A 52,652-nucleotide genomic window follows, 5' to 3' on the forward strand; every position below is an offset into this window, starting at 1 on the left:
GGAACTGCATCAGCATAGCTGTGATTCAGCATTGCTCAGATTACTATGACCTGTGAACATAAAATTAATAAAGTGTTACACAAAGAGCACAGTAAGGTAGACAAGTTAATTGTCTAGAACTAATGGGTTTAGATGATCACAGAAACATCCAGCTTGGAAAAGCCCCTCAGGAGCACCAAATCCAACCTATCACCCTACTCTTTAAGATTCACCTTAAACCATAGCCCTAAGGATCACATCTAAATGACCCTTAAATACATCCAGGGTTGGTGACTCAAGCACCTCCCTGGGCAATTCATTCCAGTGCCTGACCACTCTCTCCATGAAAACCTTTTTCCTAATACCCAATCTAAACCTACCCAAAGGATGAAAGCCAAAGGAAATAAAACATTGGTTATAATGTTTGGCAGATTGGCAGGTTCTGTGTGGAAAGTAAACTTAGCCCTGGAAAGGAGAGGGTTCAAGAGGAAAGATCTGTTTTAGAAGAAGACTGAAATCACAAAAATCACAGAGTCACAGAATGTTAGGGGTTGGAAGGGACCTCCACTGTGATAGCACATGCACAAGAAGACTCATGGTAGCAGAGCTTGTCTGGGATCTGTAAGAGAACATGTTTGGCCCAGCCTCTTTATTGGCACATCTTCAGGATAAGGCAATTTGCACAACTGCACAGGCAAAAGGAATGCTATGGTTATATGCATAGATGAACACTTAGATAGATATATTTAGATGCATATACACACATAATATGTGAAAAATAATTGAATATGGTGTTCCAAAAGCTTCTTGTGTGGAGTGGACCTTTTTTCAAGCTATCCAAGACAGTAAACAGTGGGTGAAGCCCAAGTGAGCACAAGGAAATAATGAGGCAATCCTGGTCAGTATGTGAAGTGGCAGACCTCTGCAAATCAAGCCTCCTAACCTTTCTGTAGGCTGCTCAAAAGGGAGCAATAATGAGAGCCCTAGCAGAGCATAATGAGGAACTTGGGCATGTTTACAGGAAGTTCTCCCCAAATGCAAAGAGCAACAGGCAAAAAAGGGCTTCCTGAGTATCTTTACCAACAACAGAAGAACACTGCTTTCAAGGGCTGATCAAAGGAAAGATGCAAATTCTCAGCTTGAAAGAGGAGAGGAGTTCATGTTGGATGTGTTCCAGTGTGATCGGCTCTAGGTGTTCCTGCTCTGGCAGGGGAGCTGGACCACAGGATCGTTTGAGGTCCCTTCCAGCCCCTGACATTCTATGATTCTATGGTTCTATGTTTGGTGGAAAAGGGAAAGGGGATACTAGTGCTGCCCCATCATTCCCTGGTGATTTCCTGCATTCAGGGGCCCTCTCTTCTCTCTCCTTTCACACCCATAGTGATGCTTTTCTCAGGTTTCATCTTTGCTTTTGCTACTTATCAGGGCTGTAATCCATGAGCAGGACTTCTTGCTGTTTTGATGATTTTAACTGTTGTTGACCATTTCCCTGGGTTAGAGTCTGTGTTTTAGTCCATGTGCACACAAGATGTCACGCAGGAGGAAAGAACAGAAAGAAAACAAACCCCAATGCATTCCCTCAAACCTGAAGCTGCTGGGGCAGGGCATGTCTCTCAGCATGCATAAGAATCTAATTCATGTCAGATAGCAAAGCAGTGAAGAAAAGAGTTTCTCAGCCCTATTCCCTTTTCCTTGCAAACCTGTTCAGACATTCCAGGCTGCTGCATCATTTCTTTTGCTGCCTACTGACCCACATAGTTTTGGTGGAAAGTCACCTGAATTTGGGTGTTTACTGAGCTTCACTTGGAGGTTTGGGGATCTTTTCACAGGAACTGACACCACAAGGATTCATTTAGCCTGAAGGCTCTATCCAAATAATCTAAACTGGCTCTTATTTACCATCAGACAGGAGTCTTCTTCAGATTCACTGTTCTTTGAATAGAGTCACTATTGGAAAATAAACATCCTCTCTAGATTTTCCAGTATATAATGGAGTAGAATTCAACATATGCCTTTTACTGATGTTTTATTACTCCCATTGTAACAAACTTGCTTAATATTTCCAACATAAACCAAACTAGCTTTAATTCCCCAGTCCCTGCCTGCTTTTTTGTTCTTGAGGACTAATACCTGACTGAAGGTGAACCAGACCACAGAGCCTGTATCTGAGTCACTGTGGTGGTTTGGGTGTTCCACACACACACACACACTTTGGAAATCACCCAGACTAGACTCAGCCAGCTCTGGAAATTGAATGAAGCTTATTATTTACAGCTAGCACAATATACAAGCAGATATTTACAGTATATACAGTTATAGACAGAAATAGACAAGGGAAAAGGGAATACAGAAACACAACAGCCCTCCCAGAAACCTGAGTCCCCAGGAGGGGCTCCCAACCTCCCTTCCACCTTCTCCCACTCCCCTACCTTACCCCAGACTTTGCCTTGTGCCCCAGGGAAGAATGGAGGTCAGCCAGGGGGGTTAGGAAGCAGGTGGATTAATCAGAGAGACAGAGGGTGAGGTTAGAGAGAAATGCAGCCCACAGCCCAGACTAAGAGTGACTCCCTTATCTATGTTTGGATTCTTGTTCTTATACATCTCAGCAAGTCTATGAGTGAAGTAGACATCACCACTGCTTGTCTTTCACAGCCTGTGATCTAATCTTTCTCACCAGAACATTCTAGCTAGCTTCAGACTGGCACTGTCACCTTTATGGTCAAGGTGAGAAAGAGGTTTGTCTTCACTGTGGTTCAGCTACCCTCAGACAGACACCTGTGTGGACATCAGAACTGCAGAGACTGAAAATTAAACGAATGTCATGAGCAGGTTGCTTGACCTAAACTTGAACCTTCTCTCTTGAAAATCAAAACAGCTTAATCTCCCAGAGGGACTGCTTTCTCTACTTGTCTCCTTGGCTCTTCTCAGAATACTGTCCCAACTTTTATCCCTGTGTTGTATGAATATCTTTCTTCCAAAACAGACTGACCACTGTATGCACCCTCTCCAGCTTTCTGCAGCCTCATTCCTTTCCTCCTAGGCAACATATGTAGCTTTTAGACTTAAAGCCAAACCAACATTAAAGAAATAATGATTTGTTGTAGCATAGGCAATTGTAGTAAAGAGGTCTTGCTATGACAGAAGGAACAACACAAAAGTGAGCAGAGAACCTGAGCCAGGCTCCGTGTGCTCAGGGTAACTTATTGTACATGATGCACCCTGCATCATCAGTATTTTATTCCATTACAAAAAGAAAAGGCAGTCACTGCTGTTATGTTTAGAAAGGCATGTGAGGGATCAAAATAAACCCCCCCTGGCTTTTTGCAACAAGGCAGTGTGCTGGTTTGAGGCTAACTGGAATATTTCAATGAGAGAAATTAGCTCACTGGCTGTGAAAAGGAAATAACAGTGATGTCTACATTACCCATTGGCTCTGCTGAGGGACACAAAGGCAAGAAATATAAGCAAAGTCAGTCTCTGGCTGCTGCTGGACCTGTGTAACTTGATCTAATCTTTCTCCTTCCAACCTCTTTGCATCTCACCCTGCATGTGAGGGGAATTCTGAGATAAGAAAGGGAGTGGAAAGAAGGTGGGAGGCTGGTCGGGAGCCCTTCTGGGTGGTTCTGCTGTTTGGGAGGGGATTTTGTATTTCTGTACAACTATTGCTGTATATAGTTGTAAACATCTGTTTATATTGTATATATATGCTTGTAAATTGTGCCAGGCTGCAAATGTTGTTTCACTCCTTAACTGTCAGAGAGCTGAGCTAGGCTGGTGTATTCGTGGCAGGGTGGGAAACTGCCAAACTGCCACATACAGCTAAGAAGATCACGTCTTCATAAGACATGTAGAATGGGAAAATCAGGGTTAGGATAGGGATTTGTTCAGGTTTCCTTCCAACCACTTCCACTCCTATGCTCATTTCAGCCTGGTGGTCTGCCTGCAAATGAAGAAAGACCGAAAAAAAGGCAAGGCAGTGCAGATCAAAGAGAAACAGAGAGCCTCCAAACAACTACTTCTGCAGCAATAACAGAATTATTTCTTTTACTTAAAAAAATCAAACTTCATTTCCAAGAAAACACCATGCTCATCCCCTGGGGCCTCCCCATCTGCTTTCTTGGGCAAGCACAGGATCACTTCCAGTATCAGTCGCAGCAGCAAGGGTGAAGGATGGAACACCAGCCATCTGGAGTGCTCCCCTGGGACCTAGCTTGTATCAGGTAATTATAAGATATAGCAGTTTCCTCATCAAAGCACTTTACAAATATCCATTAATTAGCTTACAGCACTTCCCATTTAGGGACAGAACTGGTGCAGTCTCCCTTTGTACAGAGAGGAGGAGGGGATGTGTAGATAGCATTCTCAAGACCTTCTGAGGAGTTAGTGACAAGGCACATGTTTGCTCTGGTCCTGTGCTCGCTCATGTTAAAAAAGGTCCTCCAACCCTACATGTTTTAGCCCCTGTTCTGCAGTAAAGGAGACAGGCAGATTTTGCTCTGCTGCATCAACACTGCAGAAGATGTTCCAGTAATCCTGAATCTGACTTTGCAGTACAAACAGCACCAAGCCTCCATGTGCTGTGATATATATACTTTTAGTTAATGGAGCAGAAATAATGCCACTTGCTTTGCAGGGAAGAGAAGAGTCTCATGTCCTGAAGGTAGCTATCAATATCAGGTCTAATGTTTCTGCATAAGCAGCACCACAGATTGCGGCTATCAATGGGTGCCATCATATGAGAGGGACAGTTCCCTGGGGCACCCTGGCTGACAAGATGAGTCTCCATTTTGTTTATATTCTACTCACTAGTAGCAGAGCAGCTTCATTTGCCCATGAGTGTATCTCTTGGGAGGGAGCAAGGCCTGCAGGAACACAGTAATTTTAATGAAGGGCTGAAAATGAAAGCCTGTTGGCCTGAAGTCTTTGGAGGTAATTTAATGGCTGGAGACCAGTGTCTCAAGGAAAGATAGGGTCATAGAGTGGTTTAGGTTGAAAGTGACCTCAAAGATCATCCAGTTCCAACCCCCTGATATAGGCAGGGACATCTCCCACTAGAACAGGTTGCTCGTGGCCTCATCCAACCTAGCTTTGAACACCTCCAGGGAGGGAGCATCCACAACCTTGCTAGGCAACCTGTTCCAGTATTTCACCATCCTCACTGTAAAGAACTAATACTTAGTTTAAATCTCCCCTCTGCCAGTTTAAACCTATTACTCTTCATCAGGAATGTGGTCAAGGCCCCACAGATCAGTGTGATCAAGGCGATGCCATATGGACTCCAGACAATTCAATGTGAATTATGCCAGAGACATTTATTGATCATTTTGCTCTCAATAAATACCCTCAGGGCATAAGGCACATTAGCATAATTAGTCAAGGACAACCCACTCCATCAGCATGAACCACGCCTTGCTTTCCTCATTAATGAGGTGTCCATTATCTATCCCTTCTGAGATAAGGTAGCCAGCAGCTGGTGGGAACCAAGGTCAGCATCCACCTGTTATTATTCTTCTTCACTCCATTCCCACATCCTTCTTCACTTTACATTCCCACACACATAGAACCTCCTATGCTTCAACTTCCACCCATTGCCCCTTGTCCTGTCACTGCGCATCATCAAGAAGAGGCAAAATTGTCCCACTTCATTCTGGGACACTGCTTCCTTTCGCTTCTCCTTTGCTCCACTTTAATATCTTCCACCAGCCTTGGCTAAGCAGAAAACAATTAAGCTTTGCTGGTTGTTTTGGTTCCTGTCTGGGAAGGAAGACAGAGAGAAAGAGGCTTTCAGCCACTTCTGGACAGTTTCTTTGTCTGGAAGGGAGTTTGGATTTCTGTATCATTTCTAACTTGTATGTTATTGTAAATACTTGTAAATATATTGTGCATATATGCTTGTAAATTTTGCTTTGCTGTAAATATAGCTTCATCTTACTTCCAAGCCACCTGAGTTGGCCCACTAAATTTCAACAGTTGTGGGGGGAGAAGGGCTAAGTTCCTAACCCACCACACCCCATTTTGTAGCACAGGTGCTATTAAGAAGGGAAAATCAGAATTTCTTTGCCTTGTTTATTCAGGCACAGTTGCAGTCCAGTCAATACCAAACTGTCTCAGATGTAAATAGTCTGTGTCTGTGCATGTGTTGATTTTTTTTTTTAATTATACTAAGTAGTATTTGAGTCCATGCAAAATCTCTCCACACATACCAGCTTTTTCTGAGACATCTGTAAATGCTGTCCCTCAAGAACTGCCCTGAAAGAAACGTCAGGCTCATCCAACTATTGCCTCTGCAAACAAAAATGGTAGTGTTTACCAGTCCAATAATGAAAAACTGAAATCATGCATAAAGAGTCTGAGGCTCTTCCTTCTGATGCTAAGAAGAAAAATCTTACACTCTCATATTTTTCCCTGGACCTTGAATGACCAGGTCAGATAGTAATATCCTACTCAGAAATATAAATATCACTGCAGAGGACTCCTGACTTGCCCCACAAACATGTCCATAGAACTATAGAATCAGACAGGTTGGAAGAGACCTCCAAGATCATCCACTCCAACCTATCACCCAGCCCTAGCCACTCAACTAGACCATGGCACTAAGTGCCTCATCCAGGCTTTGCTTGAACACCTCCAGGGACAGTGACTCCACCACCTCCCTGGGCAGCCCATTCCAATGCCAATCACTCTCTCTGCCAACAACTTCCTCCTAACATCCAGCCTAGACTTCCCCTGGCACAACTTTGGTTCAAAAATCCTTCTCCCAGTCATGTATATGGTCATGTTGCCTCCACAAATCACAGAATCATAAAACTCTTTGGGATGAAAGGGAGCTCTAAAAGTCATCTAGTCCAATCCTCCAAGGCACAGTTGCTTGAAGGGACATCATCAAATAAATACAAGCATGCTGGCACAGGTTTCAGTGCTAGCCACTAAGTGAAATGGTTTATTTCCAGCCATAAAGAGTCCTAGTAAGGCTTCTGCTAAAGCAGAGATGTCTTTAGGGAGCTGATTTTGTGCCATTTTAGCCTTGTGTAGTTCATGCCCTCAGTAAAATTACTCCTAGCTTATACCTATATAAGCTATAGTGGAATGAAGAGTAAGATGCTTGGACTGATGTTTATTAGGAAATATTTGAAGTGTAAACCGCTTGTACCTGTTTCTTTAGCCTTGGCACTACACTAGAGATCTCCTGCAATTAACTGCAAATGTTTGCACACCAAGCTGCCAGCATAACACAAGCTTTTGTGAGGCCAGACTCAGTGTTTAACCTTGGAGTGTGCCACTTTTGAAAATATATTGATGCTATTCCTAGGTAGAAAAGCCAGGTTTTTTTCCTCTGAAATACCAGCCTTAATAACCACTCCTTGTAATAGGATTTCTTTGTTTAGTGCAAGGGAGAAGAGCTGCACTGACTGCAGTATGCAGTAAGTTCCATGAGTGGTTTCTTGGCTGTCACAATCAAACTACCACTCCTGAGTTTGGTTTGGAGACGAGATAATTTGCACCAGAGGTGTCCTTCTTTGTGCTTTGGGGTTGGGGCTTTTTTTGTGGGGTTTTTTTTGGGGGGGGGGGGTTGGTTTGGTTTTTTTTGTTGTTGATGTTGTTTTGGGGTTTTTTGACCATCCTGAAGCTTCTAGATTACAAAGTATAAATGGGTACATATGAGATAATTTGCACCAGAGGTGTCCTTCTTGGTGCTTTGGGGTATTTTTGTGGGTTTTTCATAGAATCATAGAATCAACCAGGTTGGAAGAGACCTCCAAGATCATCCAGTCCAACCTAGCACCCAGCCCTAGCCAGTCATCTAGACCATGGCTCTAAGTGCCTCAGCCAGGCTTTGATTGAACACTTCCAAGGATGGTGACTCCACCACCTCCCTGGGCAGCCCATTCCAATGCCAATCACTCTCTCTGCCAACAACTTCCTCCTAACATCCAGCCTAGACCTACCCCTGGCACAACTTGAGACTGTGTCCCCTTGTTCTATTGCTGGGTGCCTGGGAGACGAGACCAACCCCCACCTGGCTACAACCTCCCTTCAGGTAGCTGCAGACAGCAATGATGTCCCCCCCTCAGCCTCCTCTTCTGCAGGCTGCACACCCCCAGCTCCCTCAGCCTCTCCTCATAGGGTTTGTGTTCCAGGCCCCTTACCAGCTTCATTGCCCTTCTCTGGACACCTTCCAGCACCTCAACATCTCTCTTGAATTGAGGGGCCCAGAACTGGACATAGTACTCATATGTGGCCTGACCACATAGGAGGTAATTTGCACCAGGGGTGTCCTTCTTGGTGCTTTAGGGTATTTTTGTTGGTTATTTTGGTGGTTTTTTGTTGTTGTTGTTGTTGTTTTGGTTTTTTGGGGCTTTTTTTACCATTCTGAAGCTCCTGGATTAAAAAATACAAATGAATACATTGTGATTAAGACTCGGACTGAGACTTCCTATTCCTTTTTGCTTTGCCTAATGTCCTTTTGCACAGGACATCAGCAGCCTAGCTTGAAAGAGCACCATGAGCAGAGTGCTGAATAAATCTTAAGGGGATAGGTTGGGAAATGCAAAAATCAGAACTCAAATACTCAAGAATGACCATTATAAAAACTATGAGACTTATGAATCAATGCCAGTTTCCTTGTCTCCAAGAATTAGCACATGGCTGTATCAGACTTTCAAGCTTCAGACCTTCATTTTTGGTTAATTCTATTTTGAAGGAGAGCAGAGTTTCTCATGTAATGGCTTGTCTCTGGGAGCTGTGGCTTGGAGAGGTACCCTGCTGATCACAAGACTCCCAATAAGCTCACCAGTGATTTAAAAATTAATCCATGGAGCAATCCAGTTCCTTGAAAATTGTCATTAATTAATTAGGCAGCAGGTGGTGAGTTCCAAGGGGTTTATTAGTATTCATTCAAACTGGAAATTAGAAATAAAAATGAAGGGTCAAAATAATTACAAATCCAGAAGAGCAGTTTTCATTAATCCTTTCAGTTCAGTGCCACAGAAGATTAATGATTTCTGCTCAAGCTGAGATAGCCATTCCATATAGAACCTTCCAAAATGTCTCTTTCAGAGCTAGGCTAGGGAGAAACAGCTAACAGAAAAGAGAAATCTGAAAGTAAAAATGAAAATGAGACCAATGCTGCTTCAAACATGCACCTGTATTTTCACATGCCTATCCAGTGGACATCCTTAAAATCACAGACAGGAATTTCTTCAGTGATTCAGCATCGCTGTGTGTGATGTATGCACAGTTTGCCCCAAACTTCTCCCTTAGCCCTCTCCCTTTACTCTGATTTCTTGTCCTCAGGCAGTTTTATCATGTCTTTCTTCCAAAGGTGCAAGCTGCCTGAAGGTAAGGGTTACCTGAGGATTTGTTACTAGTACAGCATTCTGTAGAAGTGAAAGTTGACTGAAATAGGTATATGAAGTAGGTATATGAGCATGAGCCAGCAGTGTGCCCAGGTGGCCAAGAGAGCCAGTGGCATCCTGGCCTGCATCAGGAATGGTGTAGTCAGAAGGAGCAAGGAGGTCATTCTGCCACTGTACTCTGCACTGCTTAGACCACACCTTGAGTACTGTGTTCAGTTCTGGGCCCCCCAGTTTAGGAAGGACATTGAGATGCTGGAGCGTGTCCAGAGAAGGGCAACGAGGCTGGTGAGAGGCCTTGAGCATAGCCCTACAAGGAGAGGCTGAGGGAGCTGGGATTGGTTAGCCTGGAGAAGAGGAGGCTCAGGGGAGACCTTATTGCTGTCTACAACTACCTGAGGGGTGGTTGTGGCCAGGAGGAGGTTGCTCTCTTCTCTCAGGTGGCCAGCACCAGAACGAGAGGACACAGCCTCAGGCTGTGCCAGGGGAGATTTAGGCTGGAGGTGAGGAGAAAGTTCTTCCCTGAGAGAGTCATTGGACACTGGAATGGGCTGCCCGGGGAGGTGGTGGAGTCGCCGTCCCTGGGGCACTTCAAGGCAGGATTGGACGTGGCACTTGGTGCCATGGTCTGGCCTTGGGCTCTGTGGTAAAGGGTTGGACTTGATGATCTGTGAGGTCTCTTCCAACCCTGATGATACTGTGATACTGTGTAAAAATATTTCAACAGGTGAAGGGGCTTCCTAGGATAGTTTTTTAAACTGAGGCTCAGCTTAAATTTTAATCACAGTACCGCATCACTTCCTCACCTGGTGTAAACTGAGGAATGTCTTTGCCTTAAAATCACAGAATCATAGAATCAACCAGGTTGGAAGAGACCTCCAAGATCATCCAGTCCAACCTAGCACCCAGCCCTAGCCAGACTAGACCATGGCACTAAATGCCTCAACCAGCCTTTTCTTGAACACCTCAAATTGTTCCTGGTATTAAATAATGAGCATCCAACACTAGCAACCCCTTCAAACTTTCTTGTTCTCTCTGCTCCCTGACTTCGAAGTGTGGAGATCAATTTACCACATCATCTGAAGACAAATTCAAGGGGGAAGCAGTAAGATGTATCAGTGGCAAGCACTGCAGAAAGAAAAACTCCCCACACTTGGAAATGATTCATACTGTCCTCAGAGCAGGGTTTGATTGGTTCCTAGTAATAGGGAAAGAGGATGCTTCTCCGTCAGTGATGGTACAGTAAACTCTTGAACAGCTGCTCATTAAATGGACGCTGTGTATCACCAGCCCTGAAAGGAGGCATAGAGCAGGAGATAATGTAATTAAAGACTGTCAGAGCACAGGTGCACAAACCATTAAAGGAAGTTTCCTGGGCAGTGTTAATTAGGGCACTACTTCCATTTGGAATGCCTGCTTTGGCGATCCTCTTCACATTCTCCAACCATAGGTATGGTTGTGTGCAGGCACACGTGTGCAGCAGCATCTTTGATCTACAAACGCAGCAGCAATGCTGTCTTCACGAGGCTCCTAATGACAGATGAATGATGAACACAGTTAAGAAATAATTTCATAGCTTCTACATCTAAATGGGCCAATTATGATCATTCATCAAATAAAAGAGACCAAAGGGTTTTACTTCATTTAATGTGATTATGTGCAATTACAGGCATCCCCTCTTGTGCTCAGCTAGGAGCTTTGAGTTTTCATCACCACAGTTCAGATGGCTACTGGGGAAACCAGTTCATACACTGCTTGGCCCGTTTCAAAGGGAAGCAGCAGAGTCTCCTGGGACTGGAAGACACAGGTTTAGGCTTCAAATGACACACACACACACTCTGCAGGATCATCTTTTCCAAAGCCAGAATTCAGCTTCCCTGCCTGCCGCTACCTGAACCAGCCTGCCGTTCCTCCAGACATGAAATGAAATCACAAAGCACTCGCTGCTGCAGCAGGAGGCTCATGCTGCTTCACTGCCACAGCTGCAGAACGTAAACAAGTTCCTCTTCTCCAGTTCACCGACTCCTCTTGCAGGAAGGGAGAAATCGAGGCTGTCTGAATGTCAAAGCGAATTTACATGGCTGTAACACATTGCTGAGAGCCATGATACCTCTCAGGGTTGTTTCTCTAATTAGTTGGTGGAGAGATCTGAAGAAACTGCTTGAAAGAGAGCACAGCAGCAAGGGCAAGTAAGGGAGAGCATCAGGAAAGGAGGGGAGATGATGCAGGGAGAAATGCAAGTAATGTGGGTTTTTTTTGCTGCCATGTTTTAGTTAGATGCTAAACACAGAATTGCAAATCACTGGGCTATTTTATTAGGTAAGGAGTTCTTATTTGACATGAAGGGAGCCCCAGACTCTGGTACAACAGGGAAAATATGTTCTCAACTAGCAGGTATAAGGAGATGTCACTACACAGAGCATCACAGGTTTGCAGTTATCTGTCTTCTACCCACAGATCAACACTAAAATGGTAAGGATTGGGGCGCAGGGGGAGTGCAAGCCCTCCATTTTGTGTAGTCATTTAAGTCAGGCAGTGAGCTACCAGCTCAGAGCATCACTGTGCCCTGTTTCAAATCACTGGACAACATACTAAGTCATTCCACTAAGTCATTTATTGAAGCCTAACTACCAAGTCCATGGAAAAACACAGAAGAACTCACATCCCTCAACTCTGCCTTTCCCAGACATATTAAGACTTTAAGTTTCTCTCTTGAAAGCATTGTCCATGTTCACAAATATTAAAGCCACTATTATTGGTGGCAAAGTAGGCAAGAGGAAAACTCTGGCAGCTGGCTTGCCAGCCCCAGAGCCCTTCTCTTCCCCTGTGTGGCCTCTGCAGCTGCTGTTTCTGCCACAAACTGAAGAAAACTTCAGGCTTGCACCCTATTTTTCAATCCCTTCAGCCTATCATCCAGATTTCTGCCTGTCTGCTCCAGTTCTCTGGAGGAGCAGCAGTGTTATGGGATACATACTACCACGGAGAGGCTACCTTTGGGGACAAGCAATGGTTTGACCCACAAAGTAGATTCCCCACTCCCTGGCAGACATTTCTCAATTCAAATCAGCAAGACCAAAGAAGGTAGCAGCAGCCAGCACTGCTGTAGTTTGTTCCACTCTATCTGGCACATGCCAGTAATGAGCCCTAGGAGTGGAGGATGTTTAAAACTACAACCGTAGTGGCACTAAAAGGCAGTGGGGAAAAGAAGAAATAGGAAGCAGTACAGAGGAAGAAAAGGCCAGGGCCACTTACTAAATGAGCTTTCCTGTCAGTGAAGTCACACCTACTCTGAGATGTTATCTCCTTCGGGTTGCATCAGTGAAGAGGACACCTGCAGAGTTAAAAGGATGTTGGTACCAGCTAGGTTTCTCTCCTGCCATCCTGCTAGCAGTGTCTGGTCACTTACCACACCTCTCTGTAGTACATGCTGCCTCTCTGGAGCTCTCTTCCCCTCTCCTTGCTCCACCATGTCTCACATGACAGGTGAGAAGTGCCTCTCACTGAAGTGAAACACAAAATGATCCCGCAAAAGCCCATCCCACAGCTAATGAAAGCACCTTGTGCTGACCGCAGCTGCTGCAAAGGGAAATGTCGATGGGACTATTACTGCCAGTGATTTCACTTAGCTGATGGCAACCCTAACCTTTGCTGTGCCCAGAGGCAATTTGTTTTCCTGGCTGCTGGAAAGCTGGAATGTACCAAGAGACATTACAGAAATGATGCATGCCCTGACCCTGTCTCATCATTGTTTGCTATGAGATGGCTCTCTTCTGAAGGCTGCAGCTGTCGGCAGCTGTGGCACTGCTTCCAGCTGGCTCCATATGGTGACTCATGGCATGGCATTTGGTGGGGGTTGCTTCTGCTGGACCATCTCACTACTGAGCAAGGAGTAGGGAAACTGTAGGCAGTAAGGTCCACAGATCTCTGCTGTTCTCTTGTTGTTCAGCTAATTCATCTTTTCTTTAAACTCCAGATACATTTGCATTATTAAACAGTGGGACATCACTGCTAAATGCCAAGCTTATAGACACTTGCAGCAGACAAAGTAACAGTCCTAAGAAACAAATTCCAGCTCCTCAGAGAAATCTCTTCAAAAATCAAGCTGGACACACATCCAGGTTATACAGATCTGTGCAAATATACTTGCAGTTGGCCAAATGTAGACAGTTCAAGATCTAGGGCAACACACAATCCAGAGAATAGCTTCTGAAGCTCTGCCACTTTGAGTACTGAAATCTTAGGTACCTAGAAGCCAAAGTATAAAAATACATGCAGACAAAAGTCCTCACCTTGACCTGAACCGACCGTCTGTGTAATCTGAGTAGCTCACAGAGCTCCCACTATCTGGGTAAAAAGCTAGACAAACAGTTCCCTCCTGCTGTTCTCAGATAGCTGGAAGCATTCGTGCTGCAGTCACTCAGTGAGGAGATTATACAGGCGTGGGTCAGCAAGAGTATCCTGCGTGTGAGCCAAAACACAGATACCAGCAGACCAGACGAGGCGCGGTGAGCTGGTGCTGTGGCAGAGGAGAGGGAGAGATCCCACTCATAGCACATTGCTCACTTAGAGGCTCCCACCCATCCACCACTCTAGTGACACTGGAAAGCTATGAATTAGGTGCAGTAAAACACAGAAAGTTATTCTAGCTAAGGAGCATCATGGGCTGAAACAAGGGCTCCATAGCTTCTGGCAAGGTGCTAAGCAGGGCAATAGCAGTATGAGGAGACATGGGGAAATAGGTGCACCTGGCAGTACCACTTAAACAACATGGTTGTCCTCCATCATAGGACTGCCCTAGTCTGTGCAGGAAAGCTTTGCCTCCTGACTTTTATGCTCTGACTGGACATCTTTCCCAAGATATCTCTTACTGTTGACCAAGAAGGATCATTATAACCAATCCAGCTTGTTGCTCACAGGCATTAGGTCTCCATCATCTTCACACTACAAAGTGCTTCTGGAAAACAGAAGTTCTCCCCCAACTCAGCTCCCATTATCATCTCCCAGTCCTGTGTTTTCTATCATCATGCACAGAAGAACAGTCATGTTAAAAGTTCATCTAATAGAAAAGATTTAAGGAGAAGAAACTGAAGTCAATCTGACCAAGGTCATCTTTTTGTTCTTATCTTCCCATGAAATAGACATAAGCTTTATTTGTTTCATCTTGGGAAGCATAATACTCTGTATTTACTATCCAAAATAATCCCCATTCATATATTCCTTCTGCAGACACAAATGTCACTGTTACAAATAATATCATATTATGGATTCTGAATATCAACTTCCCAATATGATTATATTATTGCTTTATATTTTTTAAACTGACTGGACAGCATGAAATTCACTTGGATTCTCAGTCAACAGCCAGTAGGTCAAGACAGGTTCTCCTGCCCCTCTTGTCTGCCCTGATGAGGCTACATCTGTAGTACCATGTTCAGTTCTGGGCCCCTCAGTTCAAGAGGGACATAGAACTGCTTAGGAGAGTCCAGCAAAGAGCCACAAAGGTGATGAAGGGAATGGAACATCTCTCTTATGAGGAGAGGGAGCTGGGGCTGTGCTGCTTGGAGAAGAGGAGTGTGAGAGGTGACCTCATCAATGTTTATAAATATATATTATAAATATATAAAGGGTGAGTGCCAGGATGCTGGAGCTTAAATAGCTCAGTTTCAGTGTATGGTGTCATTGATCATGTTTCACGAGAGAGAAAAGCAAACTCCTTTTGGGTTCTTGGGATATTTTGGATCTCTGAACTATCAGAAATTTAACACCAGCCCTCATTCTCTTCAAAAAACCCCTATATTTATGGACTACTTTGCCTTCAAGCCCAGTGACCCTCATGGTGTGCACCTGCACTCAGAAGCTGCCAGGTTTGCACTCAAGTCCAGATTTATTCAGACTGGTGCTCAGGCAGGAATTATGCAAAAATTAGCTGAGAGGTTGGCCCTCTCAGTGGAATAAATCAGCAGCATTAGGTCTGATTTAAAGATGCTGCCACATTTATAGCTGTTGAAGAGATGAGTCATATTTAGCTTTAGCTTCTTAAATAAGGACATGAAAGAAAGCTGTAGAAGCAGAAGTTCTACCTTAGCAGTTGGAGGCCTGGAGGACTTTATGGTCTCAAAGGTTTATTCCAACCTGGTTAATTCCATGATTCTGTGTGATCTGACACAGTCTTTCACAGCATCCTTGCAGCAAAACTGAGGCAGTGTGGTCTGGATGATCAGGTAGTGAGGTGGATGTGAACTGGTTGAAGGAAAGAAATCAGAGAGTTGTGGTCAATGGGATGGAGTCAAGTTGGAGGTCTGTATCTATTGGGGTCTCTCAGTGATTAGTACTGTTCTGTTCACTATATTCATCAATTACCTGGATGAGGGCACAAAGTGCACTGTCAGCAAGTTTGCTGATGACCCCAAACCAGGTGGAGTGGCTGCCACATCAGAAGGCTGTGCTGCCATTCAGTGAGACTTGGACAGGCTGGAGAGGTAGGCAGGAAGAAACTGAATAAAGTTCAACAAGGGCAAGTGTAGTCTTGCACCTGGGAAAGAACAACCCCAGGGATCAGTACAGGTTGGGGACTGACCTGTTGGAGAGCAGTGAAGTGGGAAAGGATCTGAGGGAGGAAATTCTTGACAGAGAGTGATTTGCCATTGGAATGGGCTGCCCAGGGAGGTGGTGGAGTCATCATCCCTAGAAGTGTTCAAGACTGGATGAGGCACTTAGTGCCATGGTCTAGTTGACTGGCTAGGGCTGGGTGCTAGGTTGGACTGGATGATCTTGGAGATCTCTTCCAACCTGCTTGATTCTATGATTGGCACATCATAAGAACAATCATAAGCAGCTTTAGATTTACATATTGAGTAAGAATTACAAGCCATCCCCTAAGAGACAGCAGGAGCTGGGGGGAAAAGTAAAAAAGGAAGGATGGGAGAAAATGTTTATCCTGAAAAATGAGATTGCTCAGAGTTACTCATGTGCCACCTCCATTCCAGCCTCTCTGGCTGTAAGTGTCCCACAGCTGCTTCTGATTCAGGGCAGCAGAGCTCTGAGTACTCATTTCTTGCAGAAGCTAAAACTTTCCTCACATGCCTTTGTCCCTGCAGCAGCAGGGGAAGCCAACACTGCCTTGCTCTGTACTGCTCTGTAAGAGAACATTAAAATCCCCCTGGCAGAACTGAGGTGGACTTCCTTATGCTCCCCAGGATTAGGAGCTGGAGGTTCTACCGGCTGGCACGGTCTTGTTATGTTGTCTCACTCATTGCACAGCAAATCCAGAAAGACCAAACACTGCACTTACAGAGGGCACTGGCATCCTTTTTAGGTCTGCCGTGAAAGCCAGTTCCCTGCAACCTTGTTTTGCTTAGCCAGCCTCTGAGGAATAACATGTTTGCTTTAAAGAGGGCTGCAGCTAATGGAAAGCGTCGCAGCGTTTTGTCGTGCTCAAATTCTTTTGCAGGGGAAAAAAAGTGGAGAAGTGGAGATTTACTTTGGAGGTGTGATTGGGGTTTCTGGGTCACGATTTCTTGGATCTGTGGCAAATGTCAAGGCTAATCTTGGTGAGGCTTTTTTTAAAACTCCAGTCTACTGTCCCTTGCTGCTGCTGGCCTCTTCACCCAGCGAAAGCAGAGCAGGCAGGACAGGCATCCGTATTGATCTGTTCCGTGATTAAGTACTTGAGTGCTACAGAATATAGAAACAGAAAATGAGGCTGCTGATTAATTGCTTCTCATAGTGAAGTCTGTTGGGATGCAGAATAGAATAGAGAGTGACAGGTGAGGAAAGATCTATTGAATGAAAAAATAATGCTTGCAACATGGCACAACAGGACGAGACACAAATTATGGACCTAAGATGGGACCAATATGACTTACATTCAAGCCCAGGGAATTGAAATCTGTACAGGGTTAACCCTCCAGGAGGAGTGACCTTGAACCTGACCCTAGATGGTCTTGACCTCTCCCCAGGGGTGGGTCTGAATACTACCAGTTGATGGTTAGCCCACTCTCCCTTCTTGTCTAAAGATCCATAAATGCAGAGGGGCTTCCTGTTCTCTCTCTCTGCACTCCCTGCCTCCCTGCTTACCAGCATCACCAGCCTGTGCCTGGTTCTCTTTGTTTTGTTTGTTCATTCTTCCTTGGGACTGGGGTAAGGTTGAGAGGGGTAGGGAGAAGGTGGAAGGGTGGTTGGGGGCCCCTGCTGGGGACTCAGGTTTCTGGGAGGGCTGTTGTGTTTCTGTATTCCCTTTTCCCTTGTCTATTTCTGTCTATAACTGTATCTACTGTAAATATCTGCTTGTGTATTGAGCTAAGCTGTAAATATAAGCTTCATTCAATTTCCAGAGCAGGCTGAGTCTAGTCTGGGTGATTTCTGAAGTGGGGAGGGAGGGGGGGTGCAGGGAACACCTAAACCATCACAAAATGGCAAAGGATATAAATTTTCTTTCCAGTTCAGACTTATGGCCACCTGGCAGCCTGACTGGACTAATATTTCCCCCTCTATTAGCAGCACAGAAGACCTGTAAATAGATTCAGGAAGAGGAAACATTTCTAGAATATAAGTTCCAAGTTTTCCCTTGATTGCTTTTAAACTCAACTCTTGCAACATTCTCAGTTCCCCCTTCCCTGTCCAAACCTATCCTTGCTGTTCCTGAGGACTTGTTTAAAAAGACTGCCAGACATACTACTGCCTCATCATTTCCTTCACTAGATGGATTACTTTTGGGGAGCCAGAATACAGTGATTTCCACTGACCTTACAAAGAGACAGATATAAATAGCCTTTAAGGGGAAAAGTTAGCCTTCTGTCATAGGATGACATCAAACAGGCTGGTAAAGCACAAATTGATTCGAAGTTAGGAGGACAGCACAGGTATGGAATGGCAATCAATAGCTGTGGGAAAGTATTTTTCCATTTTTCAAGACAGAAAAAAAATCACCTCCACTGGTACACAAGCTATGTCTAAACATATTCCTTCTGCAGATGATTTGAGATCAAAACAGTCAGAAGGATAAAAAGAAGGGGGGGAAAAGAAGGGAAGTATTTTTTTCCTTTAAGTTCATGAACTTTTCCCCATCTATTTCATGATGAGACAAGTTCTGGGGGAAAAGAGTTAAATTCTCATCCTATTCTGGCCCACTGACATTAAAAGAAAAGGTCAGGCTGGAACTAAGTGCCCTGACATTTTTACACCTAGCACTGCACAATAAAACTAGGAGACTGTTCCATGTAAGACTGTTCCATGTAAGAGAGATGCAAAGAAAGATCAGATTAAGTGAGGATGTGTCCTTGGCTTCTTTAGGACTGCAGTGAACCCAGCATGTTCTGGAGCCTACACAGACCAGATTAAGTGAGGATGTGTCCTTGGCTCCTTTAGGACTGCAATGAACCCAGCATGTTCTGGAGCCTACACAGACCAGATTAAGTGAGGATGTGTCCTTGGCTCCTTTAGGACTGCAATGAACCCAGCATGTTCTGGAGCCTACACAGACCAGATTAAGTGAGGATGTGTCCTTGGCTCCTTTAGGACTGCAATGAACCCAGCATGTTCTGGAGCCTACACAGACCAGATTAAGTGAGGATGAGTCCTTGGCTTCTTTAGGACTGCAATGAACCCAGCATGTTCTGGAGCCTACACAGACCAGATTAAGTGAGGATGTGTCCTTGGCTTCTTTAGGACTGCAATGAACCCAGCAAGTTCTGGAGCCTATAAGGCAGCCTGAGATGGCAGCTGTGTCTTATACATGCTGCTGATGTTGTACTGCAGAGTCGTCCTGCCCCTGGATCAGTAGAAGACCAAGAGGCAAAGTATTGCTATTAGGGTCATATTGCAGTGTATAAACACCAAGGTGATGGCCAACAATGGAATACCTTGGTGCTGTCCAATATCAACATTGCTGAGTAGGATTTTTTCTCTCAAAACATCTTGCAGATTAGGCAGGTGCAGACTACAGAGAGACAACAGAGTAGAAGAGGATGCTGCAGTGCTGGGCAACAGAATCACAGAAACATTCAAGTTGCAAAAGCCCCTCAGGATCACCAAGCCCAACCTAGAACCCTGCTCTACAAGATTCACCTTGAACCATAGCCCTAAGCACCAGATCCAAACGACCCTTAAACACATCCTGGGCGGTGACTCCACCACCTCCCTGGGCAGCTCATTCCAGTGCCTGACCACTCTCTCCATGAAAAACTTTTTCCTAATGTCCAATCTAATCCTCCCCAGTCTCAGCTTGAGGCCATTCCCCCTTGTTCTCTCTCCAACTACCTGTGAGAAGAGACCAGCACCAGCCTCTTCACAGTGTCCCTTCAGGTAGTTGTAGACAGCAATGAGGTCTGCCCTCAACTTCCTTCCTGCTTCTGCTCCTAAGAGAGAGGGAGAGTTAGATCTTCCCTTCTCAGACTTACTGCTGCTGTTGGTGTGTGGTCTCACCACAGGAGGAAGAGAGAGATGACAATGGCAGCTGCATTCTGCCAACACATTCTCCTCCTCTGTCCCTGTCTGCCAGCAGGCACCCGCGGGCAGGCACACGCATGTGAGCACACACAGGCACAGGCAGCAAAGATGAGCTGCCATATATCAATAGCACTATCAGTAATATGGAATGGGATTGCCAAAACCACCCAGTGCTGACATAAAAGGTAATTCTTCATCGTTAAGTAGAACTGCCAGCACAACAGCTATCAGCATTCAAATGTTTACTTTTCAGCCTGAGGAAGCAGAAAGCTCTCTGTGGGCTGCTCTAGGGGGAGGTGATCCTGTGGCAGAAGCATTAAGGGAGTGTCATTGGCCAAGACAATGGCAAGTTGATACTAACCAGACTAGAGCTCATCACCAGATCCAAAAATAAGACCTTGCTAACCTATGGTGTTCTGAACTCATGAACACCTGCAAAGGAACAGGTTCTTTCACTGTCACATCAGTGCCCCCTGGTTCCAGTGAGGACAACAGCTTTGCAACACTGGGACATTGGCAGCGCAGCAGAGCTGCCCCTAACACTTTGCCTCAGTGTGATGGGCTGCAGCCTCTGGATCTTTTGTGCTTTCTCCCTGACTTCTTTCTGTCTGAAATTTTCTTAAACATCTTCACACCCTCAGCCACACAGTCCCTGATGCAAAGCACAAGGAAGGTGCTGCATTTCCTCAAATATGGTCAGGCCACACCTTGAGTGCTGTGTCCAGTTCTGGGCCACTCAATTCAAGAGAGATGTTGAGGTGCTGGAAGGTGTCCAGAGAAGGGCGACAAAGCTGGTGAGGGGCCTGGAACACAAACCCTATGAGGAGAGGCTGAGGGAGCTGGGGGTGTGAAGCCTGGAGAAGATAAGGCTCAGGGGGGACCTCATTGCTGTCTACAACTACCTGAAGGGAGGCTGTAGCCAGGTGGGGTTGGTCTCTTCTTCCAGGCAACCAGCAACAGAACAAGGGGACACAGTCTCAAGTTGTGCCGAGGTAGGTCTAGGCTGGATGTTAGGAGGAAGTTGTTGGCAGAGAGAGTGATTGGCATTGGAATGGGCTGCCCAGGGAGGTGGTGGAGGCACCATCCCTGGAGGTGTTCAAGCAAAGCCTGGATGAGGCATTTAGTGCCATGGTCTAGTTGAGTGGCTAGGGCTGGGTGCTAGGTTGGACTGGATGATCTTGGAGGTCTCTTCCAACCTGGTTGATTCTATGATTGTATGATTCCATATGTCTTCTTGTCTTTCCTCAGACTGCTTGGCACAATCATTGCCTCTCTTCTTAAGGATCCTCTTGATACATTCCAATGATCTTTTTACTCTTCATGCTATCTCTTCCTGTACTCTTTCTTTTTCAATTTTTACCCTTTTTCCCACTCCTCTGTCTTCATTCTGTCTTTCTCTTCACTTCCTTCTCACTTTTCAACTGGAAAGGAACCCAGGGGACTTCCTTCACTCCGTTTAAACCTCTACTGATATTCACTAGTGAGACAGCAGACAAGGAGGGGAGAAAGTAATGAGCCTGCTTTGCAGAGTTATTTTGGTATAAAGTTTTATTTCCTCTTTTCTTAGCTCATTCCTCCTGCCTTTAGATAAAAAGAACTTATCATATTAATACAAGCAAGGGTAAAAATCAAACTAAAAATGAAAGAGAAAAATGTATTTACCTGACTTTTTGTACATTGAGCTGTCAGAATTGCAGGATCTGCAGGAGGGATTTCAAACATCTCCTGTAGAAGCTGGAGAGAGAAGATGGAAAACAAAGAAAAGGAAGGAAGAAGGCTAAGTTGCACTTGGCAGTGAGGAATGAATAAATTACAGAGCTGGCTAAATGCTTTCTCTGAAAGCCATTTTACATAAAACAGGACATTTGTCCAAATAAATGGCCTTTGGCTTTCATTTTAAAGATGTTATTGTTAAACAAACAAAAAACCTACTTGACAGTTTCCAGAAAAGGAGAAGGAAGACTAAAGAGGCAGCGGACCTGGGGTTCCTAGTGGAAGGTTGGCCATGAGCAAGCAATGTGCTCTTGTGGCCAAGAAGCCCAGTGTCATTCTGGGGTGAATTAGAAGGGCTGTGGATAGAAGGTTGAGAGAAGTTCTCCTCCCTCTCTACTCTGCCCTGGTGAGGCTGCATCTGGACTATTGTGTCCAGTTCAGGGTCACTCCCTTTAAGAAGGACAGGGAACTGCTTGAGAGTCCAGTGCAGAGCCACAAAAATGATGAAGGGAGTGGGACTGTGTTAATGTGTAGGTGTGTGCCTTGTGCCCTGAGGGTATTTACTGAGAGTCAAAATGATCAATAAAGGTCTCTGGCATAATTCACATTGAATTGTCTGGAGTCCATGTGGCATCGCCTTGATCACACTGATCTGTGAAGACCTTAATCATGTTTCCTGTGGGCAAGCAAGCAAGCAGCTAATTCTGCAACAGTCTAGCTTGGCAGTCCTTCAGCCTTTTGCACCCTTGAGGACAGCTGGCCATAAATTCCCTTATTGCATGGCCTTACCATCAAACTTCTAACAGGAAGATATTCATAAGAAAGAATGTTTCCTTGGATCAGCTGCAGACACTGCACCGTGTCTGTGTGTCTGATAGGCAACTCACAGATGATGCTGCAGAAACCACTGACCTACAGACAATTGCCTGTAAGAGCAGCTAGGCAGAAAAGAAAACAAAGTGTCAGTGATTAAGTACCAGTCTGAGATTTCATCTGGATCCCAACAGAATCTATTCCAGTCCTGGATCTCTTCCAATTCTTCAGCACTATGTTGAACAATTGAGGAGAGTGTGTATTACAAAGCCTGCAGATAACAGACTTAAGTGCACATTTGTAGGACAGGACTTGAATTCGATATAAGCTCAATAAATAGGAGAATCACAGAATCAGTCAGGGTTGGAAGGGACCACAAGGATCATCTAGTTCCAACTCCCCTGCCATGGGCAGGCACACATCACACTACATCAAGCTGTCTAGAGCCTCATCCAGACAAGTCTTAAACACCTCCAGGGATGGGGCTTCCACCACCTCCCTGGGCAATCCGTTCCAGGGTCTCACCACCCTCATGGTGAAGAACTTCTTCCTAACATCCAGTACAAATCTACCCATTTCCAGCTTTGTTCCATTCCCCCCAGTCCTATCACTACCTGGCAGCCTAAAGAGTCCCTCCCCAGCTTTTTTAATATACTGAAAGGCCACAATAAGTTCACCTTGGAGCCTTCTCCTCTCCAGACTGAACAGCTCAAACTCCCTCAATTTCTCCTTATAGAAGAGGTGCTCCAGCCCTCTGATCATCCTCACGGTTCTTCTCTGGACACCTTCCAGCACATCCATATCCCTCTTGTAATAGGGGCTCCAGAACGGGACACAGTACTCCAGGTGAGGTTTCACCAGTGCAGAGTAAGAGGGGGAGGATCACTTCCCTTGCCCTGCTGGCCACACTTCTCTTGATGCAGCCCAGGATCTAGTTAACTTTCTGGGCTGCAAGAGCATGCTGGTGGCTCGTATTGAGCTTCTCATCCATCAGAAACCCCCAGGTCCCTCTCCTCAGGGCTGCTCTCTAGCCAGTCGCTGCCCAGCCTATATTGGTGCTTGAGATTGCCTCGACTCAGAAATCAACAAGCCTGAAAACAACAAATCATCATTCAATAAAACCTTCAACAAAATGTGAAACTAGGAAAGAAGACAAGAAATGCTGAGACAAGCTACAACTGAGAAGTTAAAGCATTTGTTTCAGGCTACAGCAAAATGCAAAACTCAAGGTGAATGGGGTTCTCATTTTAGCAGCTATTACTCAGTGCTGCCTGCAAAAATCATGCAGAAATCTCGCTGTGCAACTCCACCCCAGTGAGGGCTGATCTAGCATCTCATATGCAGGGCTCTGAAATGGACATGAAGGTCAAAGCAGATGGAAATGCAAAAGACAGCTGTAAGAAAGACAGAGGCGAAGAAAGCATTGCAGTAGAGGGGAATGATGAATGATGCAGGGTCTGGAAAACAGGAAAGGTGTGTTGTAGAAACAGCTGTTTTGATAAATTATTTACTTTGGTGGGGGTTGATGCTTGCTAAATAAATAGATAGATATGTTGTTGCCAGTAGTATGGACAAACACTTTTGGGCTGATGCAGGTGCCTCTTTATTAAATGCCTGTGTCCCTTTATTCCATGCAAGTGCAAGCCTGAGCTGCTTTTTATACCACCATACAAACAGAGCATTAACATAATGCAGCTGATGTACAGCCCTGGTTTCCCATGGGTCAGCTGGCCTGTTATCTTCTCTCCCACAGGGAAGCCATCCAGAGCTCTGGGAACCAAGGCTGCTTACGATGTACACAGCTCATCATTTTTCTTTCTTACATTTCTTCCCTCGTTCCCACAATAGATATACATTATTTCATCATATCTGAGCTTAATGGGGAGGGTGGATTCACTCCTGTATTACATTAGCTTCACTCTGCTGATTTCAAAAGCCTCAGAATGATGAAAATTAGAATGGCAGGTGAACAGGAGAGAGAAAAGTCCAAAAGGTAGAACTAAAACCTTACCCTGACAATTTTTGAAGATGGCCATTGAACAATGAAAGACAAAATTAATTAATGTTGTTTCCTCCTTCTTCTCTAAAAGGCATAGAATAATGGGAAATGCTTCCTAGTATTTTCTGCAAGGGCATAACTGGATATTTTTCACCAGTTCTGGATGGTTGAAGCCCTTCAGGTGCCTCAAGAGCTGAAATCACCCATCTCTGCCACCAAAGACAACAACTGCAGACATCACAACACTCTCCTTTCAGCTGCCTCCCAAAGCAGGCTGAGATTCCAACAGCAGTAGCACAGCAGTTATTTTTTTTTCTATCTCTGTATTGTTTTGGTTACCTTATTAGCAACAAGATAGTTCCTCATCAGAAGTAATGCATCATCTTTGATTACCCTCCTAGATTACGTTTCTCATGCCTTCTATTCACATCTCACAGCTCTCATTATTATACACATTTCCAAACTTTCATCTCCCAAAGGGCAGAGAAGGAATAACAGGGAAGTTGGAATTTAACAAGATTTGGCACTAAGCCTTGATTTATTAAATCAAAGACTGGGGGAATGTGCTAGTTTGAAGCAAGCTGGAATGTTTTGGTAGAAGAACTAGATAACGGGCAGTGAAATGAGAAACAATTGTGTCTACTTCTCTCACAGTCACGCTGAGAACTCTGGGAAGAAGAAGAAAACATTCTCCATTTTGTCTCTCACTCTTGCTTTTGCCTTAGACCTGGTCACATCTCATTAACCCTGCTCCTACTAACCCTGCTCCCTAACCTCTTGGCTGCACCTCTATTCTTCCTGAGAACTGGGGTAAGGTTGAGAGGGGCCGGGGGAGGTGTTGGGGTGGTTTGAGAGCCCCTCCTGGGGACTCAGGTTTCTGGGAGGGGAGTTGTGCTTTTGTATTGTTTATCCTTTGTATATAACTGTATATAATTGTATATAACTGTATATATTGTAAATAGCTGCTTGTAAATTCTGCTAGCTGTAAATAAATTGCTTCATCTATATTCCCAGGGTCCGTCTGAGTTAGCTGGGGCAAATACAAAAGTGTGGGGGGGCGGGGTAACCCCCAAACCATCACAGGGAAGGAGCACAGAGAAAGGAAAGGGCAGGAGAGGAGCAGTGCACAGCAATAATCCACAAAGATCTTAGGTGTCAGCAAAACCTTGGCTGTTGATCACCAGCTGCTTTCTGCAATGTTGGTGGTGAAGTGAGACTTCTTCAGCTTTTCAGCCTCCAGGCCCCACAGCATCTCTCAGCTCATGGAGTCAGCCAGCAGCTTGAACTCTGTCACCCTCCTTATGTGCAGGTACAGGCATCCTCTGGGAAGATGACTCCAGGCTCAGCAAGGCTGGGCTATTGTCAGTCCCACCACTGCCTTTCTCTGTGGGTTGAGACCACAGCCACAGTCTGGCTCATTCTGCCTCTCATGTCCCCTCTCTCTACTCATCTGTGTGTGAAAACCACTGACCTCTTGCCCTGTCATGTCCTTCTGCCTAAGAAAGCAGCTCCACTGGTCAGATGAAGCAAGGTCAGCCCACGCAGAGAAAGCTGAATGCACCCCAATGCCTATGGCATGCCTTCAGGGGCAAAATGAGGCTTGCAAAAGTCATGCTCAGATGGAGTAAAAGAGAGTATCTCCACAACTCCCCCAGTGCCCAGCAAGTTTGCTGCTGGCCCTGAACTTCTAAAGATGGTGTTTTTAACATAAGTCCATCTGCCAGAGGTGCACCAAAAGGTTCCCATGCAAAGCTCCTGCTCCCCGCCTGACAGCAGCTGCTGCTTGCTGCTCCCCCCAAAGGCTTATCTCCAGCTTTGTTAACTTCCATTACCACTTCCACAAATAAAGGATGGAACAACTTGGGAAAACGACCTGCTGCAGAAAAGGGAACAAAAAACCTAGGGGCTGCTCAGCAGTTTTGCAGTTTCCAGGGCAGTGTGGCCAGCCCCTGGGAGAGTCTCCACAGCAGGGTGAATGAGGGAGACAACACTGCGAGCTCTCTGCCATGATAATGGCTCCACATGCAAGAGTCCTTCTAGCTGTGAGCACCTGCAGACACACACATGCTTTTGAAAATGGCAGAGCCATGCATCTCCTAATTTACAAACCACTAGCTGGAACACCCAGGACATGGCCAAAGGAGGCAGAAATCAGCATAACTTCATCAGAAGCTTTGAGGCTATCTGTGCGAGCATACTGACCACATGCAGCTAACTGAGCACGGAAGGAGATGGCACTACTGCTGCTTGAGTTGCCCCTGTTCCCTGCATAAACAAAGGACTCCTGTAGATAAATAGAAGGCTGAGAGTCTAGCATTTCTCCCAGTGCCAGATTTAGAGAGAAACACACAGATGAAAATGGTTTCTTAGAATAAGCTGGACTGTTTTGGCTTTTGGCACTGGTCTACAACTACCTGAGGGGTGGTTGTGGCCAGGAGGAGGTTGCTCTCTTCTCTCAGGTAGCCAGCACCAGAACAAGAGGACACAGCCTCAGGCTGTGCCAGAGGAGATTTAGGCTGGAGGTGAGGAGAAAGTTCTTCCCTGAGAGAGTCATTGGACACTGGAATGGGCTGCCCGGGGAGGTGGTGGAGTCGCCGCCCCTGGGGCACTTCAAGGCAGGATTGGACGTGGCACTTGGTGCCATGGTCTGGCCTTGAGCTCTGTGTTAAAGGGTTGGACTTGATGATCTGTGAGGTCTCTTCCAACCCTGATGATACTGTGATGCTGTGACTCCTGTAGATAAATAGAAGGCTGTGAGTCTAGCATTTCTCCCAGTGCCAGATTTAGAGATAAACACACAGATGAAAATGGTTTCTTAGAATAAGCTGGACTGTTTTGGCTTTTGGCACTGGAGACATCAGAGCTTTGTGCCAGTGGGGCTCTGAAGTACATTAATCCTTTATAAATGTTTTTTAAATAATACATGTGCCCTGAAAGAACAGCTTTATTAAACTGAGATCTAAATTTAAAGGCATATTTGGGGAAAGGCATAATTCATTAAACTGTTGCAAACACCTTCCAGTCTCACAGTAAGCCCACAGCGCAAACATCCCTGCTCTGCCCCACTCTATTTATTCTCAATCCCAGTGAAGCTCACACTGTGTCAAAGCAGAAGGGCAGAGGGTTGCATGGCCCCAGGACACAAGGATGGATCTTGTAGCCATCACTAAGCTATACCAGTGATACCCATTTAGTTCTGGCAAGACCAGTAGGATTATCAGCCTCTTCTTTCTCGAGAAGGAGTGTGGTGGTTTGGGTGTCCCCTGCCCCCCCACACTTTAGAAATCATCCAGACTAGACTCAGCAAGCTCTGGAAATTGAATGAAGCTTATATTTACAGCTAGCACAATATACAAGCAGGTATTTACAGTATATGCAGTTACAGACAAAAATAGACAAGGGAAAAGGTAATACAAAACCACAACAGCCCTCCCAGAAACCTGAGTGCCCAGGAGGGGCTCCCAACCACCCTTCCACCTTCTCCCACTCCCCTACCTTACCCCAGACATTGCCTTGTGCCCCAAGGAAGAATGGAAGTTCAGAGGAGGGGGTTAGGAAGCAAGTGAATTAATCAGAGAGATGGAAGGTGAGGTTAGAGAGACATGCAGCCCACAGCCCAGACAAAGAGTGACTCCCTTATCTATGTTTATACTCTTGTTCTTATACATCTCAGCAAGCCTATGAGTGAAGTAGACATCACCATTGTTTCTCTTTCACAGTCTGTGATCTAATCCTTCTTACCAAAACATTCTAGCTAGCTTCAAACCAGCACAAGGAGCTGCTGGGCAGAGGGTACACTTGAGGTCTCCCAGTGCTTGGACTTTAACCTCACTGTACCGGAGGAAGTGCTATTCTTGTTTCACTCTCTGAAGGGGATTAGAGCAATTAGTCTTCTGCCATGACACCATGGTGAAGTATCACAGTATCATCAGGGTTGGAAGAGACCTCATAGATCATCGAGTCCAACCCTTTACCACAGAGCTCAAGGCTAGACCATGGCACCAAGTGCCACGTCCAATCCTGCCTTGAACAGCTCCAGGGACGGCGACTCCACCACCTCCCCGGGCAGCCCATTCCAGTGTCCAATGACTCTCTCAGTGAAGAAGTAGGAAGCAGAGCACTAGATATGTGAGGTGAGGACCTGAATCACTTCATCCTTCTCTTGTGCCAGTGCAGGGCTCACCTAGACCAGGTCTTTCTGCCAGCACCAGGTAGTTTACCTGCTCAGTGGCAACAGTTTTGATAGCATTTAGTATGAGATGAACAGACTCATGCCCAAGAAAAACATCAAAAAATTGAGACAGAAAAAGAGAAATTCTTGATATGGCCTAACTTGCAGTCTAACTCCAATAAATTGGACATTTTCTTCACATAGCAGAGATCAATAAATGTAATTATCTGGGCTTAAACCTCATGAATTCTGAAGAGCTCCTCAGATTACTTGGAGAATAAGTGCTATTTTATACCATGTCAAAGCTGATCAGAATTACAACGCTCGCAGCAAAGACCCCATCAGCAGGAATGAAACCTTACAGCATCTCACTATGTCTCACTCTCCTTAAAGGAAGATTACCAGGGCAGAAATGGCATTAAGAGAATTGATGTCTCCTTTCTCAAGCTATTAACAAAGCGAGCTGGGTTTGTAAACCACTCATCCTTCCAGTCTCCAGCTCTGATCTTAAACCTAATGCATTCTTCAAATTTCATTTGTTTTCCCTGGTGACACCAGTTGTTTGGGCTTAGGCTTCCCTTAAGATGGATGGCAAAGTGAGACAGGACTGGCTGCCAGAGATGGAGCCCAAATCCAAACCATATTTCCACGGAGCTGTGTTCTAGGATTTGAGAGCAAATAGGATTGACTTCTAAGTTCAATATCCCCAAGGAGAGCAGAAACTGAGCTCAGCCTTGGTGGACTGCTCAGAAGTGGAGAGGTTTGGGCTGGCTCCAGCAGGAGGGTGGCCATGCTGGTGCTTGGCAGCAGGTAGTGACTGGTCCTGGGTAGTGGTTGGTGCTTGGCAGTGGGCAGTAGCTGGTCCTGGGTAGTGGTTTGTGCTTGGCAGTGGGCAGTAACTGGTCCTGGGCAGTGGATGGTGCTTGGCAGTGGTCAGTAGCTGGTCCTGGGCAGTGGCTGGTACTTGGCAGTGGGCAGTAGCTGGTCCTGGGTAGTGGTTGGTGCTTGGCAGTGTGCAGTAGCTGGTCCTGGGTAGTGGCTGGTGCTTGGCAGTGGTCAGTAGCTGGTCCTGGGCAGTGGCTGGTACTTGGCAGTGGGCAGTAGCTGGTCCTGGGTAGTGGTTGGTGCTTGGCAGTGTGCAGTAGCTGGTCCTGGGTAGTGGCTGGTGCTTGGCAGTGGTCAGTAGCTGGTCCTGGGTAGTGGCTGGTGCTTGGCAGTGGTCAGTAGCTGGTCCTGGGCAGTGGCTGGTACTTGGCAGTGGGCAGTAGCTGGTCCTGGGTAGTGGTTGGTACTTGGCAGTGGGCAGTAGCTGGTCCTGGGTAGTGGCTGGTGCTTGGCAGTGTGCAGTAGCTGGTCCTGAGCAGTGGCTGGTGCTTGGTAGTGGGCAGTGGTTGGTTCTTGGCTTCCTTAACTCCCTCTCTGGCTGTTGTGTGTTGGCTTTGCAGTGAGCTGAAGAGGCAGAAGCGAGTGCCCTCGCCAGACATCATCATGCTGTCTGACAATGAGCCCTCCAGCCCCAGGATGAAAAATTGCTAGAAAATTAAAATGTGAGCAACAAGCTAAGTCAGGCACAAAACCTGTTCTGGTTTGGTCTATTTCCAGGACTTTTACATACACTGGTATGAATCAGGGATAATTTCACTGAAATCAACTCTTGGGGTTCAGGTAGAATTGAGCAGTCTGAAATGAGAAGAGCAGGAAGGGTAATATTAGGTCATTCTGATAAGGAAGTGCAGCTGCAGGGAAAATAACCTTGAGCTATCTGTAGTTAGCTGCACGAGGGGGATTTAGAGGGGTCGGTCGGTCAGCTCTGCCTCTAGGCATGTGGACAGCCCATATTTCTGCTATGTAACACACACTGTATTAGCCACTACATAAGCACCACTCTTAGCTTTAATCAATGGTATTGACCACATACATCATGTTGATGTGAAAGGTGTCACACTGGGTCCTGCACGGAGTCTGGGAGACACACACACGGCAGTCGACAGACAGCTCAGCTGGGCAAACTGGCAGCAAAGAATTTCTTGGGCCACAGGGTTGAATCACTTTCACTTCCCATTAATTCTTCCCAGTTTTCCAGCACTGCTGGGATGGTTTGGGTGTTCCCTGCCCCCCCCCACACACTATGGAAATCACCCAGACTAGACTCAGCCTGCTCTGGAAATTGAATGAAGCTTATATTTACAGCCAGCACAAGATACAAGCAGATATTTACAGTATATACAGATATAGAGAGAAATAGACAAGGGAAAAGGTAACACAGACACACAACAGCCCTCCCAGAAACCTGAGTCCCCAAGAGGAGCTTTCAGCCACCCCTGCACCTTCCCCCTACCCCTCTCAACCTTACCCCAGTCCCAAGGAAGAATGGAGGTTCAGCCAGGGGGGCTAGGAAGCAAACTGGATTCATCAGAGAGATAGCAGAGAGGCTAGAGAAAGAAATGCAGCTCAGACAATGCCCCAAGAAGAAGTGCCTTATCTATGTCTGGATTCTTGTTCTCATACATCTCAGCAAGCCTATGAGTGAAGTAGACCTCACCATTCTTTTCCTTTCACAGCCTGTAATCTAGTTCTTGTCACCAAAACATTCTAGCTAGCTTCAAACTAGCACAATTGCACAACGTAGCTGCACAGAGCTCACAGCAGTGCAGGACACAGCCTCAAAGAATCTCATTCACACCAGCAGGAAATTCATTCCCACCACCCCATTCCCATCCGGACAGAAGTCTATGCACTTTAACCAAGGCTACATGCTGGAGCCAAAATGCCATTCTTAGAGATCAGAGTATTTAGGCTATGCTTGCCCCAGTTACAGCAAATAGAATTTTAATCAATTTAGATGGTGTCTAAGCAGAAAAAAAACCCAAACAAACAGAAAAGGCAAGTCAGGCTCTCCTGTGAACACCACAGCTGAGCAAGCCCTTCTTTGCTGTCCATGCCTGCATTCGGCATGCTTCCTTTCAATATCCAGCCACTGCAGCACAGGCCACCTTACAAGGCTGCTACTGAAGATGGATCCACACCAGGATGTGAATCCTGCCACTTTACAGTGTCATGGAGAGATTTTACAGAGGCTCCCTTTCTTGTGGCTGGACATATCTGAGCAAGTGTGGTTTAATTCTTAGAGCCATCTCTCCAGACATCATCCACTGCAAAGTATCAAGGCTATACCCAGGTTGCCAGTACACAGAGACCTATCTGTCAGCCCCTTTTTCCCTGCCACTCAGGGGAAGGAAAACCAATAGGGTAAGGCTAATTTAGTAGAGAGAAAAGGGCTGCTGATTGTATTTGTTCTTAAAACAGGAGCCCAAAAACACCACAGGTGACCAAACAAGGAATTGCCAGTCTTATGCATGGCATATTCCTTCCAGAAGTGGCCAAATGTTTCCTGCAATTACAAAACCAGGAAAGATGATACATGGTCTGACTGCCCAAAGAGAGGCACGTTCTTGGCAGCCTTAAAGAAGATGAAGAACAAGAGCCTAGGGCAACAGAGATAGGAGTCAGGCCCAAGAGCTGACAAAAACAGTAATATCTGCAACCTCATAATTCATTTTCATGCCAGCCAATAACTGCCATATGTTATTAGATACCCACATGGATGTCTAGCTGATTTCCAATGTGGAAGTATCAGCTTTCCAAAAACCTTCTTTAACCACATAGCTCTTTGTTTCTGAGTTTTGAAGTTTGGTGAGGGTTTTTTTTTCCTTTTTTGCATCCTCAAACAAATAAATTGAGTTTTTCAGCAAGTAATGACAGGGATTCATTGGGGGATAGATGTCAGAAGCATCTCTGTATTTGTGTGTCACAATCTCATTTATATTATTTTTCTTCTACATCTTCATTTTCAACCTGTCTGCATTACAGACAGATACTGCTTTCTATTCTGTGGAGATCATTACATTTGTAATTGGAAACCTCAAGAAATTTTTCTTCCTTCTTAACCTCTCAGGAGCAGCTGACAATAGAAACTTTGGCATCAAATTGTCATGCAGGTTATGGGAAAGGAGGTACAGCTCTGGAAACAACCTAGGACTTCCCCCCCCCCCCCCCCCCCCCCCCTTCTCTCTTCCTTCAAGTACAGTTAAGAGCTGAGATACAGAATCATAAAATCATAGAGTCAGTCAGGGTTGGAAGGGACCACAAGGATCATCTAGTTCCAACTCCCCTGCCATGGGCAGGCACACCTCACACTGCATCAGGCTGTCTAGAGCCTCATCCAGACAAGTCTTAAACACCTCCAGGGATGGGGCTTCCAACACCTCCCTGGGCAATCCATTCCAGGCTCTCACCACCCTCGTGGTGAAGAACTTCTTCCTAACATCCAGTCTGAATCTACACATTTCCAGCTTTGTTCCATTCCCCCCAGTCCTATCACTACCTGACAGCCTAAAAAGTCCCTCCCCAGCTTTCTTAATATACTGAAAGGTCACAATAAGTTCACCTTGGAGCCTTCTCTCCATACTGAACAGCCCCAGCTCCCCCAGTTTGCCTTATAAGAAAGGTGCTCCAGCCCTCTGATCATCCTCATGGTCCTTCTCTGGACACCTTCCAGCACATCCATATCCCTCTTGTAATAGGGTCCAGAACTGGTTACAGTACTCCAGGTGAGGTTTCACCAGTGCAGAGTAGACACGGAAGGATCACTTCCCTCACAGCAGTTATCACTAATGATAGTGATGGGTTTTTGATATCCATTCTTCTGCTGGTTTCACCACCTTTTGCTTACAGTCTCTGAGGCTACAAGTGGAAACACTAAGAGTGGTGCTTGGAGCAGATTCTAATGGGAAAGCTGACCCAAGGGGAGATATGGCAAAGAAAATTTCCTGGGTAAAAAGAAAGCAAACATAGGCAGAAACAAAGTTATAGGAAAGGTTTCCACTTCCATGAATAGAAAACAACCCAAACATTATACTAGGGCTTAAACACCTTGTTGTATGCAAACTTCATCAAACAACCGAGGCAGAAGAGCTTTTTGTCTGGCTGTCAAAATGCTTTAAGACTTTTCTTTATATATAGCTGAAGCGTAACAGAAGGACTGCACAGAGGAAATGAGGGAAACGCTGTGCAATAATGAAAAACATTCTAATGGGGGGAAAAAATGAGAGTTTCATCAAGAAACAAGAGAGAGGAAGTGAGGCAATCTCCGTGCATCGCTGGCCGGCTTAGAAATCTTCTGCAGTACCTTTTGTGCTGATAATTTCTCATTAAAAGTCCTGTCAGATTGAAACATAAGGAGCCCTGAGCTAGGCGTTGTGTTCACTGCCTCATCAAACCAGTTCAAAGCCCAAGCTGCAACCCATCATACTGTACTTATTTATCATATGTGTGGGTAGAACCATTTCTGAGCACTGAGAAAGCGTGGAGCCAGATCTCTGAGAGAAGATGGCAGAGGTTAAGAGAAGAACAGCAATTTGTAATTGAGTAAACCCACATTTTTGAGGTTCATTTTGCACTCAAGCAAATTTTCATCGCTTTGTCATCACAAAGTGAACTTCACATAGCTAAAAAATGCAATTTATTGTTATTTTGTGGCTCCCTTGCACTTTTAAGGTAGCAAAAAGAACCTTTGTATGAGTAAAAATCAATCACAGTATCACCAAGGTTGGAAGAGACCTCATAGATCATCAAGTCCAACCCTTTAACACAGAGCTCAAGGCTAGACCATGGCACCAAGTGCCACGTCCAATCCTGCCTTGAACAGCTCCAGGGATGGCAACTCCACCACCTCCCCAGGCAGCCCATTCCAGTGTCCAATGACTCTCTCAGTGAAGAACTTTCTCCTCACCTCCAGCCTAAATTTCCCCTGGCATAGCTTGAGGCTGTGTCCTCTTGTTCTGGTGCTGGCCACCTGAGAGAAGAGAGCAACCTCCTCCTGGCCACAACCACCCCTCAGGTAGTTGTAGACAGCAATAAGGTCTCCCCTGAGCCTCCTCTTCTCCAGGCTAACCAATCCCAGCTCCCTCAGCCTCTCCTCGTAGGGCTGTGCTCAAGGCCTCTCCCCAGCCTCGTCGCCCTTCTCTGGACACGCTCAAGCATCTCAATGTCCCTTCTAAACTGGGGGGCCCAGAACTGAACACAGTACTCAAGGTGTGGTCTAACCAGTGCAGAGAACAGGGGCACTCTCCAGTGTATAGATCTGTATTCAGTTCATAGTAACCAACCCACCAGAAATGATTCTTTAAAAGGATCCTAACAGTGGAAAGGGAACTACTACAGTACCTCTGATGCTTACTCACACCTTTGGCGTTTTCTGCCTTCAGGTGTGCTCTGGGCAGACTTTCTAGACGTTTAGCTTGGATTTCAGCTTCGCTAGCAAAGGAGAGCCAAGCCCTCTCTGCTCGGCGTCTGCGCTGCGCACTGCTGTCTCTGGAGTCGGTGCGTGCACTGCGAGTTCAAGCCCCAGGCAAGGGGAGCGACCTGCATTATGCATGCAACCCGCTGCGGGCTGTGCACTCCCATGCGGGTGATGAACTCACTCCCTCCGAGGACAAACGCACTCTAACATGAGCAGGCAGGGGGATGCCTGCTTGGACACGCAGCTGACACGCAGTCAGCTGTGGGCAGCACCCAGAGCCAGGCAGAGCCGGCAGGCACGCAGAGACTCACCTACAGCGGCTGGCAAGTCCGCAGGGAGCCTCTTCACCTTCCTCAGGGAAAACATCCACAAAACACGTCTTTGTTCAACTACCTGTGCAGACCCCGTTAGTCTTCTCCATGCTTGACAATCCTGGTCATAACAGGGCCCCCTTCATAGCATCAGTCCCCACAATCCTTCCCTTCTCCACCCAGCCCAGGGTCAGTATCACCACAAACCCAAGCCACGCTGCGCCAGGGGAAATTTAGGCTGGAGGTGAGGAGAAAGTTCTTCACTGAGAGAGTCATTGGACACTGGAATGGGCTGCCCGGGGAGGTGGTGGAGTCGCCGTCCCTGGAGCTGTTCAAGGCAGGATTGGACGTGGCACTTGGTGCCATGGTCTAGCCTTGAGCTCTGTGGTAAAGGGTTGGACTTGATGATCTGTGAGGTCTCTTCCAACCTTGGTGATACTGTGAAAAGTCAACCCATTTGCACTCACAAGTGGGAGAAGCTCTCTAGCTACCCCCAGCCTGAGCCAAAGCAAGCCCATTTTACACAGAAACACTGGCATTATTTACCATCTATTTAACTATGCAATTGCCAATGCAGCAAGATTAGATGAATGGAAGAGATGGGAATTCTAATTCTCTTTGAGCAAAAACTGGAGGCTGTCCAAGGGTATCCCGAGACCGCTAGACGACTTCCATCGCACTCCACTTCCAGTCCCCACACCACCAGGGCTCTGAAACTCCCTAGTGCTGCTGTGCGTTACGACGGGACCTTGAGCCCTGCACCCAGCCTAGGCATCCTCAGAAGGGCCTGCTGAGGAAGGGCAGGAAAGCAGCACACTGGGGAACAGGGACACCAGCACAGGTCGAGGCTGGGAATACAGGTAGTGCCAAGAGTTTTTTTCTCAAAGTCCAGCTTTCAGTTTGAGCAGGTTTTTGTGTTGCTACCCAATCACAGCTGCCTTTCTCAAGTGTTGCCTGGTAATGCCTTCATTCATATTCCTCTGTACTGCTTAAGAGCCTGGACAGACTCCTCTGCATGCACCACTAAAATGGGGTGTGCTAGTGTGAAGCAGGCTAGAATGTTTTGGTGAGAAGAACTAGATCATAGGCTGTGAAAGGAAAACAGTGCTGATGTCTGCTCCCCTCAGAGCCTTGCTGAAGAAGAAAGGAAAACATTAGATAACTCTCTGGCCATTTTGTCTCACTTTCTGGCTGGGCACTGACTGAGCTGCAGCTCCCTAACCTCACCTTCCCCTCACCTTTGCTTCTTAACCTCTTGGCTGAACCTCTATTCTTCTTTAGGACTGGGGTAAAGTTGAGAGGGGCAGGGAGAAGGTGCAGGGGTGGTTGAGAGCCCCTCCTGGGGACTCAGGTTTCTGGGAGGGCTGTTGTGTTTCTGTGTTACCTTTTCCCTTGTCTATTTCTGTCTATAACTGTATATACTGTAAATATCTGCTTGTATCTTGTGCTAGCTGTAAATAAATAGTTTAATTTATATTCCCAGAGCTGGCTGAGTCTAGTCTAGGTGATTTCTAAAGTGTGTGGGGGGGTGAGGAACACCCAAACCATCACATGGGGTTACTTCATGCTCTGGCAGATAGATGGGGTTGTGCTGGGGGTGTTTACAGTTTTAAAAGAGATATAGCTAATGCATTTCAGTAATGATAATAAAGGGGGGAAAAAGAAACACCCAAGCTTTCTAGCCATTACAGTAATGGCTTGGAGCTAATTGCTTGCATTTGCACTCAGATGTGGTTCTCCCCTCTCTGGCTCATTTCCATTTTTATGGAAATCAGCTTGCTTGCTAGACTTTTAACTCTCAGTTCTTAAGGACCAGATGTTGCCTGACTTCCTCACTCAGGTAGGAACTTAGTCCTCTGATTACAGTAGGACCACTTATGGAGGAAGATGCTACTTAGCACAGCTAAAATTGCCAGAATCCAGCTTACAGTCCATAGGCTGTGCTGAGAGACAGTGTGTGCTTTTAGTGCCTGAGGAGGTGTGCCCTGAGGGATGCAGGCAGCCAGAATCATCTGCCCTGGGAATCAGCTTTCCTGCTGCAATGCCTATTGCACAAAGGCATTAGAAAATAAATAGGGGAGATCTTAGCACTCGCTCATGTCATGAGCTGAACGTGCAGAAAGACTTCACAGTGTGGGGGCCCTGCCCCCAGGCCTTCTGGGCAATTGCTGGCACAAGGTGCCTGGTGACTAATTTCCACTATAGCAGGCCATTTTTTATCTGCAAGTGTCTATGCTATGCTTGGCACAAGTCAAAACAAAGGGATTTGGGCTGCTTTAAACTTTGAACTTCCTGTTTGTGCTAGTTGGAGGCAAACTGGAATGATAAGAATGTTTTAGTGGGAGAAATTAGATTATAGGCTGTGAAAAGAAAACAATGGTGATGTCTACTTCACTCCTAGGCTTGCTGAGAAGTATATAAAGAAGAACACCTCCCTGGGCAACAGCATCCTTTTGCTGCAAAATCAGACTCTCCTCACAAGCCTGAACACGAGAGTAACACCCCCATCTCCATATCATAGCTTGAAATTATGTGAAGATGGGGAAAAAAAAAACAACCAAAAACAAAAGCTTTGTTTTCCCAAAAGAAGAGTCTCCATGAGCAAGGTGTCAAGATAACTTTAAGGAGAGGGAAAAAATGTGCAACTTCATTCAGCATCAGGTTCCAGGGACCTCTGATAGAAATCATAGTGGCTCAGTGCTGCTACAAGCCCACTCTTTTGTGAAAACCAGATCATTTTGGTAGAATCAAAATGCACTTAGCCTTGTGTTAATATTTGTGTTGAAGTTCATAGGGTTCAAAAAGTTTGCCCTGTGTTGACATGTGTTTCTGCTTTAGTCAGCATCTTGCAGTAACCACATTTGAGGCAGAAATAAAATGGAAACCTTTTCCCCCCTGAATACTGCATGGCTTTCCTTTTCTGAACAAATGTGATATTAATTGGAGCCAAGTGAAAAAAACATATGCAACTAAAACACATCTTGGAAAGGAATGGCAGACAACTTGCAAAATAGGAGAACTCCCCTATGAAGAATTAGTTAAAACTCGTTGGATGCCTTTAAAGGGCTGTAAGAGCTTGTTGGTAAGCAGCTAGAGGAGCTGATTTTCAACTGCTTCTAGGAAATGAGAAGCTATAATGATCTTTAGGGTTTAAATGCTGTTTCTCGCCCTTGGTAGCCTGTGCATCACTACTCCACATCCACTGCAGTTATCACTGAAGCCACCTCAGGATTATTGGTTCTTTGAGATAGTTCAAAGTCAATTCCAAAGGGTGTTTAAAAGGACACTTGTATGGAGTTGCTGCATTCATTGTCAGGTAGTTGAATGCAGACACAAAGCCTCCTGCTCTGTGATGATGTCTCTAAATATATGTGGAACAAGGACACTGAAGTGTTGACTGGAAAATCTCTATGAGCTTAGCTGCTTTAGCTCAACTTGGGTCTATCAGGTCTGGCCATGACTTTGGCTGCTGAGACTGTTTTGAGAGTTCAAGCTGTAGGAGTCTACTGACCCAAGGGCTACAGAAACATGGTCTAGTTGACTGGATAGGGCTGGGTGATAGGTTGGACCGGATGATCTTGGAGGTCTCTTCCAACCTGGTTGATTCTATGATTTGGTTCCTGAGACTGGTGCTTTGCAGAGCAGTTGAGTCTTCACCTATAGTCCTAAAGGTTTTATCTGAAAGATGAGGTAGCTAGGGAAGGTTGAAGACAAAAAAGGCTTCCAGCAGGTTTGTTGCATCTCATTTCCCCTGTAGTAGTTTCACAAAACAATTAACTGACACTGGATACATCTGTAAACAGAATCAATGAGACTTAGTGAAATAATGCTCATGAAGTGTTTGCAGATACTTAGATAAATCTTAGCTTCCTTTGGTGGTAGGGATAATTACTACAGGTGCAGCAGCTGTCATTAATGGATGTAGCAGTTTTCAGACGTGGTTGTTATGCCTCACTCTTACTCAAGGTACTTCAAAAGAAAGAAATACAATAAGGTGGCCAAGAGAGCCAATGGCATCCTGGCCTGCATCAGGAACAGTGTGGCCAGTAGGACAAGGGAGGTTATTCTGCCCCTGTACTCAGCACTGGTCAGGCCACACCTTGAGTACTGTGTCCAGTTCTGGGCCCCTCAATTCAAGAGAGATGTTGAGGTGCTGGAAGGTGTCCAGAGAAGGGCAATGAAGCTGGTGAGGGGCCTGGAGCACAAATCCTATGAGGAGAGGCTGAAGGAGCTGGGCCTGTTTAGCCTGGAGAAGAGGAGGCTCAGGGGTGATCTTATTACTGTCTACAACTACCTGAAGGGGCATTGTAGCCAGGTGGGAGGTGGCCTCTTCTCCCAGGCAACCAGCAATAGAACAAGGGGACACAGTCTCAAGTTGTGCCAGGGTAGGTATAGGCTGGATGTTAGGAAGAACTTCACAGAGAGAGTGATTTCCCATTGGAATGGGCTGCCCAGGGAGGTGGTGGAGGCACCATCCCTGGGGGTCTTCAAGAGGAGACTGGATGAGGCACTTAGTGCCATGGTCTAGTTGATTGGATGGGGCCGGGTGATGGGTTGGACTGGATGATCTTGGAGGTCTCTTCCAGCCTGGTTGATTCCATGACTCCAAATGCAGCCTTTCAGACTAGCCAGGAAGGCTTGGGTAAGGCTCTTCATCAAGAGGAACGTTCAGCAGATGCAGCCCTTGAATAATGCCTGATAATGGACGAGATAAAGTCAAGTTAAAGCCATTTTTATCACAGAATTTATCTCGGGCTTTTTGTTGCTTGTTGGAAGTAAGAAAAGCTCCTGTCTAAAGATTGTTCCACCCCCAGCCTGCCCTGAAGGGTTTGTACCGACCTGAGTAGGTTTGTCCCTCCTGTGAGCCTGGGTCTCCCATGGTTCAGTTGAGCCCCAGCTGGATGAGGTCTGTCTCCCTCTGAATGAGAAAGTCAGTGGGCTCCACGTCGTTCCAAAGCCAAAAGAGAGCAACTGGTGAAACCACAGCATTCTTGAGCTCCAGCAAGTAGGGCTTGGTGGGGCTTTATCACATTCTATGGATGTCAGCACAGAGCCTGAATAGCTTCATTGTGCTTAAGCTCATCACAGATGAACACAAAGAAACAGATAACAAGAGGAACTACAACCAGCACCCGTGAACCACGTTACAGCAATCATTGAGCATGGTCCTAGCCTAGCTGACCGGGGGGCCAGCGAGGCCCCCCGGCCTTTTTGGATCCCACTCCCACTCACCCGGTGCACACCACAGGGACTTACCTGTGGTGACAGGAGGAGGAGGAGGATCCCTCTGCCCAGTTGGGCAAACTTGGGCTTCTGCTGTTCCTGGAGCTGATTATAAAGGGGAGTGGGCAGGGAGTGCAAAGTGATCACACCTGGGGTGGGAGGAGACTCCAACAGAACCCAGGTGCTCTGGGTTTAGGGGCAAATGCAGTGTGGGGTGGGGAAGGGGAAGATGGAAAGCTTTGTTTTCCCATTCACCTACACCTGGAGCTGTAGGAATTACTTGGGATCTCTGTACCTCGTTCAACTTCAGCAGTTACTACAAAGCAAAACTCACCCTTGGGGTCGTTATCACTTCTGGGCACACTCCTCTCACTGTCTGCATTGTTAGACTTTTCAAGTCTGCCTTAGTCTGTGATGTGCTACACATCTTCTGAAGAATTCCAGTAAAACCCCTTTTGCAGTTTCCAGAGGACTCAGATCCCAGACAGTGCTGGATGCCTGATGCCTTTGTGCACACTCTACCCAGGCAGAGGCTCTGGCATACAAAAGAAAAATGCCCAGATTTGGAGGAAGAAATTCAGCAGATGTTGATAGCTATGTGAACTTAGAGCTCATCAAAATGCCACTTTTGTGTGTGTGTGGTTTTGCTGTATTTGATTCTTGTTTCTCACAGTTCCCAAGCTTGCACCACTCCAGGCATGCATGCGCCCAGAACGCCTGCTTCTGCCTGATGCAGACAGCAAGGGAACTTCTGTTGCCCACTGGCAAGCTAGTTTCTAATGCAGATCAGCAGGTTCCCATGTAAATGTGCCAGTGAGCAGTTACAGCTGTTGCCCTCCTGGCTTACACAGTCACATGGAGCGCAGGAACATGTTGCAGTCTTGGCTGCTGCCTGCAACCTGTGCGTGCCGACAGAGGGAAAACTGCTCTGCAGAAAGTGAGAACATACTTAGAGATTCATAACGTGGATTAGGTTGGAAGGCACCTTATAGATCATCTCATTCCAACTCCCTGCCATGGGCAGGGACAGCTTCCACTAGGCAAGGTTCCTTAAGGTCTCATCCAGTCTGGGAGGGGGCATCCACAACCTCCCTGGGCAGCTTGTTCCGTTGTCTCTCCAGCCTCTCTGTAAAGAATCAATGTGCTTCCAGGCTCCATAGTCAACACTGAACCATCAGGTGGGCTTGGGTTCAGCTGCTGTTTTCTCAGACAGATTCACTCTGATATAGGCCAAGAACTGGCTGGATGGCAGAGCCCAGAGAGTGGTGGTGAATGGTGCCACATCCAGTTGGCAGCTGTCACTAGTGGTGTGCCCCAATGACCAGTGCTTGGCCCAGTCCTGTTCAATATCTTTATTGATGATCTGGATGAGGGGATTGAGTCCAGCATCAGTAAGTTTGCAGGTAACACCAAGCTAGGAGCAGGTGTTGATCTGCTGGAAGGTAGGAGAGCCCTGCAGAGGGACCTAGACAGGCTGGATGGGTGGGCAGAGGCCAATGGGAGGAGATTTAACAAGGCCAAGTGCAGGGTTCTGCACTTTGGCCACAACAACCCCAAGCAGCGCTATAGGCTTGGGACAGAGTGGCTGAGAGCAGCCAGGAGGAAAGGGACCTGGGGGTACTGGTAGATAGTAGACTGAAGATGAGCCAGCAGTGTGCCCAGGTGGCCAAGAGAGCCAATGGCATCCTGGCCTGCATCAGGAACAGTGTGGCCAGCAGGACAAGGGAGGTTATTCTTCCCCTGTACTCAGCACTGGTCAGGCCACACCTTGAGTCCTGTGTCCAGTTCTGGGCCTCTCAATTCAAGAAAGATGTTGAGGTGCTGGAAGGTGTCCAGAGAAGGGCGACAAAGCTGATGAGGGGCCTGGAGCACAAACCCTATGAGGAGAGGCTGAGGGAGCTGGGGGTGTGCAGCCTGGAGAAGAGGAGGCTCAGGGCAAACCTCATTGCTGTCTACAACTACCTGAAGGGAGGTTGTAGCCAAGTGGGGTTGGTCTCTTCTGCCAGGCAACCAGCAACAGAACAAGGGGACACAGTGTCAAGTTATGCCAGGGTAGGTCTAGGCTGGATGTTAGGAGGAAGTTCTTCACAGAGAGAGTGATTGGCATTGGAATGGGCTGCCCAGGGAGGTGGTGGAGGCACTGTGCCTGGAGGTCTTCAAGAAAAGACTGGATGAGGCACTTGGTGCCATGGTCTAGTTGATTGGATAGGGCTGGGTGCTAGGTTGGACTGGATGATCTTGGAGGTCTCTTCCAACCTGGTTGATTCTATGATTCATCAGAATCAGAGAATATTAGAGGCTGGAAGGGACATGCTGAGGTCATTGAGTTTAACCCCTCTGCCAAAAGCAGGATCATTCAGGGTAGTCCACACAGGAATGCATCCAGGCAGGTTTTGAGGGTCTCCAGAGAGGGAGCCCAGAACTGGACACAGCACTCAAGGTGTGCCCTGACCAGTGCTGAAGAAGAATAACCTCCCTCACCCTGCTGGCCACACTATTCCTGTAGATCTTATAGACCTACATTCCAAACACAGAGTTTATTGTTCCGTGTCCCTAAATCTACCTGCCAGCTCCTATCACACATCAGGGCCCTCGCTGGAACAACGGCTCCACCATTCTTAAATTAGCTTTTCCTTGTTGGGGTTTAAATGAGAAGAGACATCCAATTTGTGAGTGAAAACATTTGTCATTTCTTAGGGGGAGCCACACCACACAAAACGCAATTAACGTCTCTGAAGAACGTTGCACGGAGGTTTGGCAGCAGCTGACAAAGAAAATGAAATGAAAACAAATAAAATCAGTTGTTTCAATCCCAGAACTCGAGTGGCAAGTGTAATCTTCTTTTATCTGAGGTCGGAATTGCTTTTCTGCAACAGCTCTCATTAGGAAAATGCGGCACTTCTCAGCACCAGAATATTAAGGCAACACATGCCCACGGGGACCCAGATCATTTTAACTAGGAACAAACAATCCAGAATGCAGCTTTTATGTCTGGGTTGTTGTTTTTTTTTCCCTGAGCTAACACCTGCTTGGCAGCAAATGAACAATGGGAATGATAAGCACAACGGCTCACACTATCCGGGCTGAGATGTGCATCCCTGGCATCTTCTTCTTTGAGCCAGCAGTGTGCCCAGGTGGCCAAGAGAGCCAATGGCATCCTGGCCTGCATCAGGAACAGTGTGGCCAGTAGGACAAGGGAGGTTATTCTGCCCCTGTGCTCAGCACTGGTCAGGCCACACCTTGAGTACTGTGTCCAGTTCTGGGCCCCTCAATTCAAGAGAGATGTTGAGGTGCTGGAACATGTCCAGAGAAGGGCAATGAAGCTGGTGAGGGGCCTGGAGCACAAATCCTATGAGGAGAGGCTGAGGGAGCTGGGGGTGTGAAGCCTGGAGAAGAGGAGGCTCAGGGGTGATCTTATTACTGTCTACAACTACCTGAAGGGAGGTTGTAGCCAGGTGGGGGGTGGCCTCTTCTGCCAGGCAACCAGCAACAGAACAAGGGGACACAGTCTCAAGTTGTGCCAGGGTAGGTATAGGCTGGATATTAGGAAGAAGTTCTTCACAGAGAGAGTGATTGGCATTGGAATGGGCTGCCCAGGGAGGTGGTGGAGTCACTGTCCCTGGGGGTCTTCAAGAAAAGCCTGGATGAGGCACTTAGTGCCATGGTCTAGTTGAGTGGCTAGGGCTGGGTGCTAGGTTGGACTGGATGATCTTGGAGGTCTCTTCCAACCTGGTTGATTCTATGATTCTATGATTCTCACTGGCTAAAGAGGTGGCCAGAGGCCAGTGTAAATTTTAGGACTGCCAAAACTCTTGGGCAGAGGCTGAGGACAAGGCCTGTGTTTCATGGAGCTGTCAGTCTTGTGGAATGTGTCCTGAACTCTTCAGGAAGGTCCCAAATCTCTCAAGCCATAGGTAGGGACACCTTTCACTAGAAGAGGTCACTCAAGGCCTCATCCAACCTGGCCTTGAACACGTTCAGGGAGGTTGTGGATCACAGGATCACAGAATCTTCAATCACATTCTATGATTCTGTGATCCACAATGTCCCTGGACAATCTGTGCCAGTGTCTCACCACCCTCACTGTAAAAAACTTCTTCCTAACATCCAGTTTAAATCTCCCCTCTGCCCATTCAAACCCATTACTCCTCATCCTGCCTCTACAAGACCTTGTAAATAGTCACTCCCCAGCCTTCCTGTAGGCTCCCTTGAAATACAAGAAGGCTACTACAAGGTCTCCTCAAAGCCTTCTCCTCTCCAGGTTGAAGTTCCCCACTCTCATAGCCTGTCCTCATAGCAGAGCTCCTGCAGCCCTCTGAGCATCTTTGTGGCCTCCTCTGGACTTGCTCCAACAGTTTGATGTCCTTCTTGTGTTGGGTGCTCCAGAACTGCACACAGGACTCCAGGTGGGGTCTGACGAGAGCAGAGTAAAGGGGGAGAATCCCTTCCCTTGCCCTGCTGGCCACACTGCTCTTGCTGCAGCCCAGGACAGGGTTGGCTGTCTGAGCAGCCAGTCCATGCTTTAGTTGTCTCTCTGTATGTTGGATCCCTAGAGCTTACAGGTCTCTTACTGGCTTCCTATCATCAGCTAAGGTAATACACTTCAGGGCTCTGGAAGCTCCTCCCCAGTTCAGTCCCTGCTGTTAGCCAGCACAGCAGTCATTCCAGCCACACTGCTGCTACAATAATGTCACTCTGTGGATGTAAAGCCTTCAGAGCTGCCAATCCAGACTCCTTTGGGAGCAGTTCACTCATTTATGCAAACAAAACCTGCAAAGCTGGAAGGAGACTGATGTGCACGATTGAGAGCAGAGTACAGAATAGTGACTCTGTGTTTTGCCAGAGAGCAAATCTCTGTGCATCTCACGGGGAAATCAAGTGGAGATCCTAAAGAAGGCGGAGGAGGGCAGAAAGGATGTCACAATTCACCCACACACATGGAAAGGAAAAGGACAGGGAGACCCTCAGGACGTAGAGCTGACAAGATAGAGAGAGAATGTCAATAACTTCAGCTGAGGACAGGCTTTGAAAACAGATGAAATTTCTGAGCCTTCTGGTTACTTCCATTTCCCTTAGGGACTCCATCACGGTTGGTGGGACGATATTGGAAGCGATAGAGGACTGGGAGCACTCTTTTTGTTGGCAGAACTCTGCTTTTTTGGCCTCATTTTCTGTAGTGCAAAACTATGACACTTCCATTCTCCACAGCCTGCTCCATTCCTCCTTTCTCAGAAACACAGTTTGAGATTTTCAGGCTACATAAACTGACTAACAGAGCCCAATTCAGATGCATGTACTGCAGAGTCAGCTTTGCCTCTCCCTTTCTCCCTCTCTCTTGAGGTGAGAAGCTCATGACTCCTCGTGGAAGAGTGAAAAATGTCTCCTCTAGACAAAGGATGCATTTTTACTTACTCTCTCTTGAATTGAAGGGCCCAGAACTGGATGCAGCACTCAAGGTGTGGCCTGACCAGTGCTGAGTACAGGGGCAGAATAACCTCCCTCATCCTCCTGGCCACACTGTTCCTGATCCAGGCCACTTGACACTATCCATAGAATGTTTTCATGACCATGTAAGAACTGAAATATCATCAAAATAAGTGGTGGGGGTGGTGAGAGCTCTGAACAGCAAAATCAAGAAACAACATTCATTTTGGAAACTATCACCTCACACCAATTAATTTCCCCTCCCCAACAGAAAGCAAGCAGTTGTTCTATAGTCACAGGTTGTCCCAGAGCTGTTCTGCAGGAAGATGGGCCCCTAGCTTCTGTTCAGACTCTTTATGCTCCTCCGAGGGTACAGCAAGGGAGGCAATTAGCACTAACGATGGCAAGAGGTGATTTAGTGATATGGACACCTGTGTATAACAGAATGATGGGCACTGTCAGATGGGTGGAATACAAAATCAGTCCTGGCATAGCCCAGTCATGCCAGTTAGCTAGAGGTACCAGGTGTCCAGAGAGATGAGCTGGAGATCCTGACCTATATTTAGCCTGATGAGTTGATTTAAAAAAAACCATTTCCTCATTACTCTGCTGTACTCTTCTTATCCAGCAGCACTCTGAAGCATACACAGAACTCAAAGCACATGCACACCCTGTTGGTCATACACTTAAAATTACAGATGTGGTTATCTGAATTACTAGATGAAAGACTAGGAGCACTGTGGGGTTATTTGCATCCTGGCCTGGATCAGGAACAGTGTGGCCAGTAGGACAAGGGAGGTTATTCTGCCCCTGTACTCAGCACTGGTCAGGCCACACCTTGAGTGCTGTGTCCAGTTCTGGGCCCCTCAATTCAAGAGAGATGTTGAGGTGCTGGAAGGTGTCCAGAGAAGGGCAACAAAGCTGGTGAGGGGCCTGGAACACAAACCCTATGAGTAGAGGCTGAGGGAGCTGGGGGTGTGAAGCCTGGAGAAGAGGAGGCTCAGGGGTGACCTCATTGCTGTCTACAACTACCTGAAGGGAGGCTGTAGCCAGGTGGGGGTTGGTCTCTTCTGCCAGGCAACCAGCAATAGAACAAGGGGACACAGTCTCAAGTTGTGCCAGGGGAGGTCTAGGCTGGATGTTAGGAGGAAGTTGTTGGCAGAGAGAGTGATTGGCATTGAAATGGGCTGCCCAAGGAGGTGGTGGAGTCACTGTCCCTGGAGGTGTTCAAGCAAAGCCTGGATGAGGCACTTAGTGCCATGGTCTGTTTGACTGGCTAGGGTTGGGTGTTAGGTTGGACTGGATGATCTTAGAGGTCTCTTCCAACCTGGTTGACTCTATGATTCTGTTTCAAGCACCCAAAACTCTTCTGATCCACATAACTGTGGAGCCAAGATGTTGACAGAAGTAGCATGGGAACCACTCAGAATCTTTTGGGAATTGTAAAAGATGTAACAGCAGCTGCACAGGCACATAGCTAACTGCTGTGTGCATCTCTGCTTTGATAAACTTGTACAGAAATACTAACCACATCAGCACTTCCCAAATACATCCCTGTGCAGAGTGCCCTTCATCTCCTCAGCCTTTCCTAGGTCATTTGGAATCACTGAAATCTCACAGATGCAGAACATTCAGGGAAGAGGGAGAAGGAGGAATTGAGACTTGCAGTTTTTAACCATTGCAGTTTCTGGAAGAAATTGTCTCATTTGCCTCTCTTCTCTGTCTTTCTTTTCACATTTATATCCTTAATCTCCGTATAAATTTTCAGACCATGCTCAAAGAGCTCATGTTTTCCCTCCTGTTAACACTGCTCACAGATTTTTCTGCACTGACTGCCACTGTCTCTTCCATTTGTCTTCCCAAACAGAAACTTCAGTTTCTTTCACAGTCCCACACTGGCACTCTCAGGTACATGTCTACTTGCAGCATGACTCTGCAGAATTACCTCTGTGCCTCATTAAAGCATCCGAGAAACTCCAACAAAGAGCACTGGAGTCTTCATCTCTAGGCTCTGACACTGCTTAAGACTCTGGAAGATGCCAGGCTCATGAAGAATTCATGAAACACAGTAAGAAAAGCCTACGTCTAAGTGCCTGTGCCAGGCCAGGAAGCAATCTTCTTTCTGGTCCACAATTGCAAGACCAGGCATCTTTAATTCCCTCTTGCTTTAGGAGCACTCGGGAGGGCCAGGCTGTTAGTTTGTGTCTTCTCAGGATGTGATTCTGTCTAATTGGATACCATATAACATAGGTACCTTATTAGATGCTTTATATAGAGAAGTACATTAATTCATTATGGAATCACATTTTGCACCCAATCCAGAAGGAACACAGCTTATCCAAACCGAGCATGCTAACAGAATTGCCAGACACTGGCAATTCTGTGTTCAGTTTTGGGCTCCCCAGTTTAAGAGGGACAGGGAGCTGCTGGAGAAGGTCCAGGGAAGGGCTACGAGGATGATGAGGGGACTGGAGCACTGCCTGATGAGAGGCTGAGGGACCTGGGGCTGTTTAGTCTGGAGAAGAGTGGATTGAGAGGGGATTTAATAAATGTCTATAAATATCTGAGGGCTGGGGGTCAGGAAGGGCAGGACAGGCTCTGCTCACTGCTCACTGCTCCCTGGGACAGGACAAGAAGCAATGGATGGAAGCTGCAGCACAGGAGGTTCCACCTCAACACAAGGGGGAACTTCTTTACTGTAAGGGTCCCAGAGCACTGGCACAGGCTCCCCAGAGAGGTTGTGGAGTCTCCTATTCTGGAGACTGTCAAGGCCTATCTGGATGTGCTCCTGTGTGAGCTGAGCTAGATTGTATGGTCCTGCTGTGGCAGGGGGGTTGGACTCGATGATCTCCTTGGATTTCTTCCAGCCCCTGACATCCTGTGACTCTGTGACACAAAGAGGAACAGAAACCACCCCTGAGAGCTGTATATCTCCCCCAGTCTGTCGTGCAAAGCTCATTTTTTTTTTAAGGGCTGGAAAAAAAGTGCAGAAAGGTCTCTGAGCTTTGGGCTAGAGGAACTGAATATGTGAAGAACAATGTCTTTTGATTCAATTAATTTCTCTGGTTTCTTCGAAGTCACTGAGGAAGATTTGAATACACTGAGCTGTAGCTGGTTTTCTCACTCTTTCCTACAGAGAAACCCACTCAGTAGACAAACATATTTTATCCTATGTGCTTGTTTGAAAATGCACTAAACACAGTTGGTAAGGCTGTGACATTTCAGCCACATCAGACAAAGTTAATTCAGATGCCACAATAAAAATGCAGCTACTTAGCTCTCAATGTGGCCACCGACAAAGCAGGGAAGTGGAGGTGTGCCTGTGTTTCTTTAGAGGGTATGAAGAAGTCTTAGAAGGGTTTTAGATACTAAAGCTTTTTTGATTAGAATTGTTTCATGTCATTTTCTTCAGGCATTAAGAGTTGCCAGCAATTGTTTCCTTGCTTCTTGTCTTTAGAACTAGAGAAATCCAGGACTGCCATTCAATAGAAGAGTTTACACTGATTTGAATCGCTGCTCCCCAGCCCTATCTAACAACTCAGGAGCCCAGTTGCCCTGGGGGTAGTCAGTCTTTTTGTTAAAGGCTGAGGCAAAGAAGCTGTTAGGTACCTCAGCCTTCTCCTTGTCTTCTGCTACTATGTTCCCTCCTTCATCCAATAAGGAATGAAGATTTCTCCCTGGTCCTCCTTTTGTTATTAATGTATTTACAAAACCACGTTTTATTATCATTAACAGAAGTGGGCAGATTAAGTTCAGCAGCTTCCACAGCTTTTCAGAGGAACACAGAGTCAGTAATGCTCACTCTACATTACTAACATCCCAGATTATCTCAGCACATGACCTAAAGAGCCAGTTTCCTCACAATCTAGTATCTCACTTTTCTTCTGCTTCCCAGGCAGATGGACTTCATGGGCAAGGGGACAGCTTAGCATGGGGGGACTGCAAAATGTTCTTACAAAAGGTTAGAAGGTCACCTCCCAAAAGCCTAATCACAACATCCTTCCTTCAGAACACACTCAAGTTTTAGTTTTAACTTTCTTTTTTCCACCAAAGCCAAAGGGAACATTGGCTAAGCCCAGGATAAATAATCCAACCTAGCACAAAGGAAACCATTGCTTACTAAGTCTGCTTTGCACTCCAAGATGGACAGCAACAGTGTGCCACGAGAAGCTGGGCAGCAAGGGCAGGACCTTGAAGTAAGAATTTGTGAGGTGGGTTAAGGGAAGGGTAGAGGCAAAGTTAGATGAAGAGCCAGGTGTGACACAGGGCAAGCAGAGGGAGCAGTGTGGGGCACAAAGCCAAAAGTGAGGCACGGCTATAGGGACAGTTTGGGCTCACAGGCAGCAGCCCAGATTTGAGGGAAACAAGTGTAGAGCAGATGTCAGAGCTCTGGCAGACATCAGAAACAAGACCCCTCGTGACACACAAGCCTTTCATCCTGCTCGCTGTCAGGGCTCTGCTGCTTAGTGCAAGGACACCCCACACAGTGCCTGGAGAAGTGATGCTGCCGTGACTCCTGAGCTGATTCAAGGGGAAGGGCTGGCTCAGCAGAAGAGGCTGTTTCTGGACTGCTGAGCTGAGAAGGGAGGACCCACAAGCTCTACAAACCACTGAACATCAGTGCAAAAGGGACAGCTGCTGCACCACGCTCTTGGCACAAAGGCCTCAGCCCCACCCTTACCCACAGCAAGACTGCTGGGCACCAAGTCCATCTCAAAGGAGATTTCATCATAATCCTTAATGAGGTTGTCTTCTTTCACGTGAGCATTCCCATAGCAACAAAGAGGCAATTCTACTCTGCAATGTAATAGACACAGTAACAATTACATGGTTTGGAGTTTTTTGAGGAGGGGAGAGGTTGTTGCAGATGCAAACGCCCCTTCCCTGGGCTGCAGCATCCTTCCTGAGCTGCAGCACCCCTCTCAGGGCTGCAGCATCCTTCCCTGGGCTGCAGCATCCTTCCTGAGCTGCAGCACCCCTCCCAGGGCTGCAGCATCCTTCCTGAGCTGCAGCACCCCTCCCAGAGCTGCAGCATCCTTCCCTGAGCTGCAGCACCCCTCCCAGGGCTGCAGCATCCTTCCCTGAGCTGCAGCACCCCTCCCAGGGCTGCAGCATCCTTCCCTGAGCTGCAGCACCCCTCCCAGAGCTGCAGCATCCTTCCCTGGGCTGCGGTATCCCTCCCGGGGCTGCAGCATCTTTCCTGGGGCCGCAGCATCCCTTCCTGCGTTGCAGCATCCCTCGCTGGCCTGCAACACCACTCGTCGACCCCCGCCAGCGGCGTACGTCCAGCACCACCAGGTGGCCGCAGCCCCCGGCCCCAGCTGCACCACCAACAGGGCAGAGAGCAAGAGCCACGGGCACATCGTGCCCAGAGCCAGCACAGGGAAGCAGGAAACCCCACTGAGACCATCTTGGTCATGCTCTCAGGTGTAGGGGTAATGGGGAGCACTACGATTATCTCTTTCCTAGCAAGCCCTGCAGGCCAATGTCCTAATTCATGATATGGCAACTGCTTAGCCAGGCTACAGAGCACCCAACACTCTCCCTCAGCAATGCTATGATGGGTGGAGCAGAAGGGAAGACAAACTTGTGCTTCATTCACTGCAGACTAAGGCAATCCTTGAGGGGGAAAACCAGAAACAAACAAACAAGCAATACGCAGGATATGTAGAGCAGCAAACAGGAGAGCAAAGCACAAGGCTTGGAGCAAGGCTCCTAAGTGGTGTGGAGATAGAACTCTGTGGTGGGTTTGGACGAGACAGGGTTAATTTTTTTCACAGTAGCTAGTGTGGGGCTGTAGTTTGGATTCGTGCTGGAAATGACACTGATAGCATTGCTGAGCAGTTTGCACCGAGTCAAGGCCTCTTAGTGTGGCTAGCAGCACACCTTGAGTGCTGTGTCCAGTTCTGGGCTCCTCAACTCAAGAGAGATGTTGAGGTGCTGGAACATGTGCAGAGAAGGGCAACAAAGCTGGTGAGAGGCCTGGAACACAAACCCTATGAGGAGAGGCTGAGGGAGCTGGGGGTGTGCAGCCTGGAGAAGAGGAGGCTCAGGGCAGACCTCATTGCTGTCTACAACTACCTGAAGGAATGCTGTAGCCAGGTGGGGTTGGTCTCTTCTCCCAGGCAAGCAGCAATAGAACAGGGGGACACAGTCTCAAGTTGTGTCAGGGGAGGTCTAGGCTGGATGTTAGGAGGAAGTTGTTGGCAGAGGGATTGGCATTGGAATGGGCTGCCCAAGGAGGTGGTGGAGTCGCTGTCCCTGGAGGTGCTGAAGCAAAGCCTGGATGAGGCACTTAGTGCCATGGTCTAGTTGAGTGGCTAGGGCTGGGTGCTAGGTTGGACTGGATGATCTTAGAGGTCTCTTCCAACCTGGTTGATTCTATGATTCTCTCACACCACTCCAACAGTGAGCAGGATGGGGGTGCACAAGAAGTGCACCTCAAGTGACCAAAGGAATATTCCATTACTATGTGACATCATGTTCAGCATATACAGCTGGGGGAAGAGGAAGGAAAAGGAGAGGATGTTCAGAGTGATGATCTTTCCCAAGTAAATGTTACACATGTCAGAGCCCTGCTTTCCTGGAGGTGGGTGAACACCTGTCAGCCACTAGGAACTGGTGAATTAATTCCTTCTTTTGCTTCACTTGCACCTGTGGCTTTTGCTTTACCTATTAAACTGTTTTATATTAACCCACTGTTTTCTCACTTTTACTCTTCTTATTCTCTCCTCCCATCCCACACGGAGGAAGTGAGCAAATGGCTGTGTGGAGCTCAGTTGCCAGCTGGGGTTAAACCATAACAAAGCAGTACATGCAAGTAATCACTTCACAAATAGCAGCCTGTGTATGCTAGACAAATAGCAAAACCAGCATGGTGGTACTAATAATGCTTCTGCAGCTCACTAGCACTGACATC

The 52,652-nt window shown here is 46.8% G+C and overlaps 2 long non-coding RNA genes across 5 annotated transcripts; both read right to left on the reverse strand.

Moving 5' to 3' along the window:
• Positions 1-10,414: 10,414 nt before the first annotated feature.
• On the reverse strand, positions 10,415-12,823 carry LOC135183288 (uncharacterized). 3 transcript variants are annotated; one of them, XR_010305482.1, is made up of 3 exons: positions 12,739-12,823; positions 12,585-12,663; positions 10,415-10,624 (listed from the first exon to the last, which is right to left on the reverse strand). It is a non-coding gene; the product is annotated as an uncharacterized LOC135183288 (long non-coding RNA). The 3 variants fall into 3 exon arrangements; XR_010305483.1 differs by lacking the exon at positions 10,415-10,624 and adding an exon at positions 10,960-11,387; XR_010305484.1 differs by lacking the exon at positions 10,415-10,624 and adding an exon at positions 10,960-11,489.
• Positions 12,824-39,692: 26,869 nt separating this feature from the next.
• Positions 39,693-40,384, reverse strand: LOC135183289 (uncharacterized). Of its 2 annotated transcripts, none has more exons than XR_010305486.1 (3): positions 40,343-40,384; positions 39,926-40,057; positions 39,693-39,781 (listed from the first exon to the last, which is right to left on the reverse strand). It is a non-coding gene; the product is annotated as an uncharacterized LOC135183289 (long non-coding RNA). The 2 variants fall into 2 exon arrangements; XR_010305485.1 differs by having other exon boundaries at positions 39,926-40,119; positions 40,343-40,380.
• Between the last annotated feature and the right edge of the window lie 12,268 nt (positions 40,385-52,652).

The sequence above is a fragment of the Pogoniulus pusillus genome, chromosome 18 (assembly GCF_015220805.1).
Source record: "Pogoniulus pusillus isolate bPogPus1 chromosome 18, bPogPus1.pri, whole genome shotgun sequence".
In the NCBI taxonomy this organism is placed as follows: Eukaryota; Metazoa; Chordata; class Aves; order Piciformes; family Lybiidae; genus Pogoniulus; species Pogoniulus pusillus.